This window comes from Haliotis rufescens, unplaced genomic scaffold (genome assembly GCF_023055435.1).
Source record: "Haliotis rufescens isolate VD_foot unplaced genomic scaffold, xgHalRufe1.0.p SCAF_74, whole genome shotgun sequence".
In the NCBI taxonomy this organism is placed as follows: domain Eukaryota; kingdom Metazoa; phylum Mollusca; class Gastropoda; order Lepetellida; family Haliotidae; genus Haliotis; species Haliotis rufescens.
This window is the reverse complement of record NW_025964366.1, coordinates 605,751-677,839: the sequence shown is the minus strand read 5'-3', so window position 1 is coordinate 677,839 and position 72,089 is coordinate 605,751. Positions and strand designations below refer to the sequence as shown.

Sequence of the window (72,089 nt, the reverse complement as noted above, 5' to 3'; positions counted from 1 at the left end):
TACACTAAACTGCTAAATTAATGATCTTCATAAAAACTTGTTTGTTAACAGTGTGTAACGAAATGTCGCTAAAGTACAATGTTTCTGTTTGTTGTTTAACGCCGCACTCAGCAATATTCCAGCTATATGACGGCGGTCTGGAAATAATCGAGTCTGGACCTGACAATCCAGTGATTAACACCATGAGCATCGATCCGATTGGGATACGATGACATGCATCAACCAATTCAGCGAGTCTGACCACCCGATCCCGTTAGTCGCCTCTTTCGACAGGCATGGCCGCTTCTGATGACAAGCATGGGTTGCTGAAGACCTATTCCAACCCGCATCGAACCCTAGTTGATACAAAGTAAATTATTGTTGTTGACATTATTGATTGCCAATCAGCTGTAAAGATGATGTCACGGATGTTAACTTGTAAGTGCATGACAAACTATGAATTACCTGCCGCCTTTCGTCAAGTGACACACACCTCTCAATCTGACTAAATAACACTGATTGATTAGCATCGACTCTAATTAACAACTGTCATTAAAGATTCACGCGGGCGGTGACAGCGCAATTAACATAGAGATAATTAACGGATTCCGTGATGATTAAATCACACCTGTCACATTCGGAGTAGACGACACTGAAATGTAGTGACAACAGTGGATTACACGCCACGTTCATCTCACGTGTATTAGCGAAGACAACTGTGTCTTTCGTCTCTACCAACTTAGTTCAATGTACCTTAGTATCAGAATGTTCTGATAACTGGTGATAACTCATTTTTATGTATATGTATGTAACGTCCTGCGTGTCTCGTAGGCCATAATGGCCGGACACTGTAAACACTATTTGTGTATTTGTATTCTCATTGTTGTACAGTGTGTGACACATAAATACAATAATTGTCTTCTTCTTCTTCTTCTTCTTCTTCTTCTTCTTCTTCTTCTTCTTCTGTATTATTCAGGGTGGTGAGAGGCAGACCACACACTATCGTCTCTCAACACAACACCCTACATGCTTAGATGTAGCTAGCCTTGCTCCAAGGCTGTACTGAAAGAAAAGTCCATGGATGCGTAGTAAATGTATCCCTAATAAGTCTAGACAGTACACTAAGGACTCCAGTCTCATATAGGGACAACTTGTTATTATTTACATAATCTAGAATTTATTATTTAAACTGATAATTATTGCCTTGGAGACGTGTGCAAGTCATTGTCGGAGGCAATTACTTCTCATTTATTCCTTGTTTATTATTATATTTAGTTAAATAAATGAAATGACATGTGTGTTAAACGTGTGTAAACTACCACTGCCAATTTTGGACCCGAGAAGGTCCGGGGGTAGAATAGGTCGTCAGCAACCCATGCTTGCCGTAAGAGGCGACTATGCTTGTCTTGAGGGGCGACTAACAGGATCGGGTGGTCAGGCTCGCTGACTTGGTTGAAGCATGTCATCGTATCCCAATTACGTGGATCGATGCTCAAGATGTCAATCACAGGATTGTCTGGTTCAGACTCGATTATTTACAGACAGCCGTCATATAGCTGGAATATTGCTTAGTACGGCGTCAAACAACTAACAAACAAACAACAAACTGCCACTATTGATGTTACTACCACTACTACCATCACTACCACTGCTTCTCCTACCACTGCTTCCTTTGTCTTCTACTACACTTATAATTATACACTAGGTATATTTATTAATATACCACTACTTCTGTTAGACTAACGCTAAGTCTCTGAAAATATATAATGTTGATTGAAACAAACTACATTTAAATTTAAAAGGAGCCCCAGTGAGATTGGGAGGAAACCGGGGTAAATCTAGACTTGCTTCATTTAGTGCCAGAGCATTAAAGTAAGGGCTGGACGGATGGGAAAATAATATGGTTCAGGGACTGTGAGACAGACTACTATCGTTTTTCTAATTACACCCCAACTACTACCAGTAATAACAATACTAAGCATAATTACAAGATTAAAAATGATAGTAATAATATTTTGATCATTCTTAACGATGTCCCATGACAGTCGATTATGCAGCTATTTCTTTCTTTTTTATTATCTGCGTCTTAAAAGTTAACGGGAACCTTGTCACTCAGACAAGCGGATACCCTGACGCATGTCGGTGTTGTCAATAGTGAAATGTACAAGTGCTACTGTTATGAGTGATTCAGTGACCTAGATTCGTATCTAGGTTACGCGCCATAGAAGGGAATCGGCGCTAACATAAGACATATAAGGCTACCCGAGCCGGGTAGATCTGCATTACGAGGTTCGGGTGGCATATCAAATGGAGACAAATATTCTTGTATTGTGTATCATGACTATTTATATATTGTGAGTCAGTTTTGGCATGTTACTCAACTTGAGATTAAGCGTTAATATCGAACAGATGAATAGCGTTAGGATGAAGATCGGAAGATTAACTCATAACATTAATACACCTGTGTGACAATAGCATTCTCGTGTATTAGATATACATTGAATTGCGGATCTGGAAATATCACTTCTTTTGAATATGCTTTGTATTGGCTTTAAATTGTCACCGAAGCCACAGGCAACATACTTAATTTACCTGAGGTTTATAGTGCTAGCCCACTGATATACCATGCCGCAGTTTAAAATGGATACCCTACTGAGACTGTAGCCGACCGGTCCTTGTTTTATTCACTTAATGCCGAGCGCCAGGCAGGGTAATAACAAGTGCCATCTTTAAACGTCTTTTGGTATGACGCGGCAGAGGATCGAACCACCGACCTTCGGCTCTCCGGGCAGATGCTCCTAAGTTCCGGGTGCGGTGGGGTAGCCTAGTGGTTAAAGCCTTCGCTTGTCATGCCGAATCGGGTTCGATTCCCAACATGGGTGCAATGTGTGAAGCCCATTTTCTGGTGTCCCCTGCCGTGATATTGCTGGAATATTGATCAAAGCGGCGTAAAACCATACTCACTCACTCTAAGTTCCGGATTGAGATTCTGTCATGTAGTTGTTTAAGGTAAGAAGGTTTGGTATGAGACATCAAATAACATACTGACCACACGTACCCACAGTCTGACCATACCCGTAGCTACCGCTCTACCCACTGGGCCACGGAGGCGGCCTTCAAACTTTTGTTTAATCATTCGAATCATTCTAAACCATAGTTTGAACATGTGGTCCACTGAAATAAGGTACCGAAATTCACGCTGCGGAGTAGCGTCCCTTTGCAGCATCAGGATCCAATGACCCAGGGGTTCGAATCCTTCGTGTGTAGGACCATATCCATACCCAATGGTTTCACCAGCGTGGAAACCCATGGTAGAACTGAAATACATGCTTGTCCAGGGTTGATGATGGATGAGTATGGTTTTACGCCGCTATTAGCAATATTCCAGCAATATCACGGCGGGGGACACCAGAAATGGGCTACACACATTGTACCCATGTCGGGAATCGAACCCGGGTCTTCGGCGTGACGAGCGAACGCTTTAACCACTAGGCTACCCGACCGCCCCCCAGGGTTGATGAAAGCAGGTTCTAATTAACCCCTGAGCAGTCCAAATATGTCATCTGTAGCCAGTACCATGTCTGCCCGTTCATCACTGTCCGTCCTACACGTGTATAGCCATGTGGCACTAAGCACGTACATGTACATGCATGTAACGTAGGTACAATGCATACATTTAGCTACATCAACCCATTTCCTTGCCAGCCTGAACCGAATCTGATAATAACACATTCTTGTATACGCGTGTAGTGTGGTTTGTGTTATGAAATAACGTTACTTTGTTCCATACATTTAGTTGCCCTGTACTTATGCAGGTTGGGCCAAAGGATAGTGGTTGTCTGTGTAGGATATTGTTGAAAATCACTGTGATTAAGGAAGATAATTTATGGATGTCAACTTCTTTATTATGAAGAACACAACGTTTCGGGGTATATGCTTACTGCCTCATCAGGTGATATGCTTACTCCTTCATCAGGTGAAGGAGTAAGCATATACTCCGAAACGTTGTGTTCCTCATAATAAAGAAGTTGACATCCATAAATTTTCTTCCTTGTAGTATCGCTTCTAAATACTTTTCAAAGACGTTCGTTCGTTAGTTTTGTTTGTGTCCACTTCAATTAGTAACATGCTATTTTAATGGCCAACCTCTAAATGACAAATGAAAAAAAAGGTGGAAAACATATACTTCATATAATACTAGAACTTGTAATATTGCATTACTTAGCTGAATACAATCGGATCACAAGCGCCAATTTTCATAACTGACTTTGTACATATCGACCTTTGCTCATGGTTCAAAAATCTCCAAAGCATTACTCTGAAATAAGCATCATCTTCGTAACTTGAGGATTACTAATCGATAATTCTGACACGACCACATGCATCGAGAGTTTAATACAATACTATCTAATTAATAGACACAAAACATGTCGATAAACAACCAATCATTAAAATCCACCTGACAGATATACGATTGTTTGTTTTAGCCTAAGCTGTCCATATCTTGTCAATTTCATGGCCTTGATGTCGTTCCACCTGTCAGGATCGACGACTCCGCTTGTTAATTACATGCAAATAAACAAGGCCTATCATAAAGAACGGTTGTATCGGAGGTCAACAGACCGGCAGATGATCTGGGTCTGTTGTAATTAGTTTCAGTCTGATGGTTGTCTGTTTTGTGCTCAGGTGTCTGTAAATCTGTCTGTAAATCTGTATATTTACTTTTGAAGAGACTCCGTGTCTGCATTTAACCCAAACAAACATGTAACGATTCACGCCATTCGCTATTAAGTCTCTTACACTCAGTTAGACAATGATATTTCGGTGCAAGAAATCTACACTAAAACATCAATTTTATTTTATATAATTATTATTCTATCATTTGGTATGACAATAATATCTACCACGAGTATAATGATGATAACAAATAATAGAATAATAATTATGAATTTATAAATAACATAAAAACAGTTCCTTCTTTGACAATTGGGGGCAGGGTGGCCCAGTCGTCTAAGGCACCGCAATTCGCTGTGCAGAGTTGCGTCCCTTTGGCAGGCCAGGAACTTATGATTATGGGTTCGAATCCCGGTTTGCCCCGATTCTGTTTCTAGGTTTGTCAGCACCATACCCGTGCTCGTTGGTTTCACCGAAGTGGTAACGGTCTGAGATTTGCATCACTTCGGGCTTTCCTCCCAAATTTTATCTGGTATGCCGTGATACAACTGGAATACTGTTCAAAGCTGCGTTTAACCCAACTAATTAACTCTTCACCAATTATTTTGGCGGTTGGGTTTGATTCAGCACATGGGTACAAAGTGTGAAGCTCATTTCTAGTGTCCCCACCGTAATATTCTGGAATATTGGTAAAACGGCGTTAAACTTTAATGGTTTGGTTTGGGTTGTTTGTTGTTTAAAGCCGCACTCAGCAATATTCCAGCTATATGAAGGTGGTCTGTAAATAATCCAGTCTGGACCAGACACACCCAGTGATTGACATTATGAGCATCGATCTACGCATTTGGGATACGACGACATGCATCAACCAAGTCAGCGAGCCTGACCACCCGAGCCCCGTTAGTCGCCTCTTACGACAAGCATAGTCGCCTTTTACTGCAAGCATGGGTTGCTGAAGACCTATTCTACCCCGTAAACCTTACTGTCTCCAGGATTCTTTTTGCTGATAAAGCGCTGATTACGATTGCAGTGCGGATGGTGTGTTCTGTATATTTACAACTTTTAATGTCAGTAAATTGAACACCATAACCATTTTTTGTATCTTAGCATAAATTCCGACTACATTTGCTATGGTTTGAGTTAACTCTTCTAAATATTACCATAAAAAAACCTCGTACAATTAACGTTTCAGTCAATAACAGACACCCACGGTGTAATCGACAACACTGTCAACGTGTCAATTTCTTCATCAATCAATTACCCCATCACGAATAAATGCGCATTTTTTCATAATCCTTTTGTTTGATTGTAACCCAAGTATTTCCGGTAAAAAGCTACAAACGTCTAACGCTGAGTATTTCCATATAAAAATCTGTAAGGCATAAACAAGTATACCTGTCACCTGTCATCGTCCACCACGATGCGTGATTTCACTGTCAGTGACTGTTGTCAATTTCACGTCAATCTCCGCCTCGCTGTGTATTGACAGTACGATTATGCGGTCTGGTGTCTGCCCCCGGCCTCGATAGGAAATGTCAGACCCAACTATCACGTGTATAATATGGTTATGAAGAATGATGAGAATGTCACTGTCGGGGCTCTGATTCCAGGCCATTACCTGGTTATATGGCATACCAGAGAATCATCATATATCTACGTGCATTTGAAGTCACGCTAGCAATTCGGTCACCGTATAAGATACATATATCGGTCATTATGCGTAATAAACATTCACAGACAAACGCATGCTAAGGAAATGCATGTACACAAATATGTTCCGAAATTTATGTGTACAAACACCGTTGTGTCGAAGTTGAAGGGACCGACGTAAATACTTCGAGTCATCGGTTCGACACAACCGAAAATGATAAGGAATACGCAGGGGCCAAGCCTTTACTTCGTGATTACCATAAGTTCGACACATCAAAGTTCGAAACAAGGGTGTGTGAGTGTATTTATATATTGAGACGGTCGGGACCGAAGAAAGGGTTCGAGATATCGGGACATTCGTGATAACGGGGTTAGACAGTAGAAAGACATTTCATGGCTTTGTAGGCCCCTATTAGGGGATTGGGTGGTCAGAATGACCGTTGTATATGAAAAATACCTGAATAAATTTTGACCTGGTTGTTCACAATATCGATCATTAGGCTAGGGTCGATTGCTTTGATATTTCCAACTATGACGAACTAAGGCAACACGGACACTATGAATATGACTGAAAAATGTCTTCAAAGGTTGTGAAATCCTGATCAATATCTCTTATGTGAATCACTTCTAAATGCCATTCACAGGCTTCATATACATATTGTTTCCCTTTGTACATAACAGCTTTAAACGTGGATCGATACTCATGATTCCAATCACTGGATTGTCTGGTCCAGACTCGATTATTTTCAGACCGCCGTCTTATAGCTGGAATATAGCTGAGTGCGGCGTCAAACAACAAACAAATAAATAATAGCTTTAAACATAATCCGCAGGAGAGTAACATATACTAACTAAGTATAATATAATATATAATAATAAGTAACTATACTTATATGTTTAAAGTTGAATGTTCCGGATCAATAACAGCATATGCCCAGGGAGGGTAGGAACAGGCGCTTTGTCTGATTTTGTATCATCATTCACCCAGCGACGGGGACGTTGCTCACGCTAAGAATTACACTAAACTCCGTTTATAACGAACTCGCTTATAACGAACTGACGGATATAACGAACTTACTTTTTTGTCCCGACTATTTTCTGTAGTTATGCTGTATATATGCTTATAACGAACTACGGTTATAACGAACAAACATTAGTGGTCCTTTGAGTTCGTTATAACCGTAGTTTTCTTGAATTTGAACCGAACGCTGCCTTGTATTAAGATTAACATTAAATATATGAAATCTTATATTACACAATACTCCTCTGGGCTCTAAAATTAAACAAATAATATTCCTGATGCTGATTTCAGTGGAATAGAGCAAGCTAAAGCTGGCTTGACATGCTTTTGTAAACATTTCTAGATTGTTATTTTTTCATAAAATAAATATATTCCATAGTCATGGTGCAGGGCTGCCTTGTATTACACGTGTGTGTTTATAGTTGGTTCATACGTACAATGACTTGTCACCAGATCTGGACTGCCACGCAATTCCCAGTAACTGAAAGTGGCTTGGGAAATACGACGGAAATCATTGACGGAAACGACGGAAGAAACACTAGTACATTTATGTCGATGTTCCATTTATTCCATGTTATTGTGTTTGTTGGGAAATGTTTCATTGTCCCCATTGCGTGGAAGAGTTTGGCGGAAGAGCCATGAATATACTTCACGTAGTTTATAAACTCAACACTTAATCCTTCTAATCTGTTTTCGAATATCGAAAAGTAGGTACACAATTTATAAAGTGGTGATTTTGGACAACTATCATCACAATGTAGCTTTTTAAATAATATTAAGTCCCAATTATCTCAGAAACATCTGCCCAAATAGCCGCAAATAGCTGTAAAATTGCTGATTCGCCGTTAAGCACTCCACTCACTCACTCACTCACTCACTCACTCACCCACTCACTCTTCCTTTACACATATCAGCAGATCTTGATATGTGTTTATTTGCAGCTCACTCACTCACTCACTCACTCACTCACATATCAGCAGATCTTTATATGTCTTTATGTGGAAAATCTCAACCACCGTATGTACATATCGAATAAGACATCAATGTTTGACAAATCAATTCGTCGTAACTATATTATTCGGACAGATCATATTTCTCGAGTTTTCTATATGATAGGGTCATTATTCAAAGAGGCCTTATCCCAGACATTTATTAAATTCAAATTGTTAAAATTTTCATTAAACTTTAGTTCAATTTTCATCCGAACTTTCAGCAATTATAATATTCCAATCGAAAGAAAAAGCGTTCCTATGTGATATACAGCCTGCTTGCTGTAATCTCTGTTAATACCACCACAGGTCAAGGCCCGCTAGTTTTGACTTAAACTAACCACAAGCTTACACACGACATGGTTTATCACTGGACCACAAACAACACGGCCTGATTTTAATCAGATCCATCAAATACTACTTATGCACCACTGTTAATCACTTATTGAAGCTGGGATCACAGGGTCCAACAATGGCTCACCAATCGCTACATTTAAGCAAAGAAAACAACCAGTCAAGGTGCTCGATAACAATCACCGGGTGATTAGCCTTGTTAATGCAGGTTTTGTTTGTTGGGCTCCGTGGGAAAAACAAATGGCGACACACACGACACTGACATGTAAATATACCTTTGTCCTTCACAAAACTGGAGTAGGCAGAACATGGCGGAAGGCATAAGCTTTCAACATTTTGTAAGATAAGAAAGATGTTAGGATTTATAACGTAAACGGGGATTAGAACAAGATTTGGACTTTCAATTGAAGATCCGATAACTTTATCCAGCCAATAAGGCAAATGAAGGGCTAAAGAAAGTTACCGAATTTGTTTTTAATGAATGAAAATTGAAAGCACTGTTATTACATTTGATTATACCTATTTAACCATCATCCTTTCCTGCAACAGTTTGTACAAAGTAATCTGTGGCTGTAATTCTGTATAAAAATATATCTGTTCAACGCAGAAAGGGTTGAGAAATGAATTTGTAACCACATGCCCTACCATGTTTGAAATTTTAAAAGGAAATTTATTGATTTTTAAATTTAAAAATTAAAACCACGTAGAAGTATTCTTTGGGTGCTGACTAACCGCCAATTCAGTTCACTTTTTGGATATAATATCGCTAACATTTGGTAATATCAACTTAGCTGATTAGTTCAATTTGCACCTCAGTTAAATAGTGCTCGTCACCACTTTATCATGGTGTGTGTCAAATATTGCAGGTTCTATTTTAGCATATGACTGTTATAAACCTCGTTTTGTTTTATATCCAGTCAATCCATTGCCGTGTTAGTTCAAATACTTGTAAATATACTTAAGGTATTCCTAAACGTGTTTTATATGTTACAAGTAGCCAACACGGAATGTGGTTGATCAACATTTTGATTCTATTTTTGCCGTATATATAAACTTTGTCCGTCTCACGCTCTAATATATATCTAGTGGAGTTGCTTATTTTACAAATAATGAAGAATCTGTTTGAAATGTGTCGTAGTATCATCATCATCATCATCATCATCAGGGCGGTCGGGCAGCCTAGTGGTTAAAGCGTTCGCTCGCCACGCCGAAGACCCGGGTTCGATTCCATCATCATCATCATCATCATCATATTTTGCGAGATATGTACACGACATATTCATACGTTATATTTGAACAACGTGTATCAATATTAACGAGAACGCTTTGATGTTGACAAAAGTGATCAACTACATTATTAATTACACGGCTGACACATTCAGACAGGTGACAAGAAGGTTAATTACAGATCTTAATGCGGTATCATAGCAATCAGAGATTAAAGACTCCCGCTACCAAATTCACTCCATGAAATGATCCATAATCCCAAACAAAAATAATCGTGATATTAATACCCTGTTTACATAAAACCAATACTTGACATCAATCCAGCCGACGTCGTCGATGCCCGAGGGTACAAGTATGTGCCCGGGGGTGGTGCGAGGCAGGGTGAACACCCCCGGGGGATGTGAACTATTGTTTACTACTGTTATCCGAGGGTTATCGGGTCTTCTCGGAGACATATCGGAGCAAGAGTTCGCGAGATTTGTGTAAGGTTTTGAACCTGAAGAGAGCTGAAGTCAGCATTATCGTCAGGTCGTTGTAGACGATGTCGCAACACTGTCAGTGGCTGACGCTTGTTAATGTCACAGCGTGAGATAATAGATAATTTCTGACCCCATTAGAGGCAAATGCTGGAGATATTTGTTCGTTTATCAAATCTGTCTCATACTTTGATATTCTCTGTCTCTGACTCTGTCTGTCTGTCTGTCTGTCTGTCTGTCGCAGTAGGTTTTGATCGAAAGCCAGCTTGTTTATCTGTTTTGACATAACTTTAACGAACAAAAACGAAACTATTTCTAAAAATACATTCGACCCATGTCATCAAGGTGCGGTGACACGAAATCAACCAAAACATAATTATTATCAATAAAAAAATGATACTGATGTATTTATTTGAACATCTGCATCATATGCACTACATAAAGAAATGAAATCTTAATCGTAACAATACGGAGGCACAGGCGGAACAATCGTCCAGGTGCCAAAATTCGCTTGTGCAGAGCTGTGTCCAGAAACGTATTATCGTGAGTTCGAATCCCTGATCATATTCTAGGGTTGACCATACACGTGCACATGGGTTCCACCAAAGTGAAATAAACATCAAGTACCCGCATCACTTCGGACATAACAGCAACGCCGTGATATAACTGAAATGTTGTTCGAACGGCGGTAAATTCAAAGGACTCACTCACTCACTCACTCGATCACTCGATCACTCACTCACTCACTCACTCACTCACTCACTCACTCACTCACTCACCCACCCACCCACCCACCCACCCACTCACTCACTCACTCACTCACCCACCCACCCACCCACCCACCCACTCACTCACTCACTCACTCACCCACCCACCCACCCACCCACTCACTCACTCACTCACTCACCCACCCACCCACCCACCCACCCACTCACTCACTCACTCACTCACTCACTCACTCACTCACTCACTCACCCACCCACCCACTCACTCACTCACTCACTCACAGCAATGCCCTCGTGATGTGTGGCCAGGGCCGCCATATACAGTTAACCACAGTAAGACGAAAGCCAGCATCTTCAACTGTGACGACAATTAAGCGATTTACACGAAAATATCCGGAAGCAGTAAATATTCAGTCATCAAGTCATCAAAATCCTTATATCAAAACCATACTTTTTTAATTACATCTTCACAATTGTGACCCATTTCAAGCTTTTAAAACAGTTTATCAACACATCCTGTTGTTGAAGCCGCTAAATCGCCGTGAGAAAAGTACAACTTCATTGTGTACTATATAGCCCAGCTCGTATTTTCCTGTGTGGTTTAATTCACTCTACTGTAATTAACACCCAGAAGTACTTGACAAGTGAATGACACACCCATAGCGATGTTTGTTTCACGCCGGCTGTAAATGGCTATATCTCCCTGATTCGCGTTTCCGGAAGTGAAACAGACACGTTTCCGATAACTGATGACGTCATGCGCAGTCGTAGAGGTCAAACTGATATGGATTGGATGTTAAAAGTGGATATTAGTGCTTGGAAATAGAATTGTATTGAAAGTGAAACACGTTTAGAATTACCTTGTTTCGAATCAAGTTTATTTATCAACGTAGTTTGGTAAACCAACATATTTATATGTGAACGACATTTGTCGTCATTTATAGACAAGACCGCATGTTCATGATAAACGCATTCTTTGGTAATAAGCGAAATGAACATTTGTCGTCATTTAAGTACAATACCGTGTATTCATGATAAATGCATTCTTTTCCCAAATTAGTAATTAGCGAAATTTACATCCGTCGCCATTTATACACAGTGCCGCGTTTTCATGATAAATGCATTTTTGGTAATTAATGATATTTGCGTCTGTCGTCATGTATGCACTATATGACATGGTAAATGCATTCTTTGGTATTTAGCGAAATCTCTATGCATTTAAATTGCGAAATGTTTCAAGAGTGTAGAAACGTTTGTTTACATCACACCTCTTAATCAATCGTTGTCCGTAAGTAGGAATCGGGCGATAAATGTTACAACCATGTGACGTTGTACTCCGCTCTCAAGAACTACGGGACAACCAATCCAGCCTGGTTCCCTGGGCAGGCTGCGCTTGCGCAGTGTAGCGCAAGCGCAGCCTACCCAGGGAACCAGTCTGCTACCAATTCCCATTTGACCATTATCATCGGTAAAATGTCATTTCCTTAACTTATGATTACGTTTCTTCGTGTGTTTTTTTGAACAATTACCGAATCGATAAGTTGCACTCTTTCTGTAGGATGACCCGAGGTCAAGCAACTACTTCCGGTTACCACCACGCCGTACACTATGGGGCGCTTATCATGTCGTTTCGTCTACAGGGGGGATGTCAATCACAGCAGTGGTTGGTGAGGTAATACAAATCAGCATTTTTTTATTTCATACTATCGTGCGAAAACAGTAACTGTTTGGTGGAATCGAAACAACATTTCTGCGACTTGCAATTCCAGCAGAGAATGCACGTGAATATTGTTTTCTGGGGGTGCAAACAGCAGCGACGTAATTAAAACAGCCTGTCTCACAGTCCCTCAAACATATCCTTTTCCTTCCCGCCAGCCCTTACTGTAACGCCCTAAATAAATTCAGCCTAGATTTTCTACATGTTCATAAAGTCTCATTGGGGGTTCCTTTTAAATAAAATGTAGTTGCATGCTTCTAGAATCCAAGGGGGCGGTCGGGTAGCCTAGTGGTTTAAGCGTTCGCTCCTCACGCCGAAAACCCGGGTTCGATTCCCGACATGGGTACAATTTGTGAAGCCCATTTCCGGTGTCCCCCGCCGTGATATTGTTGGAATATTGCCAAAAGCGGCGTAATGACATACTCACTCGCTCTCTAGTCTTACAAATATATATGGTAAAGCTGCCGTTGTTGACATAGACAGGAGCTTGGTGAACACGGTAACTTTTCTTCTCATGAAATATGATAAACCTGGACTCTGACAATACGTTAAAGACAATCGGTCTATAATTAGGTATTTGAAGACAAACATAGTCACGAGTCTGTTGGTTCAAGTATTCCTCTTTAAGCAAATGTCCAAACAGCATTTATGTATATAAATATATAATATACTCACTCACTCACTAGTATCAAAGAATATTTTTCTGGGACTAAGCGTTAGTGTATTATTAAAAGAGCAGGCTCAAAGGTACATGCTTTGCTTTTTGCATATGTTGGCGTATCACAGAGCAATACTTCGGTGGTAAAATTCACTTAAAGTTTTTGTTTGTTTGTTGTTAAACGCCGCACTCAGCAATATTCCAGCTATATGACGGCGGTCTGTAAATGACCGAATCTCGACCAGACAATCCAGTGACTGACATCACTGAAGTGATGAGGTAAGAATCACGTTGGTTGATGAGAACAGAATTGATTTGCCTGCTCATAAACAGATTACACATCGTTTGTGGATGAAGCGTGTGTTCGTAGTACACAATACATATGTCGAGTGAATGTGTCTGTGTGTGAGAGAGAGAGAGAGAGAGAGAGATAGAGAGAGTGTGTGTGTGTGAGTGAGAATGTGTGTGAGTGTTTGTGTGAGAGTGTGTGTATGAGTGTGTGTGTGTATGTGTGTGAGTGAGTGTATCTGTGTGTGTGTGAGAGAGAGTATGTGTGTTGTGTGTATGTGTTTGTGTGTGAGTGTGTGTTTGTGTGAGTGTGTGTTTGTATGAGAGTGTGTGTGTGAGTGTAAGTGTGAGTGAGAGTGAGAGAGAGAGAGAGAGAGAGAGAGTGTGTGTGTGTGTGTGTGTGTGTGTGTGTGTGTGTGTGTGTGTGTGTGTGTGTGTGTGTGTGTGTGCACGCATTTGTTGCAGCCAAGTGTGTGAGGCGACTGTAATGGGATCGGCTGTGTCCTTGTGCCCGAGGCAGTGGATCGTTGCTCGTACTATCAACCATTGGTTTATATGTGTTTATTTGCAGGCCGCCGTGGTATAGCTCGCTCTCTCTCCTCTCTCTCTCTCTCTCTCTCTCTCTCTCTCTCTCTCTCTCTCTCTCTCTCTCTCTGAATGTACGTTGTAGCCTTCTTTTCGTTGTAAACCCTGATACAAAGATATCCAATACAGCCCATGCAAGTCTATAATATTTGGCAAGTCTAGATTACTGCAGTATCTGAAAATGAAGAGTCTCTGGGCTCCCTTTTATTATATTTTAATTATGATAATTTAACAACTGTTTTTTTCTGTAAGATATGTTCATTTAAGAGACTAGACGTTAGTCTAGTTTGACAACCTGTAACACTCGCTCTATAACCATTCGGAAATCTATTGTGTACGCCCCAGCTGTGCCACAAGATTCCCCCTATAGTGACAACGACGTGCTCGTGCCACTGACCCTCCGCGCCTGCGGTCAGTTCAAAGTCCAGTGTCCAACAACGACGGGAAAACAGCTTCCGCCGTGTCTTTGAGTAAAGTACCGGAGTATGCCGCTGACCGACACATGACCCATGTAATACCCCAACTCACAACGGTCATCGTGTAACGGTACAACACAGCCCACCTGTAATGTGAGGCTATTTTAAACCCGAGGAGCACTGGCTAGATCCGCTAAATCCCACACATTTTCTAAACGTGAACTAAACTTGTCCTTTGATCATACAGACGCTGACTGTTATTATCCCTCTGATAGGCGATCAGCTGGGCTAGGAATGGGTTCAACCCAGGTTCGAACTGTCGTTCAGTGGTGTGACTGGTCCGAGTTTACGTTCTTTATGTCGAATGGTCAACTTAGGACATCGTAGACTACTGCATTTTCGTAGTCATGTTTCACAATCATACGCAAGGTTTCGACAGCTCACATCATCGTTTTCGTTGTTTATTTGTCCTATTTATGGTATTTCAAAATAAAAGAAATTCGTCTCCGAAAAAACAAGTACAGCAAATAGATAACTTTGAAGCCAGGGCAACAAAGAGTAGCAGTTGTATATAAACAACAAAGCAAAAGAAACTATACACCAATGTTTGATGGTGCCGAAAAATGAAACAAACAAGAAATGGTTATTCGATGGTGATGTATTTGATACGGGTGTCAAATGCGATATAACATGCATCATATCAATGAGTACCTGCAGATCAGCCTAGAAACATTTCACGACGTTTGTAACGTTCTGATCAGATACATTTTTCAAGTGTATATTTTCTTTTGCCCTGCAGTGTACAGGCACGACATGGACAACAAAAGGCATATGTGTGCAAATTAAACAAAACGTTGCTCGTGCTATCAACCACTGGTTTATATTTAAAAAAAGAAGAATATGACTGAATGTACCATTAAAAACGTGTAAACGAACTAATAATACCAAATATCGTCTCACTGTTTAAATATATTTAATATTTTAAAATTTCGAAATATTCGGAGCGTGCACCGATGGTCGCAGTGTTGTGAGTCTCAACCATACACATGTGTGGGTATTTTGATATCAGCATGTAGTTATAAACACGTCAAGTTATGTCGATATATCTTCAATTAATCATCGGTAATCTCGGTCAGTGTCCGAGTTGCGCCGGCTGACCATCTGACCCCTGCGCCGTCAGCCACGACATCCCGCCAGCAACAGTTATTATTAGACAAGTCATGTTATATACATGTTATCGACCTGAAATATGTCACGGATATATTCATGATGTTTAGACAAGCCATGCAATATACATGTTATCGACCTGAAAATGTCAAGGATATAGTCATGATGTTTAGACAAGCCATGCAATATACATCTTATCGATCTGAAAAATGTCACGGATATATTCATGATGTTTAGTCAAGCCATGCAATATACATGTTATCGACCTGAAATATGTCACGGATATATTCATGATATTTAGACAAGCCATGCAATATGCATGTTATCGACCTGGAATATGTCACGGACATAGTCATGATATTTAGACAAGCCATGCAATAAGCATGTTATCGAACTGAAATATGTCACGGATATATTCATGATATTTAGACAAGCCATGCAATATGCATGTTTTCGACCTGAAATATGTCACGGATATAGTCATGATATTTAGACAAGCCATGCAATATGCATGTTATTGACCTGAAATATGTTACAGATATATTCATGATATTTAGACAATTGCAAGACATGCTAAGTACATGTCATCGACCTGAAATATGTCACAGCTAGGTCTATTCATCATATTAAGACAAGCCATGCAGTTTACACGTTATCGACCTGATAAATGTCACGAATCTATCCATGATGATATTTAGACAAGCCAAGAAATATACATGTTATCGACCTGAAATATGTCACGAAACGTGCAATATACATGTTATCGACCTGAAATATTTCACGAATATATTCATGGTATTTAGACAAGCCATGCAATATACATGTTATCGACCTGAAATATGTCACAGATATTTTTAGACAAGTCATACAATGTTACACGTTATCGCCATCGCCATAAGGTTACAAAGACACACCATCACATTCCGCCCCATCTTTATTGTCACGATTAGTCCTACCCGGATTGTGACGGTAGGGATTGTTGTCAGTAGGTAGGTAATCTGATATAGGTATATAGTACATTATAGACTGGAGACACTACTTGACGTGGAGTTGGGATTACCTTTAAGAACAAGTGATTAAGGATGAGAGAGAGTGAGAAATTGACTCTTATTGACAATACTCATGGTTTAAGCTAACTGTTATCGTGTTCGTATTTTATAAATTAAGTGTTAAGAAACAGATTCCTAAAAAGCGTTCTTTTCCCTTTGAAGGTTGAGTGAGTGAGTGAACGTGGTTTAACGCCGTTTATCATTGAAAACATGACATCAGGGCTTATATTGGATTCGAACCAACGAACATAAGGGACGTAACTCTGTACAGCGATTGAGCCACCCGTGTCCTCTATTTGAGTTTACGCGTGAGTGAATTGGGTTTTACGCCACTTTTAGTAATATATTCCAATGATATCACGGCGGGGGACACCAGAAATGTACTTCACACATTGTACCCACGTGGGGCATCGAACACGCGTCTTCCGCGTGACGAGCGGACGCACTATATTTAATCAGCAAGTTACATCACCGACCTTAGAAGGCTGAATGTGTACCCATGTTTTATTGTGTTGAAGTATGACCTATAGTGTTTCTAAAGAAGTTTTTTAAAAATTATATTTATACAAACACAATGTTTGTGTCATTTAAATTAGTAATGGTAATGATAACCATTATCGTAAAACAGGGGTCTGGTGTTTTTTATGTCTGTATAAGATTAATCCTCGGAGCTCTCTTGTGATCGATAGGGGTCGGTGGGGTAGTCTAGTGGTTAAAGCGTTCGCTCGTCACACCGAAGACCCGGGTTCGATTCCCCACATGGGTACAATGTGTGAAGCCTATTTGTGGTGTCCCCCCGCCGCGATATTGCTGGAATAAAACCATACTCACTCACTCACTCTCACTCACTCACTCACTCACTCACTCACTCACTCACTCACTCACTCACTCACTCACTCACTCACTCACTCTTGTGATCGATAATCATGCCAACCGTAAACTCCCCGACCTCAAACCCTCACCCAGAGACCATATACCGGTATATGGTCTCTGCCTCACCCAACCCCACGGAAAATGACAAACAAGGCGAGGACAGCTGAGAAGTCAAGGCTGCAAGCAGACACACAATTCGTATCGCGAGGCCTCAAAATAAAGGCCGGGTTAGCCACAACACGCACAACACTTGTAACCTGCAACCAGTAACCGATAATACACAAGAGGTGGTGCGATACATAGAATCAAGTTTCCGGGGAACGTTTGTTTATTTGTGTGTCAATACATGCGGTTGAAACTCGGTAACGTGCAGGGGGCAGAGATGAAGAAAGGAATGCATAGCTATCATCCTTAGACGCGGCATTTGAGAAAAAATAAGTTATGCGAAACTTGACAATTCAGGTGTAATGGAGACAGTTTTTAGATGCAAGTGGAATGATCACACGACACTGGAATGAACACTGTCGGTCTCTTCGTTAGATTAATGATTATATGCCCGCTTCTCGCAATATAAAGACAAATGCGATGCCTCGATGTTCTTGTGGTCACAGATGATGATGATGATCATCATCATCATCATCATCAACATCATCATCGACATCATCGTAATTATCATCATAATCATTATCATCATCATCATCATTATCATCATCATCATTTCCTTATGCAATGACATTTTTAGCAACAGATATTATTATTATTATAATGTACAGATCACGATAAAAAATGCAGCAAAGAGGGTTTGGGTGATTATGGCACAGTCAGGCTGGTTAGGCTCATCATCAGTTCCGGGCCCTTCTACCCGCAGCCCAGACAGCGAATGGAACATCTCCCAGGAAGCGCTGCCCAGTCAAACCCACCCAGAACTTTTCGGAGAATGTGAGGACTCCCCAACACTGCAGCCTTCTGCATTACCCAGATTGTCAGAAGGGCTGTATTCCTGGCAGAAAACCCGGGTACTCTCCCAATGTCAGTCAACAGACTGGCAGCTACCGAACCTAAGGCACCGAGAACAATGGGGAGTCGGACAACTTGGTACCTGATGCAAGCCTGACATTATGAAAGCGAGGTCTGCATATTTGCCATGTTTTTCCCGAATCTTTTCAATCACATTAGTGTCAAAAGTGACAGAAAATTCAATGATATAAATGATTTCATTGGATTTGTCAGAAAGGACAAGACCAGGTTTTTTTGGCCTGGATAAGTCTGAGGCTGTATACGGGCCTATTCCATAGAATTTTGTATTTGTCATTTTCCATGATGCCCTCTACATATTCTGGGTCGTACCATGGATGGACCTCTGTGTCAAAACCACAAGCATTGCGCGGACGGTAATGAAATGATCGAGCCACTCCATCATGTCGCTTAAGTTAATGTGTTTGTGCCAAAGCTGGGCATCCACTCACAATGTGTTGTACAGTCTCATTAAATTCATGGCTTAATCTACATTTTATATTTACATTTGGATGCAAAATCACACATTGAGTTTCGACTGGGAAGTGACTGGTCCTGAGCAGCAAACAGAAAGCCTCTGTTTCACTTTTCAGGCCAGCCGACTTCATCCAAGCGAAGGACTCCGCAGGGTTGCTGATCCTCTCAACACACTGCACATATACTCGACGCAGTGGTCGTTCAGATTCTGGGCCGATTTGATATGGCACTTCGCTTGGCTGACACAGAACCACCAACAAAATCAACACCGACATTGAAATTATGACCCACATGCTTGGCTCGTTAAAGAAAACTGTGGAATGCCTTGTTTTCATCATGAGTTGACATGTTTCACAAGAGGATCATCAAACAAATAAATATGTGCAAAAGTGCACAATACAATTCTATCACTAAGAGTCTCCACGTTAATTAAACCACGCCCTCCCACTGTGATTGATAAATATAAGCGATTGAGGAAAGATTATTATTCGGTTAACATGACAAACATCCAAATTCCTGATAATATCACCCACTTCGGTCTAAGCGTGTGTGCCTTTACAAGTGGTTTTCTCCAACTTGTTTTTTTATCAAAGAGCTTATCCTACATTAATTTCATATCGCGACGTATCTTAAACAATTCCAGGAAAAGTCATCGAAAAGAAACCTCAAGGCAATAACATGCATGTACGCGCCCTATCGCTCACAGATAAGATCAGGTGAATTCTACAGGCTGCCCACAGACAATCTCGTTCTTCGCTGCTCCAGTGTTTTTGTCTGAACATTATTCTCATTTGGTGTCCCAGACGCCGGACAGACCGTTATTTATATCTACAATTTCCATTAGATTCTCGTACATGTTAAATATTTACGTCTGGCCATGCTGCTACCTGCAAGGGCGTAAATAAGCGCCCTGAATACCGCCTAGCAACGGTGTTTAAATTGTTATGCTCGCTCTGTACAATTGTGTAATACTACTGTATGTGTGTAATTGTGGATATGCGTGCTTGCGTATGTGCGAGTGTTTGTGCGTTTGTGAATGTATACTTGTGTGCTTGAATGTGCGTGTGTGTGTGTGTGTGTGTGTGCGTGCGTGCGCGCGCGTGTGTGAATGTATACGTGTGTGCTTGAATGTACGTGTGTGCGTGCGTGTGTGTGTGGTGTGTGTGCGCGTGCACGTGTGTGCATGTATACTTGTGTGCTTGAATGTGTGTGTGTGTGTGCTTGAATGTGCGTGTGTGTGTGTGTGTGTGTGTGTGTGTGTGTGTGTGTGTGTGTGTGTGTGTGTGTGTGTGGTGTGCGCGTGCACGTGTGTGCATGTATCTATGTATGTGTGCCTGTATTTTTGTATATTTGTATAATACTGTGATGTGTATGAATGTGTGGTTATATATACTGTGAACTGTAAACTGTAAACTGACCGGCAAAAGGAAGAATACACTCATGTTTGATGGTGGGTAGAAATGAAACAAACCAGAATGGTTATTTCATGACGATGTATTTGATAAGAGTATCTCTGTTCTCTTTTGGACCTAAGGATGCATTGTATCGCGACTGTTATCATCCAAGTTAGGTTGGTCTAATCCAATTCTAGGTGTATACTTTCTTTTGCACGGCTGTGTATTTTATTACAATGTTTCAAAGGTTTGAAGAGTCACATACCTCTTGTCTGTCTCCCCGACCCAAGAGAAAAAAATAAAAAAGTTATTCCAACCCAAGTCTAGAATGATTTGGCAAGTCTAGATTTTGGGAGAATTCTGGACTCCATTCGGATTTTTTATTTGTATTTGTAGATATGTATTTTTAAATAAGATAACTTTATTTCAAGGACTAAATGTCTAATATACAGTCTGTCAGGTGCAATTCTTAATTATTTTTTTTTAAAAAGCGTCATTTTTAAAAATACATCATGTCTGTTACAATAGTGAAGAGTTTTGATTGGTTGTTTCATGCAGCGGTATTCATGTAAATAACGGTAAGGACTAATACGAGTGTATGAGTGAGTGGGGGTTATATCGCAGACTTACTCACTGACACGGATAATGCCAATCACACACATTGCCATATTTAGCTGGGTCTATGTTTCGTTTACAGGAAATGTCTACCACTATTCAAAAGAGCCGAAAAAACCACAATGTCTATTCTAGTTATAACACAGACGAAACGTGTACTGGTATGTTCCCCCATGGCTGCAGTGTGTGAAGCCCATTTCTGGTGTTCCCCGCCGAGATATCGCGGGAATATTGCTAAAAGCGACGAAAACACTCACTCACTCACTCACTCACTCACTCACTCACTCACTCACTCACTCACTCACTCACTCACTCACTCACTCACTCACTCACTCACTCACTCACTCACTCACTCACTCACTCACTCACTCACTCACTCACTCACTCACTCACTCACTCACTCACTCACTCACTCACTCACTCACTCACTCACTCACTCACTCACTCACTCACTCACTCACTCACTCACTCACTCACTCACTCACTCACTCACTCACTCACTCACTCACTCACTCACTCACTCACTCACTCACTCACTCACTCACTCACTCACTCACTCACTCACTCACTCACTCACTCACTCACTCACTCACTCACTCACTCACTCACTCACTCACTCACTCACTCACTCACTCACTCACTCACTCACTCACTCACTCACTCACTCACTCACTCACTCACTCACTCACTCACTCACTCACTCACTCACTCACTCACTCACTCACTCACTCACTCACTCACTCACTCACTCACTCACTCACTCACTCACTCACTCACTCACTCACTCACTCACTCACTCACTCACTCACTCACTCACTCACTCACTCACTCACTCACTGTAAGCAGTGAAGAATGAAATAATTATCAACAAACCATCCAACTCCGTACGGGTAAATATGCTGTACAAGTACGTATACGGCCTTTCAATAAAATAAGTTGGCTGATTAGGTAAATTAATGTATACTAACATTTAGTGGGGAAAAGATTAGGAGTAAAAACAAGAGATGTCACTGTATGGACTTATCGCCAAACTCTCTTATTTATGGAGGAGGTCGTCCGATGACTTATAGACATACTGTTGAGCCTACTGTTTGTTTGTTTGTTGTTTAACGCCGCAGCAATAATCGAATCAGGATCAGACAATCCAGTGATAGATATTGTGAGCAACGATCCACGTCGGGGTAGAATGACACGATGTCAGCCACGTCAGAGCCTGACCACTCGTTCCACGTGGTCGCCTCCTACGACCATCATTGGGTGTTGGGGACCTATTAGTCCTGCACCATGACCGTGGAATATATTTATTTTATGAAAAAAAAATCTAGAAACTTATATAAAAGCAAGTCTAGCCATCTCAAGCTAGCTCTATTCTGAAATCAGCATAGGGATTTTTTTATAATTATTTTTAGATTCAAGAAGGATATTGTGTAATATAAGATTTCAGAGACTAAATGTAAGTCTAGGGACCTATTCAAATCTGGAATCCCAAGAGGTAGCCTTCAGACTCACTATCACACAGAGGTGAATATACATGCATGGATGAGATCACTATTCAGCAGTATATCATGAACGTACACGACTTAATATGATTATTCTCAATAAATACACAAAGAACTTTGTATTTTTCAAGACCGATTTTGTCTTGTAACGCCATAAAGTGATTCTCATCTACAAAATCTAAATATTTCTCAAAGCTAATAAAGGCTGCATAAAATCTATCTTTCCGCTGATAAATTCTTTTGGGGATAAATGCGGTCAAGACAAATACTCTGTTGAAGAATATTTTTTTATCTAAATCCATTTAAGAGAATTAACCTATGGGAATGAACACAAATGAAGTAAGTATTTCGTTTATAGCATACCTAACGGTAATGTGCATCTCTCTCTCTCTCTCTCTCTCTCTCTCTCTCTCTCTCTCTCTCTCTCTCTGGCTCCCCCTGTCTCTCTCTCTCTCTCTCTCTCTCTCTGTTTTACTGTTTGCTTTGGTCACACCGACCTCGCGATGAGCCGTGCAATGGTTGGAGGTGATACTAATTACCGTTCTTCTCGGAATCAATTGATTATGATCGGTGGTTGTTTACTTTCCCTCAGTGGGTGTTTGTTTATGTCAGGGTCCGGGCCATGTCTACCCCTCGGTGTGTGGCCGCTGCAAGGGAAGATGACTTGCCGACGTCAGGTGACGTCAATACCGCCCCCGTTTTGTTTCTTGTTTAACGCCGCACACAGCTATATACGAGTAACATGACGGCGGTGTGTAAATAATCGACTCTGGACCAGAGAATCCAGTGATTGATGTCATGCACGTTCACTGAGTGTAATCGTACAGCGAGAATTGTTTACATAGTTACTCCATGGCCTCAATGATATACAGGCCCTGTCATATTATGTTTATTGTTGTAACGTAAAACAACAAACTAAATAGAAATGCAAAAAATGTTGAGTCTTATAGCCAAATATATAATAAACGAAACACGAATAAAAAATAGAAACCTGACTGAAATCTATTTTGGTAGTTGATGTCTCTCTGACATATAATGTGTTGAATTTGTATACGCTATTTCAAATGTACTGACAGTTAAGCTTATTCCGCTATATTTTTTATTGTTCCCTTATTTGTTTCCATTAGTATATATGTTGTATCAGTATGATTGACAAGTTGATCACGGGCACGTGAAAAATCCACAGCTTCAAGTATTGTAGTGAAAGATCAGACGAGACGCACATTGGCATGGATTTCAACATCACTAGGGGCACGACATGCACGTGCATGCAATGTCTTTAAACGATTTCCGTCATTTGTTAATACGCGATGCCACGTTTGAGGGCCGCAACGGTCGGGTGGGGCAGGATACGCTCACCCTACTCGCGAACAGCTGGTACCTATTTGAGTGATTCACAAACACACGCTTATGATATCATAGTCGGAGTTGTACAGTGGACCCTGCTTATAGCAGAGATTTCCTATGCTTACGGAAAAGAGTGTTTTTTTTAAAAACGCAAAATAAAAAAAGGAAATTTGAAAAACTGAATAAATGAGTTTATTTCATTGTTGGACAGTAGAAAGGGAATATTAGAATAACTTGTTCATTATTAAAATATTTCACCTTCTGTCCCTCCTGGAGATTATGGGGGCAATTCCCAGAATGCAAGATGTTTTTTCCATTTTTAAATAGTCAGGTTTATCGAGGTTCACCCTTTCTCCAATAACTGGGTCTCAATTAAGTGAAACAGACCGCTCACCGCGCTGACAACAAACACGATCGCCACTTAACGTACAACGATCAAGGTGGGATTTGTAAACACCTAACTACATGAATGAATCAGTTTGTGAAATGGAGATCCTATCGACAACAGGAGCATGACACTTGATGATTGGTCGACCCGGTACAGGAACGGATGTCAATCAGCCAATCAGACACATGCAAGTCAAGCTGTCACCGCCGGATGTAAATGACATCCTCCTGACCGGGTGATCCCACAAGCACCTGGCTGACTGTGTTGTCTTTACCGAACTCTTTAATCCCTGCACGTTGGTTCAAATGCCATGATTAGGATCTATGGTTTGTAAGCGTAAATGCAGTAAATACTAAATATTGTTCAAACCAGGTGACATGAAATCTTACATTTCTGACCAACTCGTGTTATTCCGGGAAAAGCCGAATAGCGTCTCGTGCCCCCTCTCATGGCCATTTTTGCGACCGGGTTCCGTCTTAGCGCAAACGGGCATACCTAAAACAATTGTCAACTCGTTGCGTAATGGTTCACATATATTTCCACATATATTACATATATTTCAGATGCAATTTAAGGCACATCTGGACATGCGGAATTATACAGTACGTTTGAACACATTTAACTGTGTCTTGTGTATATTTTTAGATGCAAGACATATGTAAAATCAAAAGTTATTTCTGAGGGATTCTTTGACGAAGAACTTGAAATCATACGCGCATTCTGATTGGTTTGTTGTATTATCGCACATAACATTCATCGATAGAGGGGACGAGTCTTCTTGCAGGTTACGGAAAGGGGCGAGTGGTGACGAATGGAAATCGTGTTCACTGCCTACAAGCACGGACATGAAATTCGGTTGTTCTGGGGTTGATACTTTGAAATACATTGTATCAACATTATTGCCACATTGGCCTTTCGATATTCAAATTGATATTGTTTTCAATACTGATTCTACTTTTGCCTGTCGATATTTGTGAAAAGATGTTAAGATCGGACATTGTTTTAAACATAGGCTGTTAGATATTTGGAAAAAAACTAAGCGGCAAAAGAAAGTATAGGTTGGCAATTTGTAATTTTCCTAAAAACAGCGATAACTAGTGGAAAGTGGGTATTGGGAATATGACTGCCCAGGAACAGGTACCAAAAACCACCTCACCCGAACGCGCCACCTTTGACGGCGCTCGTGCGGTGACAAAAAAATGGTGAAACAGGTTTCCCGCATATGGCATAAACTGTACGTGCATGTTAGCTGTATAAATGCGTTCGTCTGCAGGGTATTACCACACGTGATGTAAGCACACAAAAGAAATGCCACGAGAGAGAGAGAGAGAGAGAGAGAGAGAGAGAGAGAGAGAGAGAGGCACATCGGTATGGCCGAAATGGGGGTAACACAGGTCCAAATTGCAAGAAGGTTTGCTTGTACACAATTGACAGTAGCCAGGCTGATTCAACGGTACAGGCAGACAGGGAGGACACAGGACAGGCCTAGAACCGGACGACACCCAGGTGACAACACCACTGGAAGACGGTCAGATTCGGCTCATTCACCTGCGAAACACCTTCGTAACGGCGACGGCGACGGCGACGGCAGCAATAGCGTTGGGACATCCCATTAGCCAACGTACAGTACTACGACGACTTCGTGCTGCTGGAATCCGAGCGTATCGTCCTTTCCGAGGAATGGTACTGACTGCTCAACATCGACGCCTGAGACTGCGATGGGCGAGGCAGGTGAGAAATTTGCGTCGAGTGCTGTTTACTGATGAAAGTCGGTTTAACTTGTTTTGAAATTACGGCAGAGAACGAGTTTATCGACGCAGAGGGGAACGTTTGGCTCCGACGTGTATTCGAAAGGTCCATCCATTCGGCGGGGGAGGTGTGATGGTGTGGGGCGGTATTTGTGGAGATCAGAAGACTGATTGGGTGATTATACAGGGAAACCTGAACGCTGTGCAGTACAGAGACCAAGTGTTGCAGCCAGTTGTGCTTCCGTTCTTACAAAACCAACAGCAGGGGACATTGTTTCAACACGACAATGCCAGGCCCCATACTGCAAGACTTGACTCGGAACTTTGTAAACCAGCAGAACGTTGACGTTTTGCCCTGGCCTGCCCACTCACCCGATATGAATCCCATTGAACATCTGTGGGACCATCTTGACAGACAGATTAGAGCACGCCATCGGCCTCCCGTCAACAGACAAGAATTGCAGCAGGCCCTGAGAGACGAATGGCTACGGATTCCAGTCCACGTCATCAGAAGACTGACGTCCTCGATGAGGCGGCGTATCACAGCATGCATTGAGGCAGCTGGAGGTCATACACGCTATTGAAAGCAACTGTGTCGACAATGAACTTGTAGTGAGTCTGACAATTCTTTGGTGACATTTCAGACAACTTTTGAAAATGAAATTTCTTACCCCACCATTGTGTACCTTGAGTGAGTATGGTTTTTACGCCGCTTTTAGCAATATTCCAGCAATATCACGGCGGGGGACACCAGAAATGGGCTTCACACATTGTACCCATGTCGGGAATCGAACCCGGGTCTTCGGCGTGACGAGCGAACACTTTAACTACTAGGCTACCCGACCGCCCCTTTGTGTACCTTGAGCTTACATTACCTGTGATTGCACAATTTCATTCAAACTGTGGTTGATCAATCATTTGTTACCCCTCTTCCACCCCATGATGCTCGGATCACCCCACGAGTCTCTCTCATCAACACAAGCATCCGAATAACGTTTCCCACGGCGTCGCCAAACTCCCTCTCTCTCTCTCTCTCTGCCATCTGATGTTGAGATACAGTAACGGCTCTCGTCTGAGAAGAGGACTCTTCTCCACTGCTGGTGGCGCCAATGCTGGTGCTGCTTTTTTTTTCCCACTGAAGACGGTCCCGGTGATGACGTGGTGTCAGAATTGGTCCTCGGTGTGGCCTGTGACAGTGGAGGTGTCTGCTCGTCAATCGTCGACGCACGGTGTCCGCACTAATGTGTCGCTGGTGTGTCCCCATAGTCTGTCGAACAGTTTCCGCAGCAGTAACAAAGCGATCTTGAAGATGCTGTCGCACAATCTGACGATCCTGACGTCGGGTGGTGACCCTTGGTCTTCCACTACGTGGTCGGTCATCTGTAGTGTTGGTGGTCTGGTACCGTTGCTGGAGCCTGTACATGGTCCTTACGTGGACTTGAAATGCATTGGCTACTTGCGGGCGATTTGTCCAGATTGCAATCAATCGTCCAAGGGATTGGTGTCGCTGATTTCTTGTCAATCTTGGCATGTGGTAGCAATTCAATAACGAATGAATGTTTTTCCGATCTGGGTGGATTTTTATAGGGCAAGAAATGGGGGAACGCATGTGCATTTCAATTTGCACGGAACTCACGTGCATCGGTTTACCATGGCCGTTGCCCTGATGCGTTTGGGCGATCTGTTTTATTGTCATCTGCCTTGTTTTTTATCATCAAATTTCATTTTTCCGGACAAGATAACTTTTCATGCAGTGTTACTTAGGGTGACGTTTCTTTTGCAGTTCAGTATATTACATGTATATATGTGAGTGTAATCTATAAAAACGCCAACTTGGGTTTTGTATCTGGATGGAGTGGTATTTGCCAAATGCCACTAGCACAATCAATGACACTACAACTGTTAGCATGGTTGTCGCCTATATATGGCAACAGCGACATCTTCAAAACGTGGTAGGCGGGGAAATATAGGTTTGGTAGCTGCAGGCGTCTATAATCTATGGCATAGCGTAAGACCTATCCCGTTTTTAACAATGACAACGGGAGAGTGCCATTCAGAAGAACTGGGCTGAATGATATTGGCTTCTAACATTTCTTGCACCTGTCTGGAACATTCTTTCTTAATGGTTGCGTTTTGTTCATAAATAGGTCTAAGCGGGGAAAAGTGCAACATTATTTCACCATTTAACATTTATATCTGATGTTTATTCAGTGTCAACATCCTCACAACTTTCAAATCCAACCAAAAATCACTCTTATTTCAATGTTGAAGCATGGCGTTGATGCAACATTAATTCAACATTCAACATTGTTGTTCCAGCTAGGCCCTACCTCTGTGACTACTACAGACTCTACCACCTCTGCTGCCACCACCACCACCACCACTACAATGACCGGTGGTAATAATACAAATTGTATCACTAATGGTAATTTGTTTACTTTTCGAAAACACACCCGGCTAATACTATATTTATTTATACGTTATTTAACCGTCTCTGTTGAAACAAGGTTGAAGCCGCTATTATTGCTACATGACCATGTGCAGGAACCGAAGAACAAATTTATTGCGCATGGAATCCTATGATCCTTTGCCAATCATTACGCAGTTAAGGTCAAGGTCAATGATTTTTTACCTTATATAAACAACGACGTGAAGGCCTTTTTCCTACGCCCTTTAATGAACAGAGTACACTGTCGACATGTTCCTAATGAGTTATTCCGATGTTTGTGCAAGCTGTTCCAAGGTAATCATCAGTTAGCTATCTTCTATATCTATATTCTATCTACCCCCTCCGCCGTGCTGTTAATTAAGTGACCAGACCCAAACAGGCAATGTAGTTCACAGGTGTAAGTAAGGCCTATCACAGGTGTATAGGGGAAGCAGTAACGCGAGTTCAAACACAACACGACGTTACACGTCGACCTCGTGGCGCCATCTCGCGGCATGGCCTCATGCAGTGACGTTGATGGCGATCTATAGCCTGGTTTTATGTTGTGTTGTAAAATGTTAATATATTTTTACATGCTCTCTGACTAGTTTTATGTAAATCTGTGATATTCTAGTTATTATACTGCCCTTCGTCGGCAGAATTGTATACAGTTTAAAATATATTGTTAATGTCAAATTTTGTTTCGTCACGATATGGCTGAAATATTGCCGATGTGACATTAAACTTTAAGTCACTCACTCACTCACTCACTCATGCAGTGACGCTGTTTCGCGAACACCTTGTGTCATCACAAGTTGATAGTGTCCAGAGTGAGTGAGTGAGTGAGTATGGTTTTACGCCGCTTTTAGCAATATTCCAGCAATATCACGGCGGGGGACACCAGAAATGGGCTTCACACATTGTACCCATGTCGGGAATCGAACCCGGGTCTTCGGCGTGACGAGCGAACGCTTTAACCACTATGCTACCCGACCGCCCCGATAGTGCCCAGAAATAGGCTTCTCAAATGGAACCCAGACGCGCGAACGCTTTAACCACTAGGCTTTCCCACCGTCCCTATTACTTCAAAGAAAGGTTGATACAGGATATATATTATTTTGTTTTAGTGATCTGAATGGATTGTCTGACCTGATTTGTAAACGAATTAATCCGTATCCTGTATCAGTGACCACATAAATAATTAAATGGCAAACTGACGGAAACGTAACAGATAAACTAAGTTACACAAACCATAGCTACCCACGAGACGTAATTGCCCCAAGGGCAGGCAGTGCATGAAATGCTGGGGGTGTTGAAAGAAATGTTCTGTTTGAGGTGAGGTGAAATGGGGTTTAACGTCGCACTTATATAGCGACGTGTGTTTGTTTGTTGCTGCTTGTACTAGCCCGGACTGATGCCGATTTATAGTGCTAGCTCACTGAGATACCATGCCGCAGTTTAACATGTATACCCCACTCAGACACAGAAAACTGACTCCGAGCCGACCAGTCCTTGTTTTAGCCCTTTATGCCGAGCGCCAGACAGGGTAACAACAAGTACAATCTTTCCACGTCTTTTGGTATGACGCAGCCGGGGATCAAACCCCGGACCTCCCGCTCTGCGGGCGGACGCTCTACCACTTGACCACGGAGACGGTCAGTTCTGTTAGAAACACCATCGTGTGGAATCATGTGGTTGAAACAACATTTATATTACACGTAGCTACACAAATACATGATCTGCGACCTGTTGTATCATATTGCACCTGACTGGAAGCAGTATCTGGACCGTTTGGGCATCTGACCGGAAGCAGCACTTGTACCGTTTGGGAACCTGACCGGAAGTAGCACAACCTGATCGGATGTAGTAGTTGTGCCGTTTGGGCACCTGACCGGAAGTAGCACCTGTGCCGTTTGGGCACCTGACCGGAAGTATCACCTGTGCCGTTTGGGTACCTGGCCGGAAGTAGTACCTGTAGCGTTTGCGCATGTAATGCACGAACTCACACAAAGACTCACAGAAATGACGGTTTCCATGACGACTCATTGGGTTATGTTTCCCACTTACAGCCTTCATTATACACATTCAGCTCACATCCAACATGTGAAGGGGGAACGGGTGGCCCAGTCGTCTAAGGCGCCGCGATGCGCTGTGCAGAGTTGCGTCCCTTGGACACGCCAGAAACCAATGATTGTGGGTTCGAATCCGGGTTCGCCCCGATTATGTTGCTACAAGACAGACCTCACACATACATTCCTAATGACGTAAGGCGGACCAGCTTGTCATCTTTTTTTTCGCTTGATCAAACCTATCACATAGAGATCGAATAAGGTTAGAACGAGAAGAGGAAACGATCGACAATATCCGTTTTTCACATGGGTCTTCAATCAAGACATCGCATGCGCAAGACAGAGGTGAGCAGGTAGACGATCGGGACACCATTTAAACAATGGCCGCACCGGATGGTGACTTCTGTTGATGTAGACCGAGGCCCCAACAGAAAAGCATATATACCCTATATCTGGGAACGGGTGGCCCAGTCGTCTAAGGCGCCGCGATTCGCTGTGCAGAGTTGCGTCCCTTGGACACGCCAGAAACCAGTGATTGTGGGTTCGAATCCAGGTTCTCCCCGATTATGTTTCTAGGTTTGTCAGCACCATACCCGTGCTCGTGGGTTTCACCGAAGTGGTAAACGTCTGAGACCTGCATCAGTTCTGAGGAGGCTGGACGGAGGAGCTGGTATAGGAAATATGAATCTCATCAACTGGTTGTTGAAGCGGGTTGCGAATAGGTCGAGGTATGGGGTTCGCAAAATGTGGCAGATCCATCGAATGACTTGAGTTGCCATTCCATCAGGAATGGTTGATCGGGGCGAACACACTGTCACATTAGGGATCCCTGGAATGTGCCTGGCCCGAACCTGGATGTGAGTTAGTGAGTAAGGTTTAACGCCGCTTTTAACAGTATTCCAGTTATATCGCGGTGTGTAAGCTTAATGTGGGAGGAAAGCTCGAAGTGATTCAGGTCTCAGACGTTTACCACTTCGGTGAAACCCACGAGCACGAGTATGGTGCTGACAAACCTAGAAACATAATTGGGGCGAACCGGGATTCGAACCCACAATCATAGGTTTCTGGCATGCCCAAGGGACGCAACTCTGCACAGCGAATCGCGGCGCCTTAGACTATTGGGCCACCCGTGCCCCCCGAACCTGGATGTAAAGGGAGTCAACGAGGGTAAAGAACTGAAACGTCGTTCGAAGGAGGGAGGCAGACTTGGTTAACCCCATCTTGTTGATGTACCAGACGATGGACGCATTGTCTGATTGGATCATGACTGCCGGCGATTGAAGAAGATCTGCCCAAGGAGTGATGAACTCTAGATTGTTGATGTGTAAGCTCCTGTTGGCACTTCACAAACGCCTGCAACCGACATCGCCCCAGTCGACTGTGGAGGCGTCTTCAATCCGTCAATCTATCAATCCCTCGATCCCTTATGATCAAATGAAGGATGACGATCCTGTGATGGAAGCTCCATTGTCACTCGCCGATCATTAGTTCGATGACGATCGTCCTGTTCTCGTTCAGTAGGTCATCGTCATTAGATTGCTGGAGAGCTGTATCTGTATTCTCAGAGCGCAGCAGGGGGCGATGATGACCCGAATCACGAGTGGGAAAGGGGGAGAGGCAACCCTCTGCTGACGGCTTAGACTTTCCCAAAGCTTGGTTAAGGGAGACCCCATCTTCGACATAAGGGGAGGAGCGTCAGACGACTGAACTGTCCGGTGGTCATTTAAAAGCGGGATGACTGAAGGAGACATTCAGCCGTCACGTGCAAGGTGCAGGTCGGCAGTCAACGAATCGCGGCGCCATAGACGACTGGGCCACCCGTCGACGAATACGAAGAAATGCAAAGTGTGAGATAGGATAAGTTAAAATGTTTGTTATCTTTATCAGGCTGTCGTATGCTCCAATTAAATAGCAATTCACACATAAAAGGAAACGTTAAAAACATGTTTTCGCTTAATTGAAATAGCACAGATTTCTGTTAGTTTTCGCCTCTTTTGAAACTATACTCAACAACAAAAGTTCCTGTGACACCAATATTTTAGTGTACTTTTCAAACAAGTAAAGTTTGGTTTTCAATATTGTAGTACATGTATGGAATCAAGTCACAAAAACGCAACTGCTACAGAAAAGCATGCAACCCGATGCAAAAGTTGACTTTTATGCAAGCCCCATGCATTTCACTACCCAAGAATGGGTATAAAAACATGTGCGTTAACGGGATTCCATATGTATTGTTTAGCATCGTGCTGACAACAACCACTCAGAAAAACAACCAAATTACGCAATTATTCAACATTACGAAATACCACGCCTGTCCGAAAAATGAGCGTCTGTGAGCCATTGATATGCTTGAAGCAGGATCGAGTCAACGTGATGTTGCAAGACAATTTAACATCCACAGAAACACCATTTGGTGTTTATGGCAACGTTGGCAACAGACGAATGCAGTCAGAGACCATCCTCGAAGTGGCAGGCCACGCGTAACCAATAATCGACAAGACAACTGGATTCGAACAACACACCTACGAAATGGATTCCAGCCAGCAACAGTGACTGCAAGAAGCATCCCTGGCCTTCAACGAATATCTTCACAAACCGTACGTCGCCGCCTCAGATGTGCAGGGATTGTCGCCAGAAGACCCGCCAGACGTCCCATTTTGACAAGAAACCATCGTCAAGCACGTCTACAGTGGTGCAGACAGCGTCTACTCTGGACGGCCATTCAGTGAGGACAAGTTCTATTCACTGAAGAGTCTCGTTTTCACCTCAGCCACAGCGATGGACGGATTCGCATGTAACGACGTCGAGGTGAACGTTACGTCAATCATTGTGTCATGGAAGAAGATCGGTTCGGGGGCGGCAGCGTTATGGTATGGGGTGGAATTACAGCAAGACAGAGGACCCGTTTGATAGTGGTAGAGGGAAATCTCAATGGACAGCGCTACCGCGACGAGATCATCGACCCTGTTGTTCTACCGTTTTTGCGTCGTCATGGCCGAGGGATTACCTTTCAACATGACAACGCCCGGCCTCATATTGCTCGACTTGTTCAGGATTCTCTTCAACAAAACAACGTGGATGTCATCCCCTGGCCGGCTCGCTCCATTGATCTCTCACCAATCGAGTACATGTGGGATGAGATGAATAGGCGCCTTCGACGTCAACCACGTGTTCCACAGACACTCCAGGAGCTTCGAAACATGCTCCAGCAGATATGGACAGATATCCCACAGTACTTTGTGCGACGCCTGGTCGATTCCATGAGACGAAGATGTGTTGCTTGCATCGCAACCAGAGGTGGGCACACACGCTATTGATTTGTAAATTGACATTTTGGCATGTTCATGTTTTTTTACGAAATCACGCATTTTCTGAAGTCAGTATGGCAAATTAAACCATTTGAACACTTACAGGAGTCTTTTATCTGTTGCAAACCGAAATTGTTTCAGATTTGGTAAAAACATAACTTTGCATTAAATCTTATTCAATGTCACAGGAACTTTTGTTGTTCAGTATATAAACGTAAACAGAATGTGTTAGTGAGTGAGTGTTATTTGACGCCGCATGAGTACTGTTCCAGCTATGCCACCTCGGTCTGTAAGTAAACGAGGCTGGAACAAAGAAACCAGTGGCTGATAACATGAACAACGATCAAGGGCACGATGACATGCAATCACAGACATATATGTGATATTGCGTGCCTACTTGTCCCCGTAATTGAAACAGTATAGAATTTATCCGAAATGTGCTTTATATTTTGACATGAGTATAATTACGTCCATTTGAAACGATGTTTTTTAGTCAGAAAATGCTGAAAAAATACTCTAACTTATGCCTTCGAATCAGGTGCTACTGCCATATGAGAAAAACACACCTGTTGTCTTTCCCATAATACCTGCTGTGTTTTGTAATTACGGGAGAACATTAGTATAATTGATAAAATTATAAAATAATTATTATTATTATAATACAAAATATATAATTAATAGAAAAATCTGCTTCTTTTCTTAAAGTAAAAAGATCATCATATCTTGTTCTGCTGTTTTTTGGCGAGTATATCGTGTACCTTCCCGCCTTATGGACGAGTTTAACTTTTCCAAGAAACGTTAGTGACGCCTCATATGCGCATGCTCACGTTCGAGGTGGGTGAGTCAGTTTGGTTTAACGCCACCTCTCGGCATGTCATGTAATACTTTTTTTAGTTTCATAACAAATCCGATGTCCTTCCTACCCGGAACGCGCTAAAACATTCATCAAATATGTCATACATTTTTCAGCTTTCAGATTTGAACGACGATGAAATAAGAATAGGTGTTTTTTTCATTGGGCTCACATGAATAGCCTCAAGCCGCAAAATAGAATAATCTTGTAACACACGGCTAGTTATGGCCTACTCGTCACATCGGAAATGATTTTGTTAAGTGTAATAATTCTAGAATAGGACCATAAATTCATCAAAATGAAGTTATGAAATGCGCAGTCCCTATAGCCGTTGATGAGTTGAGAAATATCGACCAATCTGTGCTTCAAGAGTTGACGGAAGTAATGCACAAACACCTGCCGCCACTAAGCGTCAGCAGCAACACCAAAGTTGGGAGCGTGAAACACGTGCTGCACGATCTGCGCGGACTCGAATGTGATCGGTTACGGTAAACAGACAAAAACGATTTGATTGGTCGGCGCCTTTGATGTGCTCGCCACAACTTTGAGTGCTTCACAAACCATTCACACTCCGCTACAACTGACATGTTGATTTTCCAGCAGCTTACAGAATGCCCGGATAACCATGATTGTTTTTCTCAAACGCATATCATTCGTCAACAATTCGTGGAATCGGTGGTGATTTAATCTTGGCCGTATTTGTGATTTATATCATTTTGTGACATCTCCAGATATTTTTATCAAACGGGCTGGATTATTTTGGATTATCTTTGTGACACACGCAAGAATTTAAGTATTTTAGGAGCATCATCATCGCATGATATTGGCATCGCCTGTGGGTTTAAGAACAGCTGTTTTGGACAGGTGAGTATTGATAAAAGCGTTCAAATCGTAATCCAAGGACAGGTAAACACTCGAGGTGCATGTGGGACAATTGTGCCATGATTTATTTTCATCGTCTGATAACATAATCTTTATTCAAGAAAATATTTCCTAACACCAAATACTTGTTACGAGTTAATATTTCAAATATCATACACCTTTATGACGTCATAACATTTTAGAAACCGATTCCCTAACGTATTATTTTAGATGTTAATAGAAAAGTTCTAAATATATTTTAATCGGAAAAACAATCTTGCTTTAAAGGAAAATGCAGTTTTTCAGCAGTTATATGTTGGACTTTGTTGAACAGTTTGGTAAGATTTGCGTGTGATCTTTAATTTCAGAAAAAAGGACCAAAAGTCAATTCAAATTGAATTCAACGATCACGTGAAATGTGATGTGGTGTTCGACAGCATGTCGATATCATTTTGAAATGGACACAATCCGATCGTGAAATCAATACATGTGGCCAGTGATTGGCGGTGTGTCGGATCGAAGCAAGCAAACTTCATCCTGCTCATCGCGTGTCTCCATTGTGTTGTGGTCAGTTTCATCAGCGGGGATGTATGTGCGAACAATACACATTTGATCCACGTCATCAATTTCACTTATAAATTGCCTGTGTTGATGTCACTGTCCCAGACGAGTATAAACTGCAAGTTGATTGTGGGGAAAAACACGTGAAGAATCTGTTGGTTTGGATGAGAGTACACGATACAGTGGATTGTAAACAGTAACTGTTTGATTGGCATTCTAGAGGTTTCTGACAGTGCGTCGAGTTCTACGTGGAAGCGTGTTATCATTTGAAAGGCAGCGGAATACACTTTATCTGTTTTAACTCAGTTTTTTAGGGCGTTTTTTATAGATACCATCATATCATGTGGACATTGATATTATCAATCAAGAATTATTAACTGTCTTCCCACAAACATAGTGACCTGAGAAGGACACGAAGCCTCATCGAGACACTGTGAGTAAATATTCCGTAGTAAGTTCGACACAACCCACGCGTCGAGGATGAATACTACCAACTCGACTACCTCGCCTTCGTCGAAAATGATTCTACCACAGGAAGCTACGGCGAATCTCATGTGGCAAATATTCCCGCCGATCCTACTTGTATTTGGCACCGTCGGTAACGTTCTCTCCATAGTTGTGCTGACCAAGAAGACGATGCGGAAGTCCAGTGTGTCCATCTATTTGACCTGTCTGGCTGTAGCTGACCTGTTGGCTTTATATTCAGGTCTTTTGAGACAATGGATCATCTACACCTTCAAAGTCGACATCCGGGAACTTCACCCAGTGATCTGCAAGGTCAACACGTGGTTGCTGTACGTCAGCCTTGACCTTTCTGCCTGGATTCTTGTTTCTGTTACAGTGGAGCGCGCCATTTCGGTATGGCTGCCCCACAGGGTGAAGGTCATATGTACGAAGAACGTACTTGCGGTAAATATTCTGGTTCTAGTGATCATTCTAATGTCTGTTAATGGACATTTTCTGTTCGGAATTGGCCGAGTGGTTTACGAAGGTGCCGTTTATCCATGTGCAAACCAGTCTCCGGATTATGCCAAGTTTCTTGACTACATATTTCCGTGGATAGATATGTGTTTGTTCTGCCTCGGGCCTTTCGCGTTTCATTTAGTCGGTAACACTCTTATCATTACGCGTTTGATGGCTGGCGTGCGCACTATAACCCAGATGAATGTGGCCACCACTGAGCAGACGACTGAAAGACGGCGCCAAGTTTCGTCCATGACCAACATGTTGTTGAGCCTCAATCTGGTGTATCTCGTCTGCACGCTACCAATTTCTATCTACCTCATTTACACTACATATTGGGAGAAAGACACCTCACCGAAAGCGGATGCACAACGCCGGCTGTTGTTCGCATGCGCGAATCTTCCAATGTATTTGAACAACTCGATGAACTTCGTAACGTACACTCTCAGCGGCAGGCGGTTCCGGTCAGAGCTGGTTTCTCTTTTCAAACGTAAAAGGTCAAGGTCGGGATCCATTGTCACCCACTCCACCTCAACATCCAGCGTATATAGATCCCGACACCAGGGGTCAGGTCACACGACGACAGGTACCAACATGTAATCTCATCCCGTGTCAATTTACGTCGAATTTTACATTCAGCTTTGTCTCAAAAAAGATTATCTCATTTTCCGCTTATGAAAAAGCTGTTCATATACTACTTGTAATTTTAAAGAATTTCTTGTCAAATTGTATTCTTATTCGGGCTTTAAAACCTTAATCTTTATTGGGAGAGGAGATGTTAAATTTAAAATTATATTTTTTCCGGAAAATTGAAAATTAATAAAATTATTGCCCGGCGTTTTAAAAACGGTTAAACGTTAACCCTCCTGCAATAGATATTATTTTATTTTCGGACGTCCAGGTTTGCATATTTGAACTCAAATTTGATTGAGGAAGTATTTCAAGATCGTGGTTTTGGTAGTCCAAGAGGTGTTGCTTGACTTCAGTTCCTGTGCTGAGCATTAACTTTGGGTCTCTCACAGCAGACCCATGGGACTAATGCCTCGACTCACTGCTTGCCAATTAATGTCTCTCACGGCATTATTTAGGAATTCATCGTCGTACAACCGACAAGGTGAATGTGTCACCGTCAAGGAAATGGTACGCTGTGCACAATGTGTGGCAAATCGAAATAATTCGATTTGGGAGACTATTTTTGAGATAGATGTTATCACACGATGGACACTGAAAATGGCTGTGCTGAAATGGACAGACATTAAATAACCTTGATGTTTTCTCAAGTTTGGGTAGGGAAATCAGTGCTGTGATCTTTCTGTGTGGCATTTATTTTGATCACATTAACAGACTGTAACCGAGTGAAAAGATACAAGCACCACACGAAGTGTTATAACCCTATTCAATCAGAAAACTAACTTTGCGAAATTGTTCTTAATTATACTAGTCTTTGGTGGAGTTAAAGGTAAAGATCACATTTCAAGAGATAGATTTATCGCTATGCGTTTACTGAATGATAACAGGTTTGTTTCAATGCAGTTTCAGCAATCATGTTTTTTACATGGTACATAAGTTAGTAATCCCTGAGTTACGAAGATGGATCAATAACGCTAAAAGCTGTTTAACAGTATATGCACAAAACCTTTGGTAAAAAGAATTCCTTGATGTGGTGTAAATAATGTTTATGTCTGTCACAAGTTGGGAGTTGAGTACATTTTGTATCTTACTTATCACGTGTACACGTCATGGTTTTTATAACTGATCATTGTATTTTTAGATATTCAATCAGTTTATTGTTTATTGTTTTTTTTTCCATATGACTCAAGTTACATACGTTATATCATACATTTATATTCCTTTGCATATGCATTTATTTAGATATCCTTAGAGTATCGATATGTGATATTGCAGTAATATCGATCAATTTACGAGGTGAGTCGGCATCATGACAAATGTTTTGCTGATACTGACCTGCAAATGTTATTCATTGAAATGAAATGTAAAATATTGTTAATGACAATTAGAAACAACATTACTTAACTGAAATAGAATAGTTTTATCATATCAACTTGGTAAGTTCATATAACAAAATTAACTTTGCCCTGTTGTTTTTTGTTGTTGTTTTTGTTGTTGTTGTTTTTGTTGTTGTTGTTGTTTTGGTGGGTGCTATGAAAAGAAGATTGATTTATAAGACGATATCAATTCGTAGGTTAGTGAGGTAAGATGTTTGTTGAGTGAATACAATTGCATAGAATCGTAAGCAAAACGAAAATAAACATATTTTAACAAAACCCGTTGTAAACAAGTATTTGAACATGCTTTCTTTCGAATGTAGAAATAACTGGTGTACATATCTGAAACTGCCCCTTAGCGTGAGCCCACTTATTCGCTGATTCGAAGTTACATTTATCTCAAATCAACTCACTCACTCACTCACTCTCTGCTTGCATGTGTATTCGATTACATTTCTGTCATCGGGAAATATCAGATGGACCGTAACAGTTTTACATGACCTCTTACAACCAAATGTCCACATGTAAAATGTCCTATGTATGCGAGCTGTAAGATAATTTCAATGTTTCTTTCAGATTGTGTGAATAAAAGAGAGAGAGTTGAAATATTTCGGTAATCATAAAAAAAAAACTGGGACAAAATCATATTCCGAACAGTGACGTGGTTGTCATGTATTTCTTAAAAGTATTAAAGACTAAGTAATTAATACAACATGGAGAAAAATAAATAACGGAATTTTATACACTCATGGCATGGCAAGAATCGGTTCTTATTTTGAGTAGTGATCACTAGAAAGTAATGCTAGCCCGCAAGCGCATGTCAACTTGTATTTCAAAAGTCTAGTGAAGGCGGTTTGGTAGCCTAGTGGATAAAGCGTTCGCTCGTCACACCGAAGGACCGGGTTCGATCCCCAACGTGGATCCAATATGTGAAACCCATTTCTAGTGTCCCCTGTCATATTGCTGAAATAGTGCGGCGTAAAACCACACTCACTAAAATGGCTAGAAAAAGGTCACTTGCCTATTAAAACGTGTGTGATTTTTTGTACGTCAACAAGAAGTGATTCATGTAGCCTCGCCACGCACTGGCAATTTGAGGCGAGTCCTTGTCACAACAAAGAAACCTCATACCAGGCAACCCCTGGGGGTTCCGGGGTTGTACTGTTTGTTTGTTTGTTGTTTAACGCCGCACTCAGCAATATTGCAGCTGTATTACGGCGGTCTGTAAACGTCTGGACAAGACAATCCAGTGATTAACATCATTAGTATCGTTCTACGCAATTGGGATGCGATGACATGTATCAACCAAGTAAGCGAGCCTGACAACCCGATCCCGTTAGCCGCCGCTTACAAGCATAGTCGCCTCTTCCGGCAAGCATGGGTTGCTGGAGACCTATTCTAACCGTGGTACTGACACCTTATACCCGATGCGCCGACTGACAGGGATCCGGGGTTTACAATGCGTGTCCTGGTTGAAAGTGTCCTATTGTTCCGATGAGGTGAAATGGGGTGAAATGGGGTTAAACGTCGCGTCCAAGATTATTGCACTTATATAGAGACGTGCATGTACGTGTGTGTGTTTGTGTGGCTGCTCGTACTAGTCCGGACTGATGCCGATTTATAGTGCTAGCCCACTGAGATACCATGCCGCAGTTTAACATGAATACCCCACTCAGACACAGTATACTGACTCCGAGCCGACCAGTCCTTGTTTTAGCCCCTTTATGCCGAGCGCCAGACAGGGTAACAACAAGTACCATCTTTTAACGTCTTTTGGTATGACGCGGCCGGGGATCGAACCCTGGACCTTCCGCTCTTCGGGCGGACGCTCTACCACTAGATCACGGAGGCGGTCTTGTTCCGATGACGTAGTCCTTTGAGGAATTTGAGTGAGTATGGCTGTACGCCCTTTTAGCAATAATCCAGCAATATCACGTCAGGGGACACCAGAAATGGGCTTCACACGTTGGACATGTGTAGGGAATCGAACCCGGTGATTCCGCATAACGGGCAAACACTTTAACCACGACACTACCCAACCGCCTCTTGAAGAATTTGAAGCTTGAAGCTATCGCTGCTATATCTAGTTAGGTATAATTCATGTTCCAGAGAGCGGACATGTATGTAAGATACAAACGATTGTATTGTTGTACGTAAGTGTCCGCTGGAAACCTTGCTATACAAAAACGTGTTTTGTCGATATTCCTTTGCCTCAATATTTCCTCTGTGGGTCAATGCAAGTCACGTGGTAGCTATTTTTTACGATCTGTTCGCAGGACGCGGGCGTCCGGTTATACAATTGTATTGATGATTTGTATACTTTTTTGTATTTCTGTAAGTAAAAAATATTGTGACCACAAATATATATGTGTGTATTAAATAAATTATGGAGCATTTATATTTTTGTTGATGTTCTTGATTACTTTCCTATGCCATGTAAACTGCCGGGGAAGTTTAAAAACAAGAAATGGTTGTTCGATGGTACTGTTTTTTGTACGGGTATCATAATTGTATTTTCGACCTTAAGTTTGCAGTGTTTCGGCGACTGTTTTCAGCCTAGTAAAATTTATATAACGTTTGAATTATTTTTTTTTATCAAATCCAATTTTCAAGTGTGGACTTTCTTTTGCCCGGTAGTTTACATTACAGCTTGACGTGGGAGGAAGGCCTTAAGTGATGTAAGTCTTCAACGTGTTCTACTTTGGCAAAGGAAATGGTTATTCGATGGTGATGGGTTTGATACGAGTGTCACGGGCGCTATTACATGCATCATATCAATGAGCATCCCACAACAGGCGATGTGCAGAGTTGCGTCCCTTAGGCACGCCAGAAACCTATGATTGTGGGTTCGAATCCCGGTTCGCCCCGATTTTGTTTCTAGGTTTGTCAGCACCATAACCGTGCTCGTGGGTTTCACCGAAGTGGTTGGTAAACGTCTGAGACCTGCATTACTTCGGGCTTTCCTCCCACATTAAGCTGACACGCCGTGATATGACTGGAATACTGTTAAAAGCGGCGTTAAACCCCAGGCGATTGTTTTCAGCCTTGTAACGTTTGTAAATTTTTGGTCAACTCCAATTTTTAAGTGTATATTTTCTTTTGCCCGGTAGTCTAGTTTCCTGATAGAGAGTAAGTTCTTGATTGGTGGATTACGTCACGTATACGGAGGGCTGAGAGCCAGAGGAGGGTGGTTGGTCGTAATAAAATACAAACTGGAACACCCATTGTTTACGTCATAGCATGATGCGTGTACAAATGGATAGACGATCATTTTGTTGCAATTGTTTTGTTCAATAAAACGAATAATATTTATAGGATAACTGTAGGATTAATGTTATTATATCAATACACTGAGGGGGAGATGAAATTATACTTCTCAGTTGATTTTTTCAGATGTTTGATTTTGAAGTTAGTGATATTATATCAACAAAAATTTAACTATGCTGGCGCTTAAGTACCACACAAAGAATATTTCTACGTGTTTTACTTTTAAAATATAAATGGCTTTAAAACTTTTGAAATAATTAATTTGTTTTCGTATAAAACACAACTGCTGGTCGGTAGACATCTGATCTTTGAAAATAAAAAAATGTTTTTTTCGGCACAAATTTACATTTCAAACATTGTAGGGGTCATGTGGTTGCAGATTCATTTCTTACCCCAGTCTTCCTTTATTTTTAAACAAAAATAAACTGAGATTGTTTTTGACAGTTGAAGAGTAAGTTTTTATGTACAACTGGAGGAACGAGCACACAATGGCTCCTTTTATGTTATAAATGTATGTAAATATACGTAAATATATGTAAATATATACCCAAACGTATCGTGCGTTTGTCTGTCGGGATCTTTTTCGATGCATTAACCATATAAAATTTAGTATTATTAAATGAGTAATATTACAGATATACAAATTAAGTTAATAAAAGATTGTTAATCACAATTGTAGCCAAATATATGCCATAGAAAATGATATTTTCACTCACAGAGAACGTTATAAATAGAATGCTAAACATTTTAATGTTTATTGTTTTCTTGGCGTCATGCAGTCGTACTTGTCTTTACATAACATATCTGTTTTGTTTCAATCCGAATAATATCACCCATAGTATTTATTTCACAGTCATTTGTGGATTTTTCGTCTAGTTTATGTAACATCGTCAGACATCTGCTGAGCTTTTGAGAGCGGCAAGGGCGTCGAAATATTTTTAGTTTGAAAAAAACAGGAATATTTCTGAGATCAATGCCGTATCTGGTTTTGTGTATTTTACATTTAATTATCCAACCTAGCATTCCCAGATTGGTGAAATTCTTCACATACAACACAAGTATGATTCTCCCTGCTGATTGTGAGTGTAGCTGAGATACGGGGTGATAACACTGTTGATGGAGCGGCCGAGCTGTTGCAGTGTACAACTGTTTCTAACGCAAGCATGCTGAATGTATACAAAACGTCGAATAAATCACCCCGCGGCTTAGCAGGCTGGAGTAGGTTTCGTAATGAATATGAAATTGTTTTAATTGGGGGCAAAGTCTTCGTTACAGAGATAGTTTCCAACATAAAATACAATTGGCTTAAATGCATTTACTTTCAGAAATCAGGATAAAAGTCATTTCGTATTTTATGTGTTTGTTTAAAACAGTAAGCGCAATGTTAGTCCATGTTACATTTATAAAATATTTGGTTAATATACTACTACTGCTACTACTATCACTACTACTACTACTACTACTACTACCACCACTACTACTGCTGCTACTACTATCACCACTACTACTACTACTATTACTGCTACTACTATCACCACTACTACTACTACTACTGCTACTACTATCACCACTACTACTACTACTACTACTGCTACTACTATCACCACTACTACTACTACCACTACTACTACTGCTACTACTATCACCACTACTACTACTACTGCTACTACCACTACTGCTACAACTATCACCACTACTACTACTACTAATAATAATAATAAAAATAATAATAATAATAATAATAATAATAATAATAATAATAATAATAATTCAGTCATATTAATCATCACGTATTCTTTGGAATTTATTTTTCTACACCCATAAATATCTTTTCCACTAGGACAGTTAAATGAAATGGACATCTTTTCAAATTCGAGTTTGGCTATTTCACGGCGATTTATCTGGATGTGGAGGAAGATGAAGTGATGCAGGTCTCAGATGTAAACCACTTTTAAGACTTTTAAGAACTATAATCAGAGCTGTCTGAGATTCGAACCCACGATCATTGCATTCCAGGACGCATTAGACGCCCGGGTTCCTGAGTCCCCACAATAGCTGGGAAACTGTGCACATGTGTTTGATGACAGCAGATGTAGCGCAGGCGTACATGCAGATCAAGACGTCATCGACAGGCGTACATGTAGATCAAGACGTCATCGACAGACGTACATGTAGATCTAGACGTCATCGATATACATACATGTAGATCTAGACGTCATCGACAGGCGTACATGTAGATCAAGACGTCATCGACAGGCGTACATGTAGATCAAGACGTCATCGACAGACGTACATGTAGATCAAGACGTCATCGACAGACGTACATGTAGATCAAGACGTCATCGACAGACGTACATGTAGATCAAGACGTCATCGACAGACGTACATGTAGATCTAGACGCCATCGACAGACGTACATGTAGATCTAGACGCCATCGACAGACGTACATGTAGATCAAGACGTCATCGACAGACGTACACGTAGATCAAGACGTCATCGACAGACGTACATGTAGATCAAGACGTCATCGACAGGCGTACATGTAGATCTAGACGCCATCGACAGACGTACATGTAGATCAAGACGTCATCGACAGGCGTACATGTAGATCAAGACGTCATCGATAGGCGTACATGTAGATCAAGACGTCATCGACAGGCGTACATGTAGATGAAGACGTCATCGATAGGAGTACATGTAGATCAAGACGTCATCGACAGGCGTACATGTAGATCTAGACGTCATCGATAGACGTACATGTAGATCTAGACATCATCGATAGACGTACATGTAGATCTAGACGTCATCGATAGACATACATGTAGATCTAGACGTCATCGATAGACATACATGTAGATCTAGACGTCATCGATAGACGTACATGTAGATCTAGACGTCATCGATAGACATACATGTAGATCTAGACGTCATCGATAGACATACATGTAGATCTAGACGTCATCGATAGACGTGCATGTAGATCTAGACGTCATCGATAGACATACATGTAGATCTAGACGTCATCGATAGAAATACATGTAGATCTAGACGTGATCGTTAGACATACATGTAGATCTAGACGTCATCGATAGACGTGCATGTAGATCTAGACGTCATCGATAGACATACATGTAGATCTAGACGTCATCGATAGACATGCATGTAGATCTAGACGTCATCGATAGACATACATGTAGATCTAGACGTCATCGATAGACATACATGTAGATCAAGGATAGACGTGCATTTAATTCCAGACGTCGTCGTTGTAGGACAGACGTACATGTACATCCATAGTTAGACGTCATCGTTGTAGGACAGACGTACATGTACTCCATAGTTAGACGTCATCGTTGTAGGACAGACGTACATGTACTCCATAGTTAGACGTAATCGTTGTAGGACAGACGTACATGTACATCCATAGTTAGACGTCATCGTTATAGGACAGACGTACATGTACATCCATAGTTAGACGTCATCGTTATAGGACAGACGTACATGTACTCCATAGTTAGACGTCATCTTTGTAGGACAGACGTTCATGTACTCCATAGTTAGACGTCATCGTTGTAGGACAGACGTACATGCACATCCATAGTTAGACGTCTTCGTTATAGGACAGACGTACATGTACTCCATAGTTAGACGTCATCGTTATAGGACAGACGTACATGTACATCCATAGTTAGACGTCATCGTTATAGGACAGATGTACATGTACATCCATAGTGAGACGTCATCGTTGTAGGACAGACGTACATGTACATCCATAGTTAGACGTCATCGTTATAGGACAGACGTACATGTACATCCATAGTTAGACGTCATCGTTATAGGAGAGACGTACATGTACATCTATAGTTAGACGTCATCGTTGTAGGACTGACGTACATATAGATTTAGACGCCATCGGTTAGTCATACATGTAGATCTAGACGTCATTGTTGAACAAATGTTTATGTAGATCTAGACGCCATCGTTGTAGGACAGACTAACACCAAGACGTTGTTTTATTGGTTTTATTCGACCTCTCTTTTAATCAGAATAAAACTAAATAATCTGGAGACAGTGGCGCAAAGGGCATGCTTCTCTGAGATAACACTGCAATTATAGAAGTAGTGCCATACAACAGAGAAATCTAGAAACCGAGATCAATGAAAGCAAGTGACGCAATCGTATTGATGTGACAAGAAAACTTTGGTCTCGCGCGTGCTTATCCTGATGTTGGGCATTGGACTGTTCGAGATTGTGACGCAACTCCTCCTGAAACGAACGAAGGTAGGTAGGCGGTAGGCTCCGTCACCCAGACGCTTGTGTGAAGTGTCTTGTTAAAATGTTAATGAGAACAAGAGACGATCAACAAACGTCGACTTGCGCGTCTTGTTGATGTAATGAAGCCGGTTATTCTACAACGGAATAGATTTGCACCGACTTCAGATGTATGTCTAAAACATTACAAAATGTGTATTTGTAAATGCGGTGATTCCTGAAATAAAGTCGCAGGCTCGTAAGTGTATGGTTGGCTTCAAACACATTGAGGGGGGTGTTGTTGATTGAAGTCTTTTCTTCCCGAACACCTCACAAGGGACAGTATTTAGAACCAACATACATTAAATACACAATATTACATGGCATTTACACACAAACATACATCTGCTTTATATATTTAGAAAAGTGTTTGAGAAGTCTCATTTTTTATAAATGTATTCTAGGACGATATGACAACAACAATAACAACAACAACAAAAACAAAAACAAAACAACCGACACCTTCCTCCAATACACCGACGTCGTTCGACAAAAGTGATCAAGAAAATGAGTTTCCTTATCTGGAAGTCGGGTCGTTTCACTAATTTTCACCAAAAATTAGCATCGTGCATCTATGGGGATTCGAACCCGGGCCTTCGGCGTGACTAGCGAACGCTTTAACCACTAACCTATTCACCGCCCATTGTAAAACTTTTAAACGTTGAGTTACATTAGTTAATGCAACTTAAAGTTTCTGCCATATAGTTGTGTTTCTTTCTTCATCCAAGGCGAAGGTTGATGTTCACAATATTAACCACTGGTTCGTCTGATCAAGACCCGATAGTGTCAAAAGTATAGTCTGAACATATACTACTCATATACATACATATACATGCCTCATGGTACTACGGGGGCACGTGTGGCCCAGTCGTCTAAGGCGCCGCGATTCGCTGTGCAGAGTTGCGTCCCTTGGGCACGCCAGAAACCTATGATTGTGGGTTCGAATCCCGGTTCGCCCTGATTATGTTCCTAGGTTTGTCAGCACCATACCCGTGCTCGTGGGTTTCACCGAAGTGGTAAACGTCTTAGACCTGCATCACTTCGGGCTTTCCTCCCACATTAAGCTGACACGCCGTGATATGACTGGAATACTGTTAAAAGCGGCGTTAAACCCAACTCACTCACTCACTCACTCATGTTACTACAGTTCATCTGCCATACAGATGAACTATAGTGATATCAAAGAATCGAGTGATCTTTAACTTCTTTTCAGTAGAATATTTATTTGTAATATTTCTGAAAGTCGTGTACAATAGTTATGTTTGGAGCTCTCGGGCCAGTAGCTGAATAACGAGATTACACGCCACTCAGGATATAATTGGAATCGTAAAATCGACTCGAGATTTCGAATTAAAATGGAAACTAGGGTTTTGTCGCTCATATTTAAATTAAACACTCTTTGGAATCTCCAATACACAAAAACAGATAACTGAGTGTGTATACGATCTTTGCTTATTTGTCAGAATATGATAAATGATGTTTGCTTCAAATAATTTTAGCTTGACCCCGTTACGTTCGAGACAGAGAGAGTTCAACGCTCCGAGGTAAGGGCGAACTCGATTAGACGTATATTGTAGGAGAGTGTGTGAGTTTGGTTTAACAACCCTTTGAACAGTAGTTATATTAATTTTTACACAGCGTGTCAGCTTTGTGTGGAGGAAAGACCAATTTGATGCAGTTTACCAATGTGGTGAAAGAGCGGGTGGCTGGAAAGGCCAAGGGACATAACTCTACACAAAAGCGTTGCGGCACCTTTGGCGTCCGGTCCACCTTGTCCCATAGAGTGAGTGAGTGAGTGAGTATGGTTTTACGCCGCTTTTAGCAATATTCCAGCAATATCACGGCGGGGGACACCAGAAATGGGCCTCACACAATGTACCCATGTTGGAAATAGAACCCATGCCTTCAGCGTGACGAGCGAACGCTTGAACCACTATGCTACCCAAACGCCCATGTACGTACAGATCCTAAATCAACACATTGACATGCATTATTTCTATATTTACAAACATACATGGCTCCGTTCCACAAAGCGATCTTAGGGCTAAGGTGAGTGTAATTACCATACGAGGATCGTTGCGCTAAGATCGATTTGTGGAACGGAGCCCTGACAAACATGTAGCTAATCTGATGTCATATTTTTCGTAATGTTTATGACATCAAACACCGTCAGACTATGTGAAACAATTCCTGGTAACATCTGCCGAAAATTCCATACTAAACCTGAGATCATTGAAGCAATGTAAAATCTTCCTCACATGATTATCCCTGCTCAGAAAGTTAAACATATCTTGAAAAATGATTTACTTCCTCGGTCTATTGCGTCCCTTTGTCGTGTCAGGATCCGCTGAGCGTGGGTTCGTAGATCGAATGGAGATCGATCCCCTGGCCGCGTCATACCAAAAGACGTTAAAAGATGGTGTTCATTACGTGCTAAGAGATCGGCATAAGGGTGAGGTGAGGTGAAATTGGGTTTAACGTCGCGTCCAAGATTATTGCACTTATATAGCGACGTGCATGCACGTGTATGTGTGTGTGTGGCTGCTTGTACTAGTCCGGACTGATGCCGATTTATAGTGCTAGCTCACTGAGATACCATGCCGCAGTTTAACATGAATACCCCACTCAGACACAGTATACTGACTCCGAGCCGACCAGTCCTTGTTTTAGCCCCTTAATGCCGAGCGCCAGACAGGGTTACAACAAGTACAATCTTTTAACGTCTTTTTGTATGACGCGGCCCGGGATCGAACCCTGGACCTTCCGCTCTCCGGGCGGACGCTCTACCACAAGACCACGGAGGCGGTCTCGGCATAAGGGACAAAACAAGGACTGGTCGGAGTCCGTGCACTGTGTTTGAGTGGGGTATCCATGTTAAAATTGCGGCAAGGTATATCAGTGGGTAAGTACTATAAATACCAGACAAATACAAGCAGCCACACACGTCGCTATATTTGTAAGCGCGATCATCGGGAACTAGACGTTAAACATGTTTTCAAGAACGGAGTGTTCATTTTCCTCGTTGCGTGTATGAATGTAGCGGACCCCATGCACATATATTTGTATGAATTAAAGTGAAATGGCGTTTAACGTGGACAAAGTTATGTCACCATATTGCGACGTTGATGCCTGTGTGCGTGCGTGCGTGCGTACGTGTGTGTGTGTGTGATAAGTCCGGACTAGTTCACGCAGCCATACACACACGCTATATGTGCTAGCTATACCCCATATGGAATATTTCCGTTATATCACAGTCAGATTAACCCTTGGGGGAAACCCGCGAAAATGAGAAACCGAGGCTTATTAAAAGATGGATCCGAGATTAGAAAACAGCGGATCCTAACACGGATAAGGGGTGCAAGCCTGATCAGAATTGCAGCGCTTTCGACCACTGAGCCCATCGTGCCCTAACAAATCTCCAAACAGGAATACTCTTTTCTCAATACCTCCTTCAAGGTGCATTTCCCTGCCTGAAACAGGCGTCTGAACGCTTTGCTGCTCAATCTTGGAGATAAGCCAGACACTTGAATCCGGTCCCATAAAGTGGTAACGGTGCTGTGCCTGCGACATCCAGACAGTATACAAACATATACGCTATCTTTAAATAGCCATCCTCCCCCTAGCGTCTGGACCTCGTCAAAATAAGTACCAAGTGACCCTAAATACTTACTCCGGTGTAATTGTACTTTTGTATCTTGAAAATCCCTTATGAAATGTAAGAATATTCTTACGGGGCTTTGTTATAAATTTAAGTATTATACACTCCTGATTAAAGTTATGTTAATTAATATACATTTGAGTTTTAAACACCCAATAACGCTATGCTATATATTCTATTTGAAACAAGTCTTAAAGCTATGTCCTATAGTTTAGTTTAAAACACGTCTTAGCGCTGTTATATAGTTAGATTAAAACCCCACCTAACACTGTGTTAAATATCTCAGTTTAAAACCCACCTGGACGCTCTGTATTATATTTTACTTCTGGACGCTATGTTTACTGTTATCTTATGTCATTGTTTTGAAACATGAAACTGAAACCCATTTTAATTTCACTCACTGACTTGCAAGAAATAACGTTTACTTTGTTTATTTGTTTATTGTTTGAGGCCGCACCATTCCAGCTATATGACGTCTGTACAGAATCGAGTCTTGATCAGACAAACCGGTGATGGATGACACGGACACCGTTCATGAGCAACACGCCATCGGGGTCAGATGACACACTATTAACCAAGTCAACGAGCTTGACCACCCGATCCATTATGTCGCCCATAACTACAATCACGTGATTCAAGATTATTGCACTTGTTTAGCGACGCGCATGCACGTGTGTGCGAGCGTGTGTGCGTGCGTGTGTGTGTGGCTGCTTATACTTGTCTAGACTAATGCTGGCCCACTGAAATTCCAAGCCATGGATACCCCACCCAGACACAGTATTCTCCGAGTCAACCAGTCATTGTTTTATTCCTTTAATGTCGAGCACCAGGCAGGGTAACAACAAGTGTTATCCTTTAACGTCTTTTGGTGTGACTAGGACGGGGATCGAACCCCGGGCATACACTCTCTAGGCAGACGCTCTTTCCACTAGACCACGGAGGCGGTCTCACACACTTAGAGACACAATCAGTATCCTGAGGATCTCAGGACGATCGTTAAGTTCGAGACACGTGAATACAATGACTGTTATAAACCCTAGCGGGGGCACGGGTATCCCAATCGTCTAAGGCGCCGCGATTCGCTGTGCAGAGTTGCGTCCCTTGGGCACGCCAGAAACCTATGCTTGTGGGTTCGAATCCCGGTTCGCCCCGATTATGTTTGTAGGTTTGTCAGCACCACACCCGTGCTCGTGGGTTTCACCAAAGTGAACGTCTTAGACATGCATTACTTCGGGCTTTCCTCCCACTCCAAGCTGACACGCCGCGATATAACTGCAGTAGTGTCAACGCGGCTTTCCACCAATCCCACCCAACATGATTGTGAAATTCCACGTCGAAAAACACACGAAGCACTCATAAAATATTGAGGAAGGGTTTTTGTTTGTTGTTTATTTGGCACAACACTCAGCAATATTCTAGCAGTATGAACGTGGTCTATATAAAATCGAGTTTGAACCAGACAATGCAGTGATGATATCATGAGCATCGATCTACACAACTGGGATACGATGACATGCATTAACCAAGTCAGCGAGCCTGACCACCCGATCCCGTTAGTCGCCTCTATCGACAATCATAGTCTGCTGGGGGTCGAAATCCCTAAGGTGAGGTGAGGTGAAATGGGGTTTAACGTCGCGTCCAAGATTATTGCGTGCATGCACATGTGTGTGTGTGTGGCTGCTTGTACTAGTCCGGACTGATGCCGATTTATAGTGCTAGCTCACTGAGATACCATGCCGCAGACATAGTATACTGACTCAGAGCCGACCAGTCCTTGTTTTTAGCCCCTTTAACCGAACGCCAGACAGGGTAACAACAAGTACAATCTTTTTACGTATTTTGGTATGACGCGGCCGGTGATCGAAACCCGGACCTCCCGCTCTTCTGGCGGACGCTCTACCACTACGCTCTACGCTCTACCTCTGCGGTCTGACTCTCCAAGGAGCGATCACGCCTATGAAGTACTGACGGTGATTTTATTGTTTGTCTACTACATCTTATTGTGTCCTATGATTTTGAAAATAAATTGCTTGTCATATAGAACTTATGACTCGTGATCAGGAATGAATCTTAAAGTAAAGCTAGGATTAAATTAACTGATATTTCGGCCAATAAGAAATAATGAACATAAACTTTCAGTCTTAAGAAATAATGTCTTTTTATTTGAAGAAAATATAATTTAATATTTTGTGACAGGAGTTACCAGGCCTACAACCAAATGTTCATGGAAGGGAGGTAACTTTTGACGGATTAACTGATGCCCAAAAGTCGGTCCATGCTCAAGTCTCTGAACATTTAAGTTCGTATCCTGAAGAATCGTTTTTCAATATTGTAAAATATGGTAAGTTCGTAGTTATTATTTCATGAAAAAGAAGTCCATTATTATCCTCACAGTTTATATTTTCACCATCTTGTGCCTGAATGACGTATAACATTAAAATTAGCTATGTTACCAGGCGCTCGTTCAATGATCTTAATAAAATACCGTGTTTATTTATTGACGAAACGTACTAAACAACCCCTCAAAGAGTTCAGATTTATGATTGTTAATATAATAAAACCTTCACTGCCAGTTTGCGACAAGTACAAGATTGGCACTACACCACACAGCCGAGCGTCAGGTAGAAGTGCGTTTGAAGTAAGAACAACATGTCTGCCTGGTGACGTTTACGACGTGTTTAAGTATTCTTCAATAATTTTAACGATTTTGAATCGTGAAATTAACAAAACTGAGGACTGCAAAATGTTACCAGAAAATCGTTGAAACCCGTCTTTAACCCCTTGAATTTGTTTTGTTTTTTTTAATTATACATATAACTGGACATTATTCAATAAGAAAGAACCCGTTGACACATTTTGTTTGATGAACATTTTATAAAAAATGTTGTGATATATACTCTTCAAAAAAAGAAACTTGACATAGATGTAAAACCACTTTTTGCCAGATATCTAACATAATTACATTAAATGAGAACCAAATAAGTCAAACAGAAAGATGATGTGTCTATAATTCGCGAAAACACATGCAAAGCACATAAACATAGCGTTTGGGGGTCAATTTTACATCCAAGCGCAACCGCCTGTAAAAAACGTGCAGCACAGGATCCTGCATTTAGGCATGCAGCCCCCCCCCCCCCCCCCCCCCCCCCTGCTGAATGTGTATAAAAATCCACATCAACGGCTGTTCATACAGTCCTTATAACGGCAGTAGAGGCGGTGACAGAATGCCAAGACTGAATGCAGCTCAACGGAACAACGCCATTGGAAGATTACAAGCTGGAGCAACTCAGCAAGAAGTGGCCAGGCACTTTGGCGTATCCAGACAGACAATCTCCGCACTGTAGACCCGATACAACAACACCAACAGAGTTGACGACAGACACACACACACATACATACCTAATTTTGACAAAACTATACTTAAGATATACATAAAATATTACAATGATAGCTGATTTAATATATGTTATAGATAATCATAGTAATGCATTTCATATTATTATCACCTTTAGCTATGTGGCCACACTAATTATGTCTCTCCATATGTGTAGCTTACAAAAGTACACATATCAACTGTGGTAACGCCTCAGCGATGGGGGCAGTGGGGTAGCCTAGTGGTTAAAGCGTTCGCTCGTCAAGCCGAAGACCCATTTCGATTCCCCACATGGGTACAATGGTTGAAGCCCATTTCTGGTGTCCCAGCCGTGATATTACTGGATTATTGTTAAAAGCGACGTGAAACCATTCTCACTCACTCACAGCGGTGTTTATCAAATTACTATATGCAAGTTCATATAATTGTAGATTTGCACAAGACAAGAAACACAATTCAAGTTAAACATACATCAAATGTCAAAAGAAATATTAACGGAAAACAGTATGACACACTGTAACATCATATACTACCGAAAACAAGTTATAGAACACCCAAAATTATACGATTGTATTTTTGCTAAACAATCAGCCATGACTAATGAACCATAGTCTTCTTAACTTCTTTTGAAAAGTATATTTTTAGATTTTAACCTGATTTACTTAGAGCGTATTGCCATGATCTGCCACATTCATACAACTGAATAGGGCCATAAGTCAATCAATTACATTTTAGCAAAAATCTGTGGATTGTTTTAAAATTAACTACGTCTGTACAGTTAAATTATGTTTTAAGTAAATAGTGAGAAACGTTCAACATTCCCTTCCAATTGGAGCAGATACCACATGCGGCCCCTATAGAGGTCAAGAGAGGATACTGCTTAACCGCGAGAAAGCGAGAAAGCGAGAAAGCGATAGAGCGAGAAAGTGATAAAGCGAGAAAGCGATAGAGCGAGAAAGCGATAAAGCGAGAAAGCGATAGAGCGAGAAAGCGATGTCCCCTCTCGGCCACCAAACTCGACCGCATATTTCACGTGTTTGTCAGGACTTCTTACAGCACAACAACATCCAGACATTACCTTGGCCAGCCCGGTTACCAGATTTGTCCCCGATTGAGTATATGTGGGACGAGTTGGATCGACGCGTTCGCAGAAGGAATCCACCGCCCCAAACACTTCCGGCGCTTCTTGATGCACTTCAGAATGAATGGCAGCACATCCAACAGCGTGTTATTGACAACTTGATTGCATCTATGGGTCGTCGGTGTCAAGCGGTGATTGATGCACGTGGTGGCCACAACCGATACTGACATTTTCTGTACCCCTGTGACATTAACTATATCGTGTACATGTGTCTGTCTAGGTGACACGATTAATGTTTGGAACATTGTGTACATTTATCTTCAAACAGTGTTTCAATTATGGTTTCTGTGTCCTATTTTGAATCAATCGCATTATATTACATTTTGAAAGTCAGTGTCAAGTTTCTTTTTTTGAAGAGTATACATTTTAGTAGATATGGAATTATTTTTATTTTTTCAAATTGTTAATGTATTGATATATGTCATGTTAATATTCTATATTTATCATTATGAATATATAGAGCAAAACGTTCAGTGTCAGTTTGCAACGACTGTGCAATTTGGCGCAACACAGCCGTTAGTGTGTGTTTTGCTTAGTGGTGCGGTTTCAAGGCAGCAACTCTCAGACAAAGAGTATATAGACGCTAGAGATCAGGAAATTGTATACAAGCATGAGCAGCATATACTGCAGTGCAAAAGAAAGTACACACTTGAAAATTGGATTTGACCAAAACATTAAAAATGTTATTAAAATGTTACAAGGCTGAAAACAGTCACCGAAACACTGCAATGAATGAACGAATAAACATCATTTTACGCCGCATCAGCCATTCTCCGGATAATCGGCGACCGAATCACTAAAAGCTTAAAACACAACTGTGATACCCGTATCAAATACATCACCAGCGAATAACCATTTGTTTGTTTCAATTTAAGCCACCATCAAACATTGGTGTGTACTTTCTTTTCCCCCGCAATTTACATGTACATACAGTTTTACATTCGCATTGGTTAAATGCGATTTTAATAAACATAAATAAATAAATAAATAAATAAATAAATAAATGAAAGACAGATAATTGAAACACTTTGAACCTTGGTAGCTCCAGTGGTGCTTCAGGTGCTCTGAAACGTAGTCGTATATCCTTTCACAAGCTTCTTAGAACACCACATTTGCCTCACTATCGTCTTCAAATCAGAAATGCTTGAAACCACGTGTTTGTTAAGCCATCACACATGCATTTCTCGAAAAGTGAAACTCCGTTAATCCGGAATCTGCGTTATGAAAAGATCATTGGACTGTAGACATCTTAGTGAAGGCTAAAAACACAGAGACGCACGAACAGTACAGGGTCAAATCAGCATTACTTGAAGCGCTCGGTAAAACTTCAACAATCCATTGAGAAGTCATGAAGCAGAACGCTGTTACTCTTACATCCGGGTTCCCATTTTAAGGTAGGGTGATACATAATTTGAAATTCAGATTCAAACGTCAAATTATTTTCAAGGTAACGTCTTTAACTCACAATCATCGAGAAAATCGAAATATTCATGATGTTGGTAAGGCCTCTGTATGAACCAGAGAGCTTGGTTATTTGAGTGAGCGAGGTTTGTTGAAGGGTATGGTTCTGGCAAATTAGAAAAAGGGTCCGGCCGAATTGGGATTCGAACCAGCGATCATACGTTTTAAGGGACACAACTCTGCCCAGCGAATTCTTAATTGAGTTCAACGAGTTTTAACTTTGGAATGATTTCCATATTCGTCCATAATACGCGGCGTCTGGATAATCGAGGTTTAAGGGTATCTGGGCATCGTTTGGCATATACCAAATGGTGTTCTTTCTGCAGACTTTTTTTACTTCCCAAACTTGCGGTGCAAGACTTCTTAATTGCAGAATAATGCGTAGAATTCCATACGAAACTGCCTTCCACTGAACGTGTACGTAATAAAATTTGTGGAATTGTTGAGGTACATGAGAAGATTGACGCATGCGTACACAAGCCGGCGTTGGGCGTCAGCTTCCGGTGACTCGTCCTTCTCCCAGTAAATCAAGGAAACGAGGTACATAGATATTGGTAGCGTGCAGACGAGGTATACCAGATTGAGGCTCAGAAGCATGACAGTCATGGACGTCACCTGACGTTGTCTCATAACGGCGCGTTCGTTCGACGCCATGTGAAGCTGGGCCATGATGCGGATCCCGGTTACCAAACGAATGATGATAAATGTGTTACCGACGATGTGGAAAAGAAACGGCCCGATTGAGAACAAACAGAGGTCAATCCAGGGAAAAACATATTCCAGGAAGTAATCATATATTTCTGTTTCAGTACCACACAGCAGAAAGAAATGGCTGTTTATTCCGAGAAGCGAGAAACACACAACAATCATATTAACGGTGACAGTTTTTGTTGTGCACATGACCTTGGCTGTAAGCGGATACCATACTAGTAAGGCGCGCTCAATTGTAACGGAAACAAGAATCCAGGCAGAAAGGTCAAGGCTGACGTAAACCAACCACGTGTTGACCTTGCACAGAGCAGGGTGAAGGTCACGCACATCGACGTCAAACATGTAAATAATCCATTGTCTCAATAGCCCGCTATACAGGACGAGTATATCGGAGACAGCTAGGAAGGTCAGATACAAGGGCATGTTGGACATGTGTGACCTGCGCATCGACTTCCGGGTCAACACAATGACGGACAACGTGTTACCGATTGTTCCGATTATTATCAATATTGGTGGGAAAATCTGCCATATAAGGATTGCCAGTGCTTCCTGTGGTAGGATTACATGGCTTGCGTTGTTCCCGGTCTTCATCACTGTGGCTTGTTGACTGGTTTTGGAGCATCTGGTTGATGACACACGTTCTTAGCGGCAAAATATGAACATCGTTAGGAAGTCAGTTATTCCCCCGTGTTGCTCATGGTTAAAGTAGGTAGGTGTACATGAAATATTCAGTTTCCATATTTGGCTCTGGATGTAAATATATCTTGGAGTTAAGGTTCTGAAATATTTTGAATAGTTTCATGTCTTTGATACGTTTCCAGATAAAATACTTGCACCCGTTCATCATTGATAAGTTGCTGCATAAATTAGTTTCAACCTTTCATCAATGATAAGTTGCTTCATAAAATAGTTGCACTCGTTCATCTGTGGTAAGTTGCTTCTTAAAATAGTTGCACGTGTTCATATGTGGTGATGTCCAGATGGAATAGTGAAACGTATTCATCATTGATCAGTTGCACCACATTGCATGTGTTCATCATTGATCAGTTGCACCACATTGCATGTGTTCATCATTGATCAGTTGCACCACATTGCACGTGTTCATCATTGATCAGTTGCACCACATTGCACGTGTTCATCATTGATCAGTTGCACCACATTGCACGTGTTCATCATTGATCAGTTGCACCACATTGCACGTGTTCATCATTGATCAGTTGCACCACATTGCACGTGTTCATCATTGATCAGTTGCACCACATTGCATGTGTTCATCATTGATCAGTTGCACCACATTGCATGTGTTCATCATTGATCAGTTGCACCACATTGCACGTGTTCATCATTGACCAGTTGCAACTTAATATAGTTTATCATCATGGAAAAGTATATGTTGAATAGATTCTCAAGTTGACATATACAATATTTCCGCATGTGGATCCCAAATAGAGTGATGTATTGAATGAGTACGACGTAAGTTAATGAAGTGTACCTCAGCTAAATACTTTCACAATTTATCATGAATAGGTCTTATTTGTGGCAGATGCAGCTTACATAGCTGCCGCATTACAACGCGCAATACCTGCACCTTTGCACCTGGTCTTCTGGAACACACCTTTCCTGGAGTCTACAGATGGAACGGGATGCTGTCGCCACCCATAGGGAGCCATGGAAACAGGGTTTGTTACAGGATCTAGTGTTCTTGTCCTTACCTTAGAGGGTTATCCGAACTAGTGTTGGGATTATATATGGTAATATCCAGTTACACAAACATAACGTCGAATACCATTTACAAATCCAAGGTACAAATAGCCAATAGCACCCGCTTGACTCATTGTGTTTATCTCCGACATTATCTCACATTGATCTGCGAAAGATTCCTTTGTTCCTGGAAGCCGTAAACAGACCGACTGGAACGTATCGGCATGGACTTTCAAAAATACCAGAACACTGACAAAATACTAAATGCCCATAGTCCATCCAATTTCAAAATCAGTTATTGTTCGCGGATATGATGGCATGAAGATCAACGTACTAATCCAGCTTCAAAGAAATGACCCGATCAGAGACTCCATCTCTTGACCATTAAGGCAAACCGATATATCCCGAATGTCTTTTCAAAGGTTCCCCCGAACTCATTGAGAACTGTATGTTGACGGTCTTGATACGAATCTCCTTTGGAGCGGCAGTCCTAACGATGTCTACACAAACACACTAAATCAAATCCTTGGCACGCCTTGAACAACATGGACATGCATTGAAGTGCGCATTGTGTCTGTAGAGACGGCGCCTGGTACTTATGCTGGCTTCCCGACTGCGCAGCGCGTCAGTTGATGACCACGTAACAGATGTGGGTCTCGTTAACTTGACTCTGACGTTGTCCAGATACGATCCCTTAGTGTCATTGGCGAGTCTTTATTGACTGTAAAAGTGGATTAATTGTTCATTTATTTTGAAATATTTAAGGTACATTAACATCTGCATAAACATCTTTCACTCGATAATCTTTATGGCTTTTGACTGAGTGGAGTCATTCGGACTTTATCGCAGTTTTCCGTACATTATCGGAAAAGACGAACGGCTTGTTGTGCAGCTGAGTGAGTATGGTTTTACGGCGCGTATGGCGTAGTACCAGCAACATCACGACAGGAGACACCAGAAGTTGGCGTCATATATTGGACTCATGTGCAAAATCGAACCCGGACCTTCGTCGAACGTTTTAGCCACAATGCTACGCAACCACACTGTGCAAATGAGTGAGTGAGTGAGTGAGCTGGATTTAACGCCGTTTTTAACAATATTCCAGTTATATCGCGGCGTGTCAGCTTTATGTGGGAGGATAGCCCGAAGTGATGCAGGTCTCAGACGTTTACCACTTCGGTGAAACCCACGAGCACGGGTATGGTGCTGACAAACCTAGAAACATAATCGGGGCCAACAGGGATTCGAATCAACAATCATAGGTTTCTGGCGTGCCCAAGGGACGCAACTCTGCACAGCGAATTGCGGCGCCTTAGACGACTGGGCCACCCGTGCCCCACTGGGCAGATGAAAGCTGTGATTTTTCAGTAAACAACAATTTGAGTAAACCCCATGAGTGGTTGCATGATACTGACGGACCAGGGAATTTTAATGCTTCTAAGGAATTAATATGTTCAAATCAGATCTTTTACGATACGATACCTCGCTCTAATCAGCTAATACGTGTCAAGGCTTCTAAATTCTTGGTAAAAGAAAATGAGTGAGTGAGTGTGGTTTTACGCCGCTGGAAACAATATTCCAGCAAAATCACGGCGGGGACACCTGAGAAAGATGTGAGGTGAGGTGAGGTGAGGTGAGGTGAGGTGAGGTGAAATTGGGTTTAACGTCGCGTCCAAGATTATTGCACTTATAAAGCGACGTGCATGCACGTGTGTGTGTTTGTGTGGCTGCTTGTACTAGTCCGGACTGATGCCGATTTATAGTGCTAGCTCACTGAGATACCATGCCGCAGTTTAACATGAATACCCCACTCAGACACAGTATACTGACTCCGAGCCGACCAGTCCTTGTTTTAGCCCCTTAATGCCGAGCGCCAGACAGGGTAACAACAAGTACCATCTTTTAACGTCTTTTGGTATGACGCGGCCGGGGATCGAACCCCGGACCTTCCGCTCTCCGGGCGGACGCTCTACCTCAAGACCACGGAGGCGGTTACCTGAGAAAGAGAAAGAGTGAGATGTCTCGACGCGTAAGACAAGACATACTTTGAACCTTTAGTAACTAACCTGCCGGGATAAGAAAGTATACGCCCATGTTAGACAAACAACATATGGTTATTAGATGGTTTATTTGATTTATATATATCTGAGTTTATTTTCAAGGGGAAAATATACGTCATCCAGAAAATATTAACTTTCTCAAGACATTTGTGTTCGATAAGCATCAGAAAACAGTCAATGTGTTGTATTATGAATATTGAAATTGAATATTGAATTATGAAATTGACTACACTTACATAATGTATCACAGATAAGGTTGTTTGTTTGTTTGTTTGATTGTTTATTTGTTTAACGCCGCAATATTCCAGCTATATGATGGCGGTAAATAATCAAGTCTGGAACAGACAATCCAGGGATTGACATCATGAGCATCGATCTATTCATTTGGGAAATGATGACGCGCATCAACGGAGTCAGCGGGACTGATCACCCGATCCCGTTCGTCGCCTCTTATGGCAAGCATGGGTTGCTGAAAATCTATTCTATCCCGGAATCTTCACGGAGGTGGACTTCCCCAATTGAAATTTCGATATTGGAACTTCAAGAATTTGATGCAAGACAGGTTTAAGTTCGCACCTCTTGAGAGAAATGGTAACATTTGCCAATACCCAACAGCAGCTGTTGCAGGAACGTTGGTGCATTGGGGGTAGTAGTGCTCGTCGTTGTTGTAAATATTTATACTTGTTTGGGATTCATTGTAGACATTCGGCGCCAGTTGTAATAGAGTGTCATAGTCACCAGCGTTGTGGCGTGAGTGACTTGAATTTAACGCAGCTTTGCCCAGTATACCAGTTACATCACGGCGTGTCAGCTTAATGTGAGGGGAAAGCCCAAAGAGATGAACCCAGGCTAAACGCGAGCACTGCTGTGCTGCAGACGGACCAGGAATCATAAGCAGACTAAAACTGGCATTTGAACCCTCGGATTCTGGCACGATAAAGGGACGCAACTCGCGCTAATTGCGGCACCTTACACGATTGGGACACCGCCAGGAATATAACAATATATGCACAATGCTGACAGATGTATGAGCTTGTCTCAAAGGGAAATAAAAATCGTTCTATGGTTAATCAATTTCCTTTATCACTTGTTATGCAAATGTTGTGAAGTGTTATGACAAACGTACTTCACTTGATAGAGTACCAGTAAACAACCGAGACCAAATATTCGGTAAAGGCCATTGATAAATGGCGGCGATGTTCTTCTCCTTGTAATCACTCTAAATCTAACATTCTCGTCACAAAGTTGTCCTCTCCTTGAAGATCACAACATGTTAAATGTAGTCCGGTTGTCACAAACTATTTTGATTGGACAGATATTAAAGGCGGATAGCCAATCAAATGGTTTGAAACAATACACGTGACTTCCGGTGTTAAAGAAGGGACGAGGAGAACTCTATCTTCCTTTATGGTCGGTTTCCAGCTCTTGGGGACAACAATAAAACCGTTTAACCTAAATTACAGAAACCGTGAAGTGTTGAAACTTCTTTCCCTCACTGATTAATGCAAACATTCAGCTTTTTTGACGTATACAGCCAATATGAAGAGTGCGATATGATGAAAAATCAATGTTTATCTCCTAAACCAAGCACTGCGTTGGCCACTCCCAATGTGCACCTGGCTGCATTAATGGTTCTTGCATCATTGACGGTTTCCAGTGTTCCCGTTACACAACGTCCGTTTGGTTATTGGAGTGAGTGAGTGTGTTGGGCTTAACGCCGCTTTTAACAGTATTACAATCATATCACGGCGTGTCAGCTTAATGTGGGAGGAAAGCCCGAAGTGATGCAGGTCTCAGACGTTTGCCACTTCGGTGAAACCATGAGCATGGTAATGGTGCTGACAAACTTAGAAACATAATCGGGGCGAACCGGGATTCGAACCCACAGTCATAGGTTTCTGGCGTGCCCAAGGGACGCAACACTGCACAGCGAATTGCGGCGCCTTAGACGACTGGGCCACCCGTGGCCCTGGTTATTGGAAATTGAGTGACCTGAGTCAACCCAGGTAACCACTTTTCTGACCAGGGTGAACCGGTGTCAATCAAGGATAACTTAGGACATCTTTCCGAGGCAAGGGAGTTAACTGACTGTGAAAATCCAGTTTCCACCCTTGCCGAACTAGGCTGGAATTTCTGGGCTCGATCTTTGCCCAACCAGTGGCTATTATGAGTTATGTCCCTTCTATGTACCTCCTCTCCACCAATCAGATTCCACGTCTCATATCACTTGCTTTTACTTCAAACAAATGGCGGCGCCCAGTCAAAACGATCTGCTCGATAATCAAGTTCTATATTGCAATAAAAGGGGTCTTACGTCGCAAAGTGCATCAGATCAGGTGAGCACCTTATTTAAAAACATGAGAAGATTTGGAATATATCTGTTGACGCTGAGTTGGCGGTACACATGCTTTCTAAATCGTGCAATCGACCGAAATCTGTTCGGCAGTTTACGAACCGGATGTATTTCGTTACGTGCTTTTGATTGGACTATACATTGGCTCGTTTGTCCAGCCAAGATATAACCCCAGCCACGTTCGGCAAGGGTGGAATCTGGACTTTTATAGTCAGATAGCTCCCTTGCCTCGGGAAGATGAACTTAGGACAGTGCGAAAACAAGTAACCGCATGAAGTGCAACGTAAAATATCACACAAAATGGTGCTCGGGGGAGAAACACAACAGCCATGATTCTTACTTAAACACACAGCTATGAGAGGTTAACACGTGTTTCATTGCTTGACAAAAATGCCATTCTATCTTTTCTTTTTAATGCCTTTAAAACAACAAGAAAGTTTTTAAAAACCGTGGCCGATCAAACAGTGATGCAATATCACCATCAAAATTGTATTTATGATACTAAAGTATTCATATCAACAATCGAAAGTTAAATTTCCCTGACGCAAATCACATACTATCAGTACCCAGTTAATCATATTCATTAAAATGTTTTTATTCAAGCCTGAATCAATAAATGAAATAAAATAGCTTTAATGATGACATCATGGTACCCCACCCCAGGGTTTCAGTAGGTTAACCGAAGTATGACGTAAAAGAGTTAACACCTGCTGACACTGGTCAACCAAGGTTAACTTGGGACAGACCCTGGTCAACTCTGGTTCACCTGGGTTGTCCAGGGTTTTGAAATCGAACGCAAGCACTGACGTCAGACCGCCACGGTGCATGATCTTACATCTCAGAGACTGATGACGTCAGACAGCCACGGTGCATGATCTTACATCTCAGAGACTCATGACGTCAGAGACTAGGGGCGCAGGTATCACGTGGCATCAACTCACTCAACAACAATTGCTTAAACAGATATCAACTTAAAAGGAATAATTCATATTTATCAGATTAGAATTATTATTGTTGACGAATTTTGATAAGAATTGCTTTCTATATCAATTTACGTTTATGGAGGTATAAATATAAAATTCGATGTACACACTTTGCGTAAAGGGTTTTTTAGACAGTATGCACATCGTTTTTTACGTGTATACCTCATTAAACGCAAAACAATCTGAAGACAATTCTTAAATCAATATGTTGAAGCATTCTAATTGTGAACGTGACGTCATCTGTCTATAACGTCAAGGCCAGTAATAATTTGAAAAGTTCTTCAAAGGGATGTGTTTGTGTGTAGAGCTAGGGGTTCTACATAAAATGTGACCCACTATGAGATAAGATACCTTATGGGTGAAAAAAACATTTTGACATCTTAAACCTACAGTATATTAGGATCACAAAAATACAATTCATAACCGTCGATTCATATGCAATGGCATCAAACATTTGGACTCACTTTTTGCAAAGTCCCATTTTTAGACTTATAACTGTTTATGTAATGATTGCAGTTATCAGACATAATGTTTGATTTAATTGAAAGTAGACATGGTCACTGATGGTCAAGTATTTAATTACACGAGAAGTAATGTGTCTGTTCATATACAGGCGACAAGAGTCCATAGATTGTTGTCGCACCAGGATGTGACCATCTGGTTTGCACTGTTCAACATTTCAGATCTTTATTTATGTGCTACGCAAAACACCCTGGGTGATTGCCTTTCATATATTGTTAATATTTCATGCCTTGAACTGAATTTCGTAAAATTTACGAAATTAGAAAAAGGTAATGTCTCATTGGTGAAATAGTAACCGTTTGAGACTTGCAAGACATAGGCCTTTTCTCCAACATTAACAACATTTCCCCAACGGGTGGCCCAGTCGTCTAAGGCGCTGCGATTCGCGGTGCAGAGTTGCGTCCCTTGGGCACGCCAGAAACCTATGATTGTGGGTTCGAATCTCGGTTCGCCCTGATTATGTTTCTAGGTTTGTTAGGACAATACCCGTGCTCGTGGGTTTCACCGAAGTGGTAAATGTCTGAGACCTGCATCACTTCGGGCTTTCCTCCCACATTAAGCTGACACGCCGTGATATAACTGGAATACTGTTAAAAGCGGCGTTAAGCCCAACTCACTCACTCACTCACTCCAACATTACGCTGACGCGCCATCATATAACTGAAATACTGTTCAAAGCGGCGGTAGACTTAACTCACTCACTCACTCACTCATATATGTGTATTATTTGCACGGACATGTTAAATGGATTGTCGAAATCGGAGTGTCGACTCCAGAGGGAAATCCGGAGCAGACCAGATACCCACTTGCACAAAGCGATCTTAGCGCTAAGATGATCTTAACTCCCATACTTTAGCATAGGCTTACAATAGTCTTAGCGCTAAGATCGCTTTGTGCAAGTGGGTCCAGATACCCAGTGTCTGTCCTAAACTGAGGGGCAAAAGAAAGTATACAGAGTTTGTTTTTTATGTACATATAAAGCAAAAGAACTGTTGTTGTTATTTAACTATGTATATTTAACCATCGATCATACCTGAAACAGTGTGTGGCCGAGGTCCACGAATCAGTCTTAGCGCTATGTAGGCTATAGTTGTATTGACGACCCTAATTCACTCCTTCTCTCCGATCAGTGCTCGTTAATTGTTGTCATGTACTCCTGCTGTGGTTTATTTGTATAGGAATCAGTCGTCTCAATTGTTTGATAGGCGTTACTTAGAGTGAGTGAGTGAGTTGGGCTTAACGCCGCTTTTAACATTATTCCAGTTATATCGCGGCGTGTCAGCTTAAGGTGGGAGGAAAGCCCGAAGTGATGCAGGTCTCAGACAATTACCACTTCGATGAAACCAACGAGCACGGGTATGGTGCTGACAAACCTAGAAACATAATTGGGGGCGAACCGGGATTCGACCCCACAATCAAAGGTTTCTGGCGTGCCGAAGGGACGCAACTCTGCACAGCGAATCGCGGCGCCTCAGACGACTGGGCCACCCGTGCCCCCAATAAATTAGAAGTTGACGGATGACAAAGTAGACACAATTTATGGATAACAACTTCTTTAATACTGTAAAGGCGACGTTTCGGTAAAGATCCTTATACCGTTGTCAAGCAAGACGTCTCTCAAGTTTCAAGAGAAGTTTTCGAGGAATACATGTATGTGGAAGCGGCCGTAAAATATGGCTTTCGAGAAGAGAGCCAGGCAGACCAACGCCGTATAAATTTAAATATTTTTTTGTTGGTTATGATAATGACGACGACGAGAGCGGCGATGATGATGCCTGAAAATATGTTTTTCCAAAATAATAACATACTGTAATCAACTTAGTGCCTTCAACACCTGGTTTATCTCATATTTACACTTGAAAAAAGATTTAACGTCGCTCACCATAAATTTCCATTTTAAACACATCTATGCAGTTTTAATATTCTGACGAAAAATATTATTGTTGTACACAAAAACGCTCATTTGGCATACGGAAACTGAAATATATTATCAAATTTAATGTTTGGTAATTGTTTCATGTCAATAGTGTTTGTACATTTGATCCTCTCTGTTGCTTCCTCTGCCTATTTGCATCCATCAGATAATAAGTACAGCCGAAGCTCGTTGTCTCGAATTCGGATGTGTCGAATTCCTGGTTGTGTCGAATTGACAGTCCGGCCCCGCATTGAAGATCACTGGGAGGAACATAGTGTTCTTGTATCAAGTTTTAAGCAGGCATCAATGGGATCTTAGACGTAAATCGAAGTTCGACTTATCCGGGGTTCGACACATCCGACTCCACCTTATTACTACATGTATATGAAAATAAAGAAGGGGAGGTGCTTTGAGTTTTCTCCAAGTATATGTATATATAAACATGTACGTGTCACAATATGATAAGAACTGTAAAGTTTAGGTACAGTGTTTTTCTGGAACACAGTATCTCTTCCCTATGAGGCATGCTGACTTAAACACAAACCCCCAAAATCATCTCTATGTCAGAATCTATGACACGTTGACACGTTGACACGATTACCGTACAGGGCTGTGCTATTCTGTATATGCGCCCTCGATGTGGATCTGTTAATGGTATGTTCAGAAGCCATGCCCTCAAAATCCCCGAGTGCGTGTGGCGAAAGTACGAATGCAAGGCCGCAGTTAACTTTTTTTGACAGGGGGGGGGGGGGGGGGGGGGGGGGGGGCAAATATTTGTACAAGTATCACTTGTCCCAAACTTGAAAACTTGATCCAAATAAAACTATTCTATATATAAAAAATTCACACACCCAACCCCCGGGCTGGCTACGGCACTGGAATGGGCATCGTTATCTGAGTTTATGCATAAAGACTATCACTTGTGGTATGAAATAACATTTCAATTCAAATATGAACTTATGTGTGACAATTACAAAGAAACAATAATAATTTTCAAGCAACACGCCCTTCGAAAACATGGCACAAGCACTCAACCCGCATGGCGTCCAACGATTATATGGAATCCTGGAAGGGATATTGTCGCGTTGTCGTGCTTTGGATAATTTGGTCCCATTTTGCTGGTTTGTGTGAGGGCGACGTGGGACAATGCGGTAAGTCCACAACGCGACACTGTCTCTTCCAGAGCTGCTTAGAATCACGTCAACGTAGATTTATGAGGAATAAAGTCCTTGCCCGGGTTCCGCTGCAGCTGTGAAACCTGATGACTATGAGTAGGTGCAGTGTTTCCGCCATCACCAGCGGAAGGGACAGCAGAAGTGAGTGTGCAAGAATCATGCAGATACAGTTCCTGGTTCTCTCCGCTTCCCACACCATTCTGCATCACTGGATGAGTGATTGGAAGAGTGAGTGAGTGAGTACGTGAGTGAGTGAGCAGATATCTACCCTTGTGTTTTACTTTATGTCCCTGGGAAGAAGAGGTGAGATGGGGTGAAATGGGGTTTAACGTCGGGTCCAAGATTATTGCACTTATATAGCGCCGTGCATGCACGTGTATGTGTGTGAGTGGCTGTCCGGGCTGATGTCGATTTATAGTGCTAGCACACTGAGATTCCATGCCGCAGTTTAACATGAATACCCCATTCGGACACAGTATACTGACGCCGAGCCGACCAGTCCTTGTTTTAGCCCCTTAATGCCGAGCGCCAGACAGGGTAACAACAAGTACCATCTTTTAACGTCTTTTGGTATGACGCGGCTTGGGATCGAACGCTCTCCGGGCGGACGCTCTACCACTAGACCACGGAGGCGGTCTCCTGGGAAGAAGAATTCAGCTAAGTCAAGGAATAAAAAGTGAATAAATATGACAAGTACAAATCTATTTCGCCCAGAACAGACAATCCCCACGCCTGTCTTGGACGTTCTTTAGGGCGGTCGGGTAGCCTAGTGGTTAAAGCGTTCGTTCGTCACGCCGAAGACCAGGGTTCGATTCATGACATGGGTACAATGTGTGAAGCCCATTTCTGGAGTCCCCCGCCGTGATATTGCTGGAACATTGCTAAAAGCGGCGTAAAACCATACTCACTCACTTGGACGTTCCACTCAATGTAAATCCGGGTTCAAATTTTTAACGAAATTGACACCTCAGAGAAAAATAAATTGAGATGCAAATGATTTATTCGAAGTATGTTGGTTGATATAAATACCATTTGTTAAGTTTTTAATACAATATCATTGTTATGCATTTTTATTTGTTGTGTGTGAAAAAAATAGTGATCGAAAAATATATGTGAAAAGATAAAATGTGAAGAATTATGTTTACTGTTGTATTCAATAAAACCGTTTATCAACAAAATAAACACCGAAAGGTTAAAATTGGTATCTAGTATAGTAGGATTCTCAATATGAGTATATACGTGGTGTACACCACCGTCAGATGAAGAGAAGATTACTGAAAACGGCGTAAAATCATCCTCACTCACACCATACTACCACTTATTTGTTTCCGTCAGTATATGTTGTGTTTCTGAAGTAAGTCAGTTCAAACTAAAGCCCCATCGGATGCTGCAAAGATGCTGAAGGTCACTGGAAAATGAGATTAACCGCAGACAATTAGGAAGGTAAAAATAACATGGCTGATATATGCCTTCAGTGAAACAACGCTAATTGCTCACATATACGCACATACTTCCCCCGCCTGTTGTGGTATTTCTATTTTGATAGTGTGGGATTTGCACGTTTTACTTTTTGGGTTAGTGTGTTAAATAATCATTAACCACGTAATTTCAAGCCTGGGGTGAAAATTTGTTTCTCGTTTCCGTCACCGCTGTTTCCAACGCCACGTTTCAGATTTATTATTATCACGAATGTGGTATGCGCGACAAGATGAGTACGCCTTCAATGGTATTTTTTTGTTTTCAAGTGAGTTTTAATTCGCACAGTGCATACCAACCTTTAAAAGATTAAAAACAGAAAATGTAAAGTTGCGTCATCTTTAGTTTCGAACGAAGCAGCGCGCGCGTGCGTGCGTGCATGTCTAATCTTCACTCACTACATTTCATATGATGGGGCACATAAAAATGCTAAAATGCGAGTTAGGTTTGAACAGTATTCCAATGGTATCAGTCGGTGAGTGACTTCGGTATAACGTCGCTTTGAAAAGAGTTCCAGTTATATCTTGAGGCACGGGTGGCCCAGTCGTCTAAGGCGCCGTGATTCGCTGTGCAGAGTTGCGTCAATGTGCACGTGCATCACTTGCTGTTCATGCACAACTTGAAATTTCCTTGTGATTAAATTTTGCGTTCAGATGCCACGGCATTGTAAATGTACAACTTAACGAGAACAACATTCAAATGATTTGTTTACAGTCTCAGTTAATTGTCGGATTGTCACCGCTATCTGGAGTTTGATGTCCAAGGTCAATTCGACTGGAATGTTGTCATCAAGTTGTTTAATCTTGCCGTCACTGTCAGTGGATTGTAGGGGGCACGGGTGGCCCAGTTGTCTAAGGCGCCGCGATTCGCTGTGCAGAGTTGCGTCCCTTGGGCATGCCAGAAACCTATGATTGTGGGTTCGAATCCCGGTTCGCCCCGATTATGTTTCTAGGTTTGTCAGCACCATACCCGTGCTCGTGGGTTTCACCGAAGTGGTAAACGTCTGAGACCTGCATCGCTTCGGGCTTTCCTCCCACATTAAGCTGACACGCCGTGATATAACTGGAATACTGTTAAAAGCGGCGTTAAGTCCAACTCACTCACTCCAGTTATATCTTCTTTTAATGTGGGAGGAAAGCCAGAAGTGATGCAGGTCCCAGACGTTCACCACTTGGGTGAAACCTACGAGTACGGGAATGGTGCTGAGAAATCTAGAAACATAATCGGGACGGATTCGAACCGGGACATAAGTTTCTGGCGTGCCCAAAGGAGACAACTCTGTACAGCGAATTGATTGCTGGGTCACCTGTAACCCCATATAACTAGAACAACAACTTATCTATAGGGATCGTTCATAGATATTTATATTTCCTTCAAATAAACAAATGCTGTACCTTATGTCATATAAGCCACCGTTAGTTACATACAATATACACACTGAAATATACCACCTGCAACATAAACTAGTTTAGTCACGAGACCCACGTTTATTTCATGATTCCGGGGTAGAATAGGTCTTCAGCAACCCATACTTGCCGTAAAAGGCGACTATGCTCGTCGTAAAAGGCGACTAACGGGATCGGGTGGTCAGGCTCGCTGACTTGGTTGATACATGTCATCGATCCCAATTGCGTGGATCGATGCTCATGATGTCAATCACTGGATTGTCTAGTCCAGACTCGATTATTTACAGACCGCCGTCATATAGCTGGAATTTTGCTGAGTGCGGGGTTAAACAACAAACCAACCAACCAACCAACTATTTCATGAAATACACATGCTGAAGTACCTGTCAACTATGTCAAGGGTTATGTCACGGGACCCACGTTTATTACATGAAATACACATGCTGAAACACCTGTCAACAATGTCAAGGGTTAAGTCACGGGACCCACGCTTATTTCATGAAATACACATGCTGAAACACCTGTCAACAATGTCAAGGCTTAAATCACGGGACCCACGTTTATTACATGAAATGTACACGTTGAAATGAGTGCACCTGTGAGAGTGACATCGATGTTTAATATCATCATGCCCAATAGGTGTGAGACGAGCGTTATGACACGTAACAGGGGTCCCCGTCGAGGCCCTCAACATGCCTGGCATAGCTCCTTTGACAAACACAGGCTTTTTCTCCTATTATCTCAGCTAAATTGTGCCATCGTTAGGTAATCACTTCAGTGCAAATCATACTGGTGGCAATCAAGGCGGGCGGCCAAAGTCGAGGGATGTTGATCTTTATTAAAAAACAGAACAAGTGATGTTGCGCAGAAGAGGTATTTGGGATGGATCGAGTTGTCAAGCTATGTTTTATTTTGTTTAAGAGTATTAACTTTGTTCACCTCGGGTTTACTTAAGCGGATCCAGGGTTGAAGCTAAGATTTCAAATTTGTCCCTCCCTTTAAAAGAAACCTGGATCCGTCTCTGGAGTGAATGCTTATTTGTTGAATCGAACAGGGAGAGTGACGTTTCGAAATGTCTTGGGTATTCGTCACGTACGCTTGTTCTGCGCGAATGACGTATGGGTATAGCTTTGTTTGTTGTTAACATCGCACTCAGCAATATTTCAGCTATATAGTCATCTTCCAGAGGCAAGTGA

The 72,089-nt window shown here is 41.8% G+C and overlaps 2 protein-coding genes across 2 annotated transcripts; one reads left to right on the top strand and one right to left on the bottom strand.

Moving 5' to 3' along the window:
- Positions 1–35,563: 35,563 nt before the first annotated feature.
- Positions 35,564–40,348, top strand: LOC124152447 (neuromedin-U receptor 2-like). The gene is made up of 2 exons (XM_046525383.2): positions 35,564–35,852; positions 36,218–40,348. The coding sequence occupies exon 2, from the start codon at positions 36,891–36,893 to the stop codon at positions 37,971–37,973; it is 1,083 nt and encodes a 360-aa protein (XP_046381339.1). The 5' UTR covers positions 35,564–35,852; positions 36,218–36,890; the 3' UTR covers positions 37,974–40,348.
- A 16,606-nt stretch (positions 40,349–56,954) lies between these two features.
- LOC124152431 (sex peptide receptor-like) lies at positions 56,955–57,725 on the bottom strand. The gene has a single exon (XM_046525367.2). The coding sequence runs from the start codon at positions 57,723–57,725 to the stop codon at positions 56,955–56,957; it is 771 nt and encodes a 256-aa protein (XP_046381323.1).
- Between the last annotated feature and the right edge of the window lie 14,364 nt (positions 57,726–72,089).

Bases quoted from the DNA above. Each gene is read 5' to 3' on its own strand.
- LOC124152447 (XM_046525383.2), top strand. From the start codon at position 36,891: ATGAATACTACCAACTCGACTACCTCGCCTTCGTCGAAAATGATTCTA.
- LOC124152431 (XM_046525367.2), bottom strand. From the start codon at position 57,725: ATGCCCTTGTATCTGACCTTCCTAGCTGTCTCCGATATACTCGTCCTG.